Genomic DNA, 72,089 nt, shown 5'->3' with positions numbered 1-72,089 from the left:
ATATAAGTATAAACATATGTTCTTATGGTCATATTTTAAAATTCAAATTGGAAATATCGTTGACACATTACCAGTGTACTAAACTTTTTCGTCTTTTTTAGAAGTCCCAAAGTTGGAAGAGAAAAGGAAAAGGTTGAGACAAATTGGCTGTTTGGTTTCTATCTTTATATCACTATCATCATCGCTTTATATTTTGAAATATTCGAAAAGGACGAGATGAACAATAATGGAATTTGAATTTTATTTTTTTATCTCAAAGATTATATCAATAAATCAAGCCCAAAACGGGTACATTTTTTAAAACTTCATGACAGTTTAAAAATCATTTCTGATAACCTGACCTATAACAGGTAGATTGTATAAAAATATGTAATGCCTGGCTCGCAGATATCTTAATAAAAATAAAACGTAAATTATTGTACTCTTTTGCAAGCAACAAACAATCTTCTACCAGCTCACCCCGATTTGAATTTTTGAACTTCCTCACAGCTTCAGATTCAATATTAACATTCGAGTTGCCTTTAAGCCAATTCAAAACTTTCCAGATTGCCATGATTTTTGTGTTACGAGGAGAAATGCAACTCTGTAAATCGGTTGTTTTAGCACTAACTGACCCTTCTCGCCTCGCACAATACAGGCAACCCTTACACCATTTTCACTCAAATAAATTGCAGCATCCATATATATTAGCTTTCAACTATCCAGCTTTAGTAACCTTCCAATCAATCAGCCATCATCTTCTTCAACCTATAGATCCGAGAATCCAGCTCATTTCCATGAACTACTGTAATGTCCAACTGAATCAACTAACTTACGAACTGAGCTGCAACGATGATGTTAAATTACTGAATTCCTATTGTACCATAACTTCCAACAAATAACCGCAACCAAGATATAATCATCCATATTTAGCCTGGTTAACCAGTCACTACACCATCTTTGTACGCTTAAAAAGCCTACCAGACAACACGTCCAAACCTGCAACAGACCAACAACTTCTCGCAAATTCACAATACCTGAAAATATGAAGAGCATTCTCCTCCAAATTATTACACACTTGATAGGTATAGTAAATGAAAATATATTGCTTGCCAATGCATAAGCTGTTGAAACAAAACCAGAACAAGCTCTCCGCAAAAGATTCTTTAATTATAATGAGATAGCCAACTTTCAAATTTTATTCTAATTATAATTAGGCTACTAACTTACTTCCTCTGTCAATGCCCGATTACATTTTTCACCGAAAATTGACCCTTGCTATCTAACCTCAAAGTACAACCATCTTTCGTATTTCTAGTATTTAATGGGACTTTAAGAATACGACAATAATCTTTATTGTTGAACAAATCAGTAATAACACCTAAATTCCATACCGTTGGTTCAGAAAGAGCGCAATGTATGGAAGAATACACTCATGAGGTCTATAATGGAAATCACATGACCGTGGACCGGACTCCACATCGAACCCAAAATCTTAAAGTAATAGGGTAGGTAGTCCATTTCCACATTCTACTCATGTTTTTCCAATGTGAGATTTCGATCACATTTAATATTCAACAATCTCAACCTTAAGTGTGATATACTTCGTCGCTCAATTTTCCTCGGAACTCGACTCTAACTCGTGGGTATCCCGGAGTGGCTAGCAACACTCCCCGAACTTTATATCCGGAGTCACCTTGATCTACCTGTTGGTAAAAACCGCAAGCATACGGTATCGCATCAAGTAGTTACATGACTATAATTTTTGATTGTCGAATCCACGAAGACAATTAGACTTAATGAGACCGATTTTAATTCACGACTTTCATTCGTTTAGCGCAAGAGTTTGATAATGATTATCAACCAAATTAAACAACTAAAATGCAACTCACCTCTAATTAAAAGGCGATACTTTTTTTTTATAATGCTCTTTTTACTTTCTATTTTATTTTATTTTAAAAAATTTAATAATTATAGATTTTGATTATATTTTATATGAAAGACCTTTTTGCTAATTAAACTTGTACCTTATCTCAATTTAGGGCTGACTTTATTACTGTGAATTAATAAATATAATTTGTTTAATTTTCAATATATTTTAGTTTATATAGTTAATTAATTGTAATTATAATCGTATTAATAAAGTGGATCGATATAATTATATCAATAGAATAGGATACATAAAAACTGTAACTAGATTAAAAAAAATGTTGGAGCATAGGTCAATGTTCCATGTGAAGATGTACACGTGAGAAGAAGAATAAATTCCATATTTTAGTAATTTGTTGGAGAGATGATGAGTGCATTGTTTGATTAATTATTTTGCTCCATTTTGTTTTCTTTGTGATTGCATCACTAGATTTATGTGTATATAGATGTTGAGTCATGCACATTATTTTTGTAATCTCGACATGTATCATTATATTTACTATTTTTGAGAACATGTATCATTATTAATATCTACTGATTAATATTTGTCATAAATCAAAATCAGTCTAAATATGGTCACATTTAGTAGAATTATAGTGATTTTAATAACTTTTATATTAATAATCAAAATAACATGAACATCTTTGGTATTAAATAACATAAATAAAATTAAAAAAATTGAAAATAAGAGTATGTCTTCCATTCCGATTGAATAAATTTTATTTTTAAAAAATAAAATTAACTGAAATTATATGTAAAAAAACATAATGATTTTGCTCGGTTAGTTCCGATTGATTGTTTTTAATTTAATTTACGGTAGAATTATTATTTTTTTATCTAAATAAAAATAAAATAAAAAGTATAATGGTTTGGTTTTTATCCAATAATTCAAATTTAAACTGAATTTCTTTTATCAAATATTAGTTATATTGATAGAATTAACTCATTACACCCAAATGTTGAAATACATCGTAGATTAAAATTAAAAAAATTGAAACATATAATTGATTTACGACAAAGAACGAAACAATAATAGAAATATAAAGGTATAAATTTGGCAGGTGATCAAAAACTGAATGAATTCAAATGCTGAGAATTCTCTGACACCAATCGCATCCTCATAACTTCTGTTAACCGCTTGTTACGTTGCTAGTATATTTCGAATGCAGATATAGAACTTTGAATCTTCAAGAACGTGAAGTTGAAACTCGGACAAATGTTGAATAGTCTTTAACAACTAAAAGATTTATAAAAAAACAGAAATCGAACAATAACACCCGAAAAATACACAAATCTCTCTAGATGCAGAGAGAAATAGTGCCCTCAGTTCCAAACCGCAAATTCAAAAAGAATTAATACCTAATAATTTACTCGTACGTGCAGGTGAGGGATAAATATTCCAAATTCAAAAGAATTTGTTCCCAATAATTTTTAAAAGAAAAACAAAGAGAAAAAAACAAAACAAAACATTATCATAATCATAATACCATTTTTATTTACAATTATTTACGCTGACAAACATTGCACATCATATTATAAAATTACAAAAATCAGTAGTACCATACCATCTTTTCCCCACTGTGTCCAACATAGAAGATTAACTCATTAATAAAAAAAATTAACCTAACTCCTCATTCAAATTATTCAATTAATATAAAATTATTCAGTACAATTTTCAAAAATCTTCCACCAAAAAACAGTACTATACTGTATATATATTTTTGATGAATACTATATAATATAAACTACAGAATAATAAACAAACACAGCCACACATTCCCATCTCTGTGTCAATTTAAAGCTTCATCAGTCACAAACCCAACACTGAGCTTCATTTTCTCTTCGTCAATGGCAATATTTCTTCTCCTCTTCATTTCTTTACTCTCATTATCATCATCTTCCTCAACAAACGACACTCCAAGAACTTACATAATCAAAGTCCAGCACGACGCCAAACCCTCAATCTTCACTCTCCATAAGCACTGGTACAATTCCTTCCTCTCCTCACTCTCCGAGACCCCCACCGTCTCCGATTCCGCCTCATCCTCCCGCGTAATCCACACTTACCAAAATGTATTTCACGGCTTCTCGGCGAGGTTATCTCCGGTTGAAGCTCTCAAGATTCAGACACTTCCCCACGTCATTGCTGTCATACCTGAACGTGTCCGTTATAAGGACACCACTCGGTCACCTGAGTTTCTTGGCTTGAAAACAACTGATAATGCTGGGTTGCTTAAAGAATCGGATTTCGGGTCGGATCTTGTTATTGCTGTTGTGGATACCGGAATCTGGCCGGAACGCGAGAGCTTTAGTGATCGGAACTTGGGGCCGGTTCCGGCGAAATGGAAGGGAATGTGTGTTAGTGGTAAGGGTTTTAGCTTGTCGTCTTGTAATCGGAAGCTCATCGGGGCTCAGTATTTTTGTAGCGGGTATGAGGCGACCAATGGGCGGATGAATGAATCTATTGAGTTCAGATCACCGCGGGATTCTGACGGACATGGGACTCACACAGCCTCTATAGCGGCCGGACGGTATGTTTTCCCCGCTTCTACGCTTGGGTATGCGAAAGGTATCGCCGCCGGTATGGCGCCAAAAGCGAGAATTGCTGCCTATAAAGTTTGCTGGAACGGCGGCTGTTTTGATTCTGATATCCTCGCCGCTTTTGATACTGCCGTCGCCGATGGCGTTGATGTAATTTCACTCAGTGTCGGCGGTGTTGTTGTTCCTTATTACCTCGACGCAATCGCTATCGGGTCTTTCGGAGCGGTGGAGCACGGTGTTTTTGTCTCTGCTTCCGCCGGAAATGGCGGGCCCGGTGGATTAACTGTCACTAATATTGCCCCGTGGGTTACTACGGTGGGCGCCGGTACTCTTGATAGAGATTTTCCGGCTGATGTAACGCTCGGAAATGGGAAAGTTATTAGTGGTGTGAGTGTTTATAGTGGGCCGGGTTTATCTCCGGGTAAACTGTACCCGTTAATATATTCCGGCAGTGAAGGTACCGGAGATGGGTACTCTAGTTCTTTATGTTTAGACGGTTCATTAGATTCTAAACTCGTAAAGGGTAAAATTGTGTTATGTGATAGAGGAATTAATTCAAGAGCGGCTAAGGGTGAAGTTGTAAAAAAAGCCGGCGGTGTCGGAATGATTTTGGCTAACGGCGTTTTTGACGGCGAGGGTTTAGTCGCGGACTGTCATGTTTTGCCGGCAACTTCTGTTGGAGCTAACGGTGGTGATGAAATTAGAAGGTATATTTCTGTTGCTTCTAAGTCTAATAATTCACCACCTACTGCTACTATTAATTTTAAAGGTACTAGACTTGGAATTAGACCGGCCCCGGTTGTTGCTTCATTTTCAGCTCGAGGTCCTAATCCGGTATCCCCTGAAATTTTGAAACCTGATGTTATTGCTCCGGGTTTGAATATTCTCGCGGCTTGGCCCGATAAAGTCGGTCCGTCGAGTGTACCGACCGATACTCGGAGTACTGAGTTTAATATTCTTTCGGGTACTTCTATGGCGTGTCCTCATGTTTCCGGGTTAGCTGCTCTTTTAAAGGCGGCGCACTCGGATTGGAGTCCTGCGGCTATTCGATCAGCATTGATGACTACTGCGTATACAGTTGATAACCGCGGTGAGACAATGGTTGATGAATCCACTGGGAATACTTCAACCGTGTTGGATTTTGGTTCAGGTCATGTTCATCCGCAAAAGGCAATGGATCCCGGGTTGATTTACGATATAACGACGTTTGATTATGTTGATTTTCTATGCAATTCGAATTATTCAGGTAATAACATTCAAGTTGTGACTAGAAAGAATGCTGATTGTAGTGGAGCAAGAAGAGCTGGACATACTGGGAATTTGAATTACCCATCAATGACTGCTTTGTTTCAACAATATGGTAAAAACAAAATGTCTACACATTTTATTAGGACAGTGACGAATGTGGGTGATCCGAATTCGGTGTACAATGTTACGGTTAATCCGCCGAGTGGGACTGTAGTGACTGTGGAGCCGGAGAAGCTCGTGTTTAGAAGGTTAGGACAGAAACTGAGCTTTCTTGTTAGAGTGGAATCCGAGGCGGTGAAGCTCTCGCCCGGCAGCTCGAGCATGAATAGCGGTTCGATTGTATGGTCGGATGGGAAGCGTACGGTGACTAGTCCGATAGTAGTGACAATGCAGCAGCCTCTTTAGCTAATTTATATGATCATATATCTCTATGATGAATTAAAGGGAAATGAATTTCTTGGGTTTGTAATGCAGAACGTGCAATGTGCTAGCTAGCAAAACAGGTGAAGAACAAGAAGGTAAAATGTGTATGTTTGTTGTGAGAGTGAAGGATCAAGAAAGATCACTGTCGTGTAGAAAATGTTTTGTTGTTTGGACTAAGAAATTATAAAGAAAATGGTGAGGGAAAGATGTTCTCTTTTCTATTTTGGAAGCCTTGGGATACAATTTTGTATGGGTTATGAATAGTGTGAGTATCGGTCGGTTCTCAAACCGAACTGAACTAACCATAAGTAAATTTCTCTGAAAAATTTAACAAAACTGTAACTGTAATCGAATTTCGTCAGAATACTTACCCGAACAGTTACCAAAATAATAACTATATAAATTGAATTATAACTTAACCGGAATAATTGTTTGAACCGACCAGAATAGAAATTGATATCTCATTCCTATAAAAGATTACAAAAAGGCTTAAATCTCTAAGAAAATTATAAAGCATTTCTGTATTTTAATTTGGTCGGTTCGGTCGAACCGAATTAATTCAGTTATAAATGTTAATTGTTGTTTGTTTGCATGCAATTTGTTAGTGAAAAGGAATGAGAATGCAGAGGTAAAGGGGGTTGAGAATGAAGGAATGATAATAATGACAATGATTAGGACAAAAATCATGTGAAGGAGTATTAAATTAGTGCATAAAAGCTTGTTTTTCTGTTCTACTGCTTTTCATACCACACTCCATATCTCTCTGCTACACACAATGCTTTACAACTGAAACCTGAATATTGGGGAAACTTGAATGTGCAGCTGTTCATAAAATGGCATTCACTTTTGATAAGAGCCACTTCATTTAAGAATGTTGGTTACATATAATTGAGTTGAGTCCAGTTATAGTCAACTTCAATTCTAAAATTGAATTTCAAAACCTTACTTTAATCAAGAATGAGTTTTATTTTAGAAGTATAAGGTTGCGATAGATAGAAATAGAATAGTTGAGGTCGGAGAGTTCGACTCAACCCGACTTGGTTATCTATATTGATATTTAAAATCTAATACTAGATAAAAATATTATTATATAAAAAAAAATTAATAAAAAATTTGATTATATCCGTGAGCTTGACGAACCAAGTATCTTGGAGTTGATTTGAAAAATGAATATGGATACTTCAAGATAGACTCAATATTTTTTGTGTATAATATAGGCATAGACTATAATAGTATAAGGGGGTGTTTGGTTCAGCTTTTTGGTGGAGCTTTTGGCTTTTACTTTTTAAAAAGCTCCACCAAAGTGTTTGGTGAGAAATTTTTCAGAGCTTTTTGGAGCTTTTTGAACCTCCAACACCTGTTGTTTGAAAAGCTCCATTTTGGAGCTTTTTGCCAACAGCTGATAGCTGTTTCATTATTTAGACAAAATTACCCTTATTAGAATATATCCTTTTTTTATATATAAAATTATTTAAAATATTTTTAAATACTCTAATCATTTATAAAGTATATAAAATTATTTTATTTATATTAAAATAAATATAATTTAATAATTTTTTAAAAAATTTATTATAGATTTATAAAAAAAATATCTAAATAAGTTTAAACTAAATATTGCTTCTTATAAAAAAATAATTATTAATATTTTTATTAAATAATATATGATATAATATATTCATAATTTAATATATAAAAACAAAAATTATGCCCTTTACGGTCATTTTATATATAAACAGCTACAGCTAATTAAATCTCACCAAACACTAATGGTCTATCAGCTATCAGCTACCAGCCAACAGCTAACAGCTATCAGCAGCAGCTAACAGCCACCAGCTATAAGAAACAGCTGAACCAAACAGGCCCTTTATTTAGTTTCTTTCACTAGATTAAATTCTAGACATTTTAAAAATTATAAATACAGTCTTTCAATTTCAAGATCAAAACCCACCCACTGCTAATGTAATCAACTTAATAATGTAATAAAATGTTGATTATGAGAGCTAGATATAAGGAATTCTATTATGGTCAGAAACAAATTAAATTCAAACCCCAAAACGTAGATGAGTTGATAAGGCGTTCTTCTAATTTAAGTGAGGTCGTAGGTTCGAACCGTATTCATGTATGCAGCCGTTTAAAACTTGGGGTTAGAGCTTTACTTTCCACAAAAGACCTATCTGGCTCGAGTTGGAATTGGTCTAAACATGAAAGGTTTAAAAGTATCGTTTTATAGTTGGAACCCATTCATGACATCTCATGATGAGATAAAAAAACAAATTAAATTCATATATTTTTCTATTTTACATAGAAGTTAATTTTATTTAATTTGAACCCCAATTTGGCCTCCTCAGTTTGAGGCAAAGGAGACAGATAGATAAGATTAATAGGACCATAGTTTGTGAGGTGGTGGCCTTACGATTATTGTTGTTTTGTTGAATAAAAAGCCCAGCAGATGCTATGAACAGCTGATTTCAGTTCAGCCCTGAGCCCTTCATCGGTCAACATCTTACTCTCTCTATACCCACTTGCTTCTACATTTTGGTCCTTTTTCTTGAGAAAAAAAATTAAATGAAGCCTAATTTTAAATCTTACTCTCTCTATAGATGCTTTAAAAAAATGTAATTTTTTTTATATAAATTCCATAAATTAATAATTCTAATAATTAATAAATTTTTGATCCACCATGTGTATTAATTATCAGAGGGTCGACTGTATATGATAAAATTTTAAATAAAAAAGATAAAATATGGCGGCCACATGTCTTTTTATTTTAAAAATAAAATAAAATTTGATTATCAAATTGAAATAAATTAAAATTTGATCGCTAAAGTGCAAAAATTACAACAATTTATATTTTTTAGTATCAACTATACGGTCTGTTCAGGTTAATTTATAGTCTACTTTAATTCTTTTACATGACCTTCACCTCAACGAATTGCACCAATAGAGACGTGACATTTCAACACCGTGTATGAATTCAGAAAAAAGTGGTAGTTCATGCATGAAAATGACAAAATTTAAACTGCGTGATTAAAATAAAAATGTATATAAAGTTCGTGATTTTTTTTTGACAATATCCCTATCTTTTTAACAAACATATGCTTAGCAATGAACTTTGATCAAATGTGAGAAGAAAGGATTAAATTTTTGAAAAGTGGAGGAGAATTAGTATTTTCAATCTAATATGAGGGGGTTTACTGTAATTACCCATAGCCTATTTGGGTATATGGTGCTTTATTAAAAAAATAAAATCTTAACATTCTAAACAAGTTGCAGGTTGGCGGCTTGGTGTATCCTTCAATACTCCAATATCAATGAACATTATCATAATGATCATGAATCCTTAAAAAAAATAAGAATTTAAATTGAATCATTAAAGCTTCAAATGCATGTACTATAATTAAATATTACAGAGAACATTAAAACTTTATTCAATTAAAACTTGGTTCATTAAATTAATTTATAATTGGACTCCGTAATATCTAACTTGTAGGGAAAATAGTAATATATACCCCTAACATTGGGACTTAAATTCATCTATATTCTCATAATTTGAAAAGGTGTATATATGCCTCTAAAGTTTTCAAATAGGCTCATTTAGGCCACTAACGTTTTTCAAGAAAAGGTCATATATGTCCCTAACCATGTTAAGTGTGAGGGCCTAAATAAACCTATTTAAAAACGTTAGGATATATATGCATCTTTTCGAACCATAAGGACATAGATTAGTTTGAGTCCAAACATTAAGGGTATATACGACCCTTCTCCCTTGACTTGTATACTCCAAAATTATAAACATAATATAGCTAGGTTAGCCCCTAATTAGGATGTGATCGAGTTGAATATTTAAAATTGACTCGATATTAATCAAGTTAAAGTCGAGTTCGAACGACTCAAATTAATTATCAAATTTCAAAATCAAATATCAAGAATATTCGATTTAATAAACTCGCAATTTTTGAGTCTAGCTGATATTTAGTTGATTTACTTTTCATTTTTTACAATTATATATTCATAGCAATCTTCGTGCTTTCAAAATCGAGTTCTTTTAACATATTCTTACAAATTAATTGAGTCGAATCAAATCGAGCCGAATTCAAATTTTAATTATTCTGCTAAATTGGATATGACTTCTAAAATAAAATATAGTAGTTTGAGTCGAGTTACAAATTTTAAGAAAACAAATCAAAATCGAATTTTACATCTTTTTTTTGACTTGAGTCGATTACTCCTCTATGTTTAATATTAAGAATAGAAGGTCAATCGGGTTTTTAAATTTGTGTTTCGGGATCAAATAAGTTATTTTTAATTATTTTTATAGGTCTCCATTACTGTTTGTCGATGTCAAATAGATCATTTTAGTCAATTAATTTTTCAAATTTGTGTTTCAGGATCAAATAAGTCACTCGTTTGAGGTATAAATATTAGGCCTTTTTTATTCAAATTAAGAGTTTCAGATTTAATTGACTAAAATAATTAAAAATGACTAGTATAATCTTAAAACACAAGTTTAAATATTTAATTGACTAAAAAAAATTAAAATTGATTTATTTGATTTCAAAATACAAATTTAGAATTGATATTAAACAATTTACTTTTAATATTAATGGAGGGTAAATAAAATATTCCAACATATAGGATAAGATATAAGGAATCGATCTTTTTTTTTAATGGATCATAATTGTGATAGAGATATAGAGCAGAAATGCCCATAGTTTTCAAGCGGCAAACCTGCACCAACTTGCCATAAACAAACACCAAATGCTTGTCCTTTTTATTTAGTATAAGAAATAATAAAGCCTAATTTTCATCATTAATAATTTACAATTAACACGTCATTTTGTCATGGGTAAAATACCTAACTTTCGTTTTCAATTTATCTTTTACATTTTATCAATCAATTTAAAAAATAGATATTATATTAATCAGACTAATTTGCCCTTTGCCAATAAAAAAATTGGATTGGGACCCAATTGAAAGATGTCTTTTATGTTATTCTTTATTTACGGCAGATTCCAGTGCATGAACCTTAGTCTTTTAACCTTTGACTTTTAACTACTTACTTTTACCGTGACTTAGAAAAGAATAGAGGGCTAATTCGGTCTTTCAATTTGTAATTAAGGATTATATAATTCATTTTTAGATATTTTGATCAATCAAGGACAATATTTTAAAAATAAAATAGTACAATATGAATAAATTTAGGGATTAGAATAACTCAATTTTATTCTAAATTGGCTGTAAAATAAAAAATTATTCTTAATTAATCCAACAATTGATAGTATTGTCCTTAATTTATTAAATATGAGTTGATTGTGAATTATTTGATCATGAGTTATAAATTTAGGAAGTGAATTGACCTTTTACTCATAGAAAAAGGTTAATGAACTGGTTTACTGATTGAGAAATGTAATTAAGTTGAAAAGAAAATGGTAAATTCGAAAAGTTAGGTAATTCATATGTTCAGCCACCATGTTGTGCAGTCAAATTTGGTGAAACTAGACCCTCAAATAATTCAGAGTAAAACTTATAGGTAAGAAGAAAAAACAATGAAGTTGGAAACACCATTTTAGATTGCACCTGTAAGATGAAGACAATAGTCAGGTTAATTACATTTAATTTCTATATATTTACATCATATTTTAAAAGAGACAATTTTCTTCTTTTATATGTGACATTTCTATAAATAATTTATTTTATTTTGATAATATTTTGAGTTTTTCATTTGTTTACTATTTTAAATAAATTAGTATGATTTTAAAGGCAAGTTAAAAAAAATTAAAAATAGAAAAAAAAAAATCAGTTTCATAATTATTTATAGTTTATATGAATAACAGTGATACTTATAAAATATAACATGTGAAGTATTTTATTTTAAAATTTTAATGTTTCAAAAATTTAATTTTTTAATGGCCTGTTTTAACAAAAAATTACATTAATTAGACAATTTTTAATAAATAAAGTTTAATTTTAGCTAATCACTCTTTTTTATATTAAAAAGAAAAATATAATTTTTAAAATATTTTTGGTTTTAACTAAACCTAAAAAAGTTTTATTTAAAAAATAATTATAAAAACTAGGATATAAATAACAAAAATGTCATTGTCTAAATAAACCAAAAATGTAGGTAATTTAAACAAAATGAATTACTAGTTAAAATTAAAAATTTATTAAAATATGCCAAAGTTGATGTTTTTTTAAAAATTATGGTTAGAATTGAGTTTACCGAAAAATATTTAATATTTTCAAGACATTAAACCTTTAGAAAAATAAATGTTAACGGTCTTAAACAGAAGGCGTCGAAAGAGATTTACTGCCTTTTAAATAAAAAATTAAAGAATTTTTCATAATTAAAATTTAAGATTGTGACAAAAGACCTGAAAGCTAGTGGGAGCCGGTGATTTTGCCTAAATTGTGTCATCCTTTTCTAGAAGTAGCAAAAATTAAATATTAAATAAACACCGACAAAAAGTAAAGAATTATAACATTTACATCATTTATAATAAGATTAAATATTTTTTAACTTCACCCCGGTAAAAGGCGGCAGTAACTCTAACTGTCCTAAGGTAGCGAAATACAAGCACCTTTTTTTGCGCATCTTTCTTCTTTAATCTCTAATAAAGAAAATTCTCGAAGGAGGTGAAATTATTTTTCCTTTTCACAGGTTATGTTTTAATCACAATATAAATTTTCAATATTAACAATGTAAAACACGAGTTATCAATTTTTTTATAATTATAAATATTAAATTATATTTTAATAAAAAAGTGAAGCGAATGTCTAAATAATATATATTTTTCTATTCATATCAATATTGTTTTATAAGAAAATAGATATGTATCTTAAATTGTAAAAAATAAACACTTCATGTATGATATTTTTTATTATAAAAAAATGTATGATATTTTTTAAAAATAAATACTTCGTATCTGACATTTTATAATTTATAATTTATATTATAATTATAGAAACGCTAAAGTTTATGATTTTTTTAACTCTTTATAATATTAGTAAATATATTTTATATAATTTATGAAACATATGACCCGCCAACTATTGATGAAAATTTTGTTATTAGACGAAAAAGGAAAGTATCATAGTTTTACAGATATGCTATAAAATAAATCTGTATTTTGTGGAAATATGGCTTAATTTTGTTAAGCAATCTCAGGTTTTCATAAGTCTCTTTAAGACGAAATCTGATATTTGTTGTAAATGTTGATTTGTTGGGATTTTAACAATAATTATTTTCTCTAAAAAGTAAGATATCTTTACTTTAGCATAAAACTTACAGATCCTTGTATTTATTCATCACCTAGTGGTAGTATTTTTATAATGACATAATGTTAAAGTTGAATCAATTCCGACCTCTAAACTTTGTCATGTTCAATTTATAGACTTTTTAACTAAAGTTAGCTACATCTTTTTATTACAACAGAAGTAAAAAAATTCACTAAATCAAGTTTAACTTACCATCAAAAAAAAAAGTTTAACTTTATTTGTAATTTACCGATTATTTTTATTTATGTAAAGAATAAAATACAAAAATTATCCTAATACTTATCTAAAATTTCATTTGAATTTTTTATATTTTTCAAACTCAATTTAATTTTTCATGATTCATCTCTTACCAAAAAAAACACACACACGAATTAACAAAACATATCCATTTCCATAAAGCTGTTTGACGTGCCATTTTTTTTCCGCTGCAAAATTTTAATGTGACAATGTCTTTTAATAAAAAGGGGAATGACTTCTCTCAAGTCCAAAATTCCTCAACTTTCCTCAATTTTACTTAAATGAACGACACTTAAATAAATTTTTTATTTATATAATAGTTTTATATTATTTTATTTAAGTGTCATCATCTAAATAGATTTGAGGAAAATAGAAGAAATTTTCAATTTGAAGGAAATCACTTTCACAAATATTTACTTCGAGCCTCACTTAGCCGCATAATTCACCTTTATATTTTTAATTAAATGTTCTCTATAATAAATATGGCGTGACATCAATTTAATTATTTGTGGACATGTAGAATTTTGATTTAGTAATATAAAACAAACAATTAATATTAAAAAAATTAGATGACAATTTTTTTAGAGAAAATCACAAAAATATACTAAAAAGACCCCTAGATTTCACGCGCTAGTTTTTTATAGAGCAGAATTACATTTCCTACATATTCATGATGCAAGTTTACATCACCACGTGACCAACAGAAAATGGACACGCGTCTTGAGTAACAAACTCTGACAAGGAATCATATATCACGGGATCAGCGTTTTATTCCTAATAAAATTCACAATGAAAGCCAATTAAAATTCAACACCTGGCTATGTTTATTTCTTTAACAGAAAGAAGGATTCTTTCCTAACAGAAACACACATGGAATTTTCAAAGATCTAATATATCAAATTAATACACAAATAATACGAAATTTCCTTACAGTATCGTCTCTTTCCCAAAGATTAATCGCCATTGTTGAAGAACCACAAGGTCAGGTTACAAAAAAAATTCATATCACACTGTATCATATATGTATATATACATTCATCTTGTATTAGTTATTTATTAATTTGCCTATCTGTTCATAGCTAATTAGCAATGTATTAATCGTTCAATTTTGCTACCTACAATATCAGCTGTTTATAGAGTTTATGTTTTACAAATATAGCTAATTAATCAGATGTTTACACTGTATCATATATGTATATATACATTCATGTTGTATTAGTTAATTATTCTCTGCTTTTACTAATTAATCCAGTTTTACAATTTTATATATAGATGGAATCAGTACCTATAATGATACAACACAAAGGCAAATGGGTGGACACAAACAAATATGATGATTTTGAGGTTATTGGTGTTCTCATACCACAAGACTCATCATATTTGGATCTACTGCAAATAATAGCTCAAGAGCTACAAATTGATCAGGGAAAACATAAAATTGAGATAAAATATCAAGTGAAGATTCAGTATCCACCAATCAAAATCATAGACAATTCAAGCTTCAAATTTTATTTAGAGATCAAGAAGAAGGAATTGGATTTCACATTGTATCCTCTCTGCATATTAGTATGTGATGATACCATCCAGACACAGACACTTTCAGAATCTACAAGAAGTATTTCAACAGCTATATCAGCAGCTTTTTCAGCAGCTATTTCAGAATCAAACAATGAGTCAGATACAAGAGAGATACCTTCAAGATACATCTGTGATACATTTGGTGAAATAGGGCAGTATACGAAACTTCTTGCATTGGATACGATAGAATCAACCTATAACTCAAATTGGGAGCTGAAAGATCAAGAAATGGTATCAGAACCACAAAAAGATCAAGAACTGAAAGTTGGACAATATTTCAAAGACAAAGCAACTCTTCAAGCATGCTTACGGGTTCATGCAATCAATCATCACTACCAGTCAAAAATAGTGAAATCGTGTCCAAAGCAGATTTTAGTGAAATGTATCGACGATACGTGTCAATGGTATCTAAAAGCATCAAGTAATGGAGACACACAACAGTTCATCATTCACAAACAGAACATGGACCACACATGCCCAATAGAAACCAGATTCAACAATCAAAACCAAGCATCTGCATCACACATTGCTGAATCCATCAAGCTGAAGTATCTAAATGTCAAAACAAAATACACACCAATAGATATTAAGAATGATATGGAGACTATACATGGAGTCAAGATCAGCTACATGATGGCTTGGAGATCAAAAGAAAAGGCATTTGAGATGTTAAGAGGAAAGCCATGTGATTCTTACAAAGCGCTGCCCACTTTTTTATATATGCTTGCAGCTACAAATCCTGGATCAGTCATTGACATAGAATTGAGAGACGACGACTCATTTTTGTATGTATTCACAGCATTAAAGGCATCAATTGAAGGTTGGAAGCATTGCAAACCAATCATGGTTGCTGATGGAACATTCTTGAAGGCAACATTTGGTGGCATGCTTCTTGTTGCAACAGCTCAAGATGCATCTGGAAAGCTATTCCCTCTAGCATTTTCAGTTGTAGATTCAGAAAATGATGATTCGTGGGAGTATTTTTTCTATCAAATTAGGGAGGCATTTGGAACAAGAGAAGATATATGCATTGTATCAGACAGACATCTCAGCATAGAATCAGCTGTTAAGAAGGTATATCTTGAAGCTGCACATGGAATATGCATATTTCATCTACTTAATAACCTGAAGACACATTTCAAGAAAAATGCAAAGAATATTAAAGAACCTTTCTTTGGGGCAGCCAAAGCATACACTGAGAAGGAATTTAACTATCACATGAAAGTGTTGAATAGTTTAGATGATCGAATTATACCATTTCTTACTGATATTGGCTACGCTAGATGGTCGAGGGTACATTGTAAAAGCAAAAGGTACAAAACTATGACCTCTAACTTAGCCGAGTCATTAAATGCAGCAATTTTACATGCAAGAGAACTTCCAATCACATCATTACTTATGCACCTACATGACCTCCAACAAGAGTACTCATACAAAAACAGAAATATTGCTATGAATACAGTCACAACACTTACAACAAACCATGAAGATGCTCTTTTCCAAAATTACATTCATTCACTGAAACTACAGGTATGTAAATCTAATATTAAGCTTCTTTTATAAAGCATATCACTATTTGTAATGTATCATAATTATATAAATTATGTAACTGTTGCAGTGAGATAGTGTATCATATATGTATCTACTATGTATATAACATGTATCTGTACTAAAAAAAATACAGGTATACTTCACTGGTATAATTCAATGAAAACAAATAAAGTATGTAAAAGTCTAATATTGATCTGGTATTATTTTATACATCACTATTTTATTATCTGCCATATTAAATTATGTATCGTATATGTCCTCGTCGAATAGAAATTGTATCTTAAAAATTCCTTGGTTTTTACTCAGGTAAAACCGTCTACAAAAAATATCATATCAGTGATGGAGAATGGCAAAAAGTACACAGTCAACATGACAAAGAGGACGTGCACTTGCAAAAAGTTTGAAACCGATGAAATTCCTTGTAAGCATGATGTAGCGGTTCTAAACAAGGACAAGATTGAACCTTATGAATATTGTTCAAAATACTATACAAAAGCAGCTATGTTAGCAACATATAGTGAGACAGTATATCCATTAGAGAGGGAAGAATGGATTATACCAGAAGAAGTCAAGGACCAAGTTGTCTTACCACCACAACATAGAACAAGAACCGGAAGGCCAAAAAAGAGAAGATTCACATCACATGTGGAAAGAAAAGGCAAATGTGGAAAGTGCGGACATGCTGGGCACAATAAGAAGACCTGCCAAAACATGCCAAAACCTGCATAAAATTTTCATATTCATAGATACATGTTTGAACAGTAATGATACATGTGACTGTCACTTGTGTTAGATTCTATTTCTTTACTTTTCTGCTGAAAAAGATGGTTTTTAATTGATGCATTTTCTGATTTTATATACTTTATTGTTATCTTTATTCTTGACAATCTGTGTAAAGTTTTAAGATGCAAAGAACAGTTCTTGATTGAGTTATAAGTTTTGTTTTTTCTTCTTTCATGTTTTACTATATGTTGGATACATGTATGATTGATGGAAGATACATGTCTGATACATACAACTGTTCAGACATTATCATACATAATATTCAAGATTGGATACATGTCTGATACATGTGTGAGACATGTCTGATACATAAATGATATATGTCTGATACATACAAACTGAATTTCATAAAAAGTTTTGATACCTGTTTCAGACATTATCAGAACATAATTCTGAAGACAAAAAAAGGAACAATGGAATAAAATCATTGATTCATTAATACAAACAACAAAAAAACATTGTTCAAACAAACATTAAAACCAAAAAACCAAATAAAAAACCATTGTTTATCCAACATATGAAAATACTAAACAGCCATTGTCCCCTCAAACTTCTTTTTTCCAGCTTTTTGTTTGAATCTTTTTGGTTTGGCCTTCTGTTTATCCTGCTGATCTTCATATTTCTCTGACTCACTCTTCACATTGAAAGCAACCTTCCATCTCCCATACTTGTACAAACCAAAAGAAACACGCCTTCGATGGTTCTTCACATCAAAGTTTGTTGTCAGCTCGTCCTCTTTTCCATGCACAACATATTCAGCAAAACAGAATGCAAAAATTCCACAATCACTGCATGAAAAAAAAATACATCAGCTCATATAAAAATATAATGTTACAAAATAAAAAATAAAGTACAATACTTACTTAAATTGCTGATGTGGTAGATTGTCTTCAAAAATCAGCTCGATAGTTTCGTCAAGTCCTTGACTGTAGTAGAACGGTGAACGCAAATCACAAAAAGTGTTATCTTTGAAAACACCAAGTTTGGAAAGAAACAAAGGTAGATAAGACGCGTAATTCATAGCAATGTGTTTAGTCGCTGAAGCACTTAGTGATGTCCGCATAGAATTGTACACTGTAATCCTCCTAATCTTGAAATTCAGCAACGCAAGAGCCCAATGATTAATTTTCGGTACATGGAAAGGAATCAGCACACATTCACAATCCTTCCATTCAGTATTTGCACGCATACGCTTGCCAAACATGTACTGAGATATTGGATGTTCTGGATAAATGAGGTCCTGGTCTTGAGTATCAATGTAGAGCTTCACAAAAGCCTGAAAACATTGATCAAAATAACTGTCTGTTGTTGTGAATTTCATTGATACACTGCTATCATATTTTCCTTTCTTCCTCAGATAATAAAACAATATATCCATGTGCTACAACAACAAAAGAAGAAATACAGTTAATAAATAAAAAATGGCATCAAACAGGTATCATAACTGTATCATACATGTATCTTAGATAGCATTAAAAACATCACATACCCTTGTAGTCAAGGACTGTCCACCATACTCCAAGACAAAGAAGAAATCCTTTGTGTCAATAGTATCAACACCAAAATCAAAAGGAGGATTGATAGCATTAAATGATTCCTTAATAAATCTACCACTACAAAAATATTAAAAAATCAAAAACCAGTTAATATCAACACATATAAAAAACTAAAGAAAAGTAAAAAAAATAGAACTTACTCCTTTGCCTTAGGGAATCTCAAATGACCTGCAGCTATCCATTCATGATACTCCTCAAGCTCCGGACACATTAGAACGTGTTCAAAATTATTATCAAGTGGACAGAGTCTAGACACGACAAAAAAAGAATTCTCTATATGGAATTGATTAGTCCCAGAACTGAATTCAGCCAAAAAAGGAGATTTCAATAAACAACTTGGCTTGACGCTCCTTTTTTTTTCAACAATAGGAGTAATCATACTAGTTGCTTGCTTTTCAAAGACCTCCACTTTTGGAATCAAAACAGCATGTATTAATAAAACAAATCAGTAATATACATGTGATGCTTATGTGATACATATATGATACACATGTGATATATATATGATACATGAACACAAGAAAAACTGGTTACCTCAGTAGCACGGCTACTTGTCCCAGCTTCAGTAACTTGGCCAACGGGCGTATTTAAGCCACTTTGAGAAACTTCCTCAACATGAACCTAAAATATACAAAATAAGAACTAATTAGATAAAAATCATATAAAAAACTTAATAGTGAAAAAATTGTGAAATTATACCTCAATGGGAACTGAATTATGATTGTCGCCATCATCGTTACCATCATCTCCATCGTCCTTCTTTTTTGCAGTATTACAACCTCCGTCATTGTCTTCGTCATCATTATTATCGTTCTTAGCAGGACCTTCTTTATCGTCTTCGTTATTATCGAGCTCGTTTTCTTCTTCCTCACCATCGCCCTTCTCTTCCTCCAATGCACCAACACTGTCAACTTTCTCCTCCTTTTCAGCATCTTCTTCACCATCGTCCTTCTCTTCTTCCAATGCACCAACACTCTCAGCTTTCTCACCCATTTCAGCACCTTTCTCACCATCGTGCTTCTCTTCTTCAAATGCACCAACACCGGCAGCTGTGTCATATTGTTCAGCAGCTACTTCATCATATTCTTTATCATAGTGACCATCATTTACTTCTACAGTAACAACGTTTTCCTTTTTGCCGCCATCATCATTAGGCACATCCTTCTCATTAGCAAATTTCTTAAACTAAAAAAATAGATAAATTAAATCAACGAAAAACAGTCAAAAATATAAGATTTCAAAAAAGCAATAAAAAAAGTGATACGATACCTTAAACAAGTTCCCTATGTTAAAATGATCACCAAGGACCAACAAGCAATCAAAAATCATTCCCATTTCCTTTTTCAAGGAAGAAACTTCCGACTGTATCTTTGATTGACTTGACACGATTGTATCAAGTCGATCCTTCAGCTGATTGAAAGTCTTTCTTCGTTTGGACGATTCAACTTGTTTGCATTTCAAGTAATCGGCTAGAAGACCATCATCATCAGATGAATCATCCAAGTCTTCAACTATTTTCTTTTTTCCAGCTTGGAAAAATCCAGAAATATTAAGCAGCGTTCTTTCTTCAGCTGTTGGCACAATATTCTTTAACATCAACTGACAATACAAAAGAAAAAAGATACCAGTCAGATACATAAAATATACATGAATGATACATATTCTCAACTAACTGTAAAAAAGAAAAAACATATGATACCTCCTCACGCGTCTGATCATAAAATGTCTCATTCATATATTTAATACAGATAGGCACATTGGTGTTGTGCCATTTCAACATCCGAGGCATTGAAAATCTTCCGCCACTAGACAAACAGAGTTTCAAATTGGCAGCCGGGCAAACTTCATAGAACCACAATTGTAACGCCAACGGAAAACCATTGAGCCTATAAAACCGAAGTTGTCGCCTTGAATTAAACCTATTCTTCATATCAGCAATTGTAGATTTGAAAACCATAACTCCCCAAGGATAAGAATTATAGTCGCCACTGTCAACCATATCCAGAAAAAAACGACTAACACCTTGAAATTTACTTTCATTTGAGCACAAATAGAACTCAAAGAGGTAAATCACAACCAACTTCACCGCATCTTCATCCGTCTTATAAACCTTATTTAGGAAAATAACGCTCAATCCATCTCGAGTGACACTGCTGTTTGGAAAGTACGTATCAACCAGCCGATTGTGCATTGGAGCGTAAGACAGATGGTTGAAATCACCAACACAATTTAACTCCGTAATAACAGCGAACTCCTCAATACTGAACCGCAGTTTATATAAAGCTATTTTAAACCAAATCTCCCTATTATTTGGATGCTTCACTTCTCGCTGCAACAATGAGTGCAAAAGTTGAGGCTGAGTAGACATCGGCTTCAAGTCCAGAAAATGTCCAAGAAACGTCTTCTTAAATAGTTCTATTTGAGTATCAGAAAGCGTATTCTTGATATCCTCGATAAATTGAGACTTTAAAGGCACAGTCACTCTACAAGTGTAACGATCATCCGGTGATAACAAATAGTCCCAATTCTGCAAAAAGATACACAAATGAAAACAGTTACATTAACATTAAAATACATATAAAATACATATATGATACATGTAAAACCATATTTTTCATAAAATACTAAATACAAAACTTAAAAAAGTTCCGAATGTCAAAAATACATATAAAATACATATATGATACATGTAAAACCATATTTTTCATAAAATTCTAAATACAAAACTTAAAAACGTTCTGAATATCAAAAATACATATAAAATACATATATGATACATGTAAAACCATATTTTTCATAAAATACTAAATACAAAACTTAAAAACGTTCTGAATGTCAAAAATACATATAATATACATAATAAATACATATCTGAAATAGAAAATCAAAATTATAAATACACGTTGTAATAAACAAAGTGCAATAATATATAAATACATTTAAGATACACATATACACAGCAATCACAAACTGATTTTATAAAAATTAAAAACCCTAACATATAAAATTCATAGAAAAATAAATATAAAATTTAAAAATCTTTAAATACAGATAAAACAAACACAAACACAATCTAAAAAAATACCTTAATCACATGAATTGGTTCATCAATATGAAACGCTTTACGATCTTCCTTCCAATCAGCGACTGAATCGCTAATCACACGCCTTCTTTTCCCAATAGTTGCATCCACCATTTTTCCCTTCAGTTTTACATTTTGAGAAACAGCCACAGCAGCACTGCCTTCACCCTTATCACTCATTTTTTTTGCTAATTTTCGTCTCATCGTTGCATGTAATTCTTTTTTTTCCATGTTAACTACAATGACGCCGTTTTATACAGAGAAAAATCAGAAGCAATAAGTCGATAATGGCTAGAAATTAGGAGAAGAAAATAAACTGAAATAGAGTAGAGGAGATCATGTGAAAGAGAATAGAAAAACGGTAACAGACAGGCTGAATCAAGCGCGGTACATGTGTCAAACAGATATACACGTGTACGAATAAGAAAGAGTACGTGGTGATGAAAGAATTATAATCAAAACGGTAAAAAAGATATAAAAGAGCCACAATTGTAATTCATCTCATACAAAAACTAGCGCGCGAAATATGAGCCCAATTTCGGCCCTTTTTTGTAATTTTCTCATTTTTTTATACTACTAATTTTTAATAAATCATAATTTTATTTTGTGTACATAAATAAACAACTAAAAATCCACTCGACCAAATAGTCTTTTTATTTAAATATTATAACTTACTCGCTAAAATAAAAGAAATCAAAGTACGGTAATTAAAATAAATAATTTAAAATTAATAGTAATTTATGGACTTAAGGGCAGTGAAAAATTATAATTTAGTTAAAATCAATAATTAAATTTTTTAATTACTCTATTTTAATTAATTTTATTTTATAAAGTAAATAAATATTTTTCATTTCATAAAAAAAATTGTCCGGGGTAATTTTTAGGTATTTATTTGTGTACATAAAATAAAGCCAGACTTAGTAAATATCAATGGTATAAAAAAATTAATGTTTATAAATAAATCCTCTCTTTTCATTATATTTAAAAACCAGTTTCATTTTATTTTTCAGTTTACAAGTTCATTTCATAATTTTATTATTATTTTACATATATTTTTCTTTATGAGTAAATATATTATATAATGATTTATGTAATTTTATATTCGTTCATAAAAAATGACAAGTTGTTTGAACAAATACGGTAATTAAACAAATATAGTTAAATTGGCTAAAATCTATATTGATATTTTATCTTTTTATAATTTTTAAATGTATAAATAATATATAATAACTAGTTGTTTAATTGGTGTATGTCATAAAAAATCCTATTTACATTATATTGAAATATGAACAGACTAATTCACTTTTGAATAACTGTGCCATGTTTATTAAGGATATATAAAGTTTTTATCTTTAAAATTATCTATTTTAAAATAGAAAATAGTCTATAATTTAAAATACTAAAATTAATGAGGTGACCTATCAATTCGGGATAGAGGTAGTACAATATTTTTAAAATATGCATTAATAACGGGACTTTTCTAAAACTATATGGAAAAAACTCATTACAAAAATACTGACATGAAAGTCAATTTTACGATGTATTGAAAAAAAATATTTGCAAAAATATTTAATCAAAAAAATATCTAAAATAAATAAAAAATAAACCAAAATAAAGCAAGTTATATCGATATTATTGTGCCGAAAATAATTGAAAATAAAAAAAGACGCTTAAAATACACCTAATAGACACTTAAAATACACCTATATTTAACAGTCAATAAAATTAAATATACACAAAAAAAACACCAATAAATACAAAAAGAACACTTAAAAGTACAAATAAAAAACACTTGTAAACACCCGTACAAAAATTAAATTTAACAGTCCATTGGTCAATAACGAGCATATCACGTGTTAACCGCGTGTTGACCGATTGTTTTTTACCAAATTCCGATGACAAGTCGTTGAACTTCGATGACGTATTTTTGATATTTTATGGTGTTTTTTAAAATATGATGTCTTTATAAATTAAAATTAAAAAATATATTTAAATGGTTAATTGTAAAATATAAAATTTCAAAATTTACAATACATTTATAAACAAAATTTTAAAAATAGTGAATTGGGTTAATCTCACCAATTAGCACCACTTTTAGCGTGTTTTTTGATTTAAGCCCAACTTTTAAAACGTTTCCTCCATTAGCCCAGGTCGTACGGATGACCAAAACAATATCATTTTAGGCATTTATGCTAACTAGTTTCGCATTACGTGCTATGCACGTGGCTCGTAACGTAATTAACTTAATTTTATTAATAATATCTTTAAAAATAATAAGATAAAAATTTAAATAATAATATATTGACCAAATACAATATTTTAATTTTGTAGTTCAATCAAACTAAAAGATAGATATTTCTACTAATTTGGAGACAATTTAGTTATTTTTTACATTTTAAAAACTAAATTGGAGATAATTTAGTTATCTATTTTAATTAGGACTTTAATTACAATAGTGATTAATTAAATAACTAATTAGTTAATGACTATAAAATCTTTATTTAGTAGTAAACTGAAAAGGATTATTCAGTAAATTTGCCTGTCCCCCTCCATCCGTGCTTTTATATATAGTATAGATATATGACACATAATGAAAGATTATGCAATTAGTTTAGATATTTTAAAAGTTGAGTTTAAATCGAAAAAAACGCTAAAAATGGTGTTATTGGTGAGATTATCAGTATATTTTTTCTTAATAACATTAGAATAGTTTAATTGTTAAATGAATTAAATATTCTTAATGCAACAACTTCCAATAGTTTATTTATTGAAACGAGTGAAATAGCAACTTGCAAGAAAAAAACAAAAGAAGGAGAACGACATCAACAATATGTTTTCTTCTTAGTGGGTTCAATATTGATCTCATCATGTCCAAATATTAGTTGTTTTTCAGAAATTTTCATTTAACTTTTATACTTAATTTTTTTTTTTGATAATTGGAGAGGGGGAGCGTCTGTGGGAGGAATCGAACCCACAACCTAGCAGTTTGCTGCCAGCGCTTATACCATTTGAGCTATAGTAATTTAGTAAAGAGAACTTATCAATAATTTTTTATCAAAAAATTCTTTTGCAAGTCTTAGAATTTAAAATTTAATTGTTTATTATAATAAGTAAAAATAATGAATAAATACTCTATAGACTTACTTTTTTGTAAATAATAAAAATATTAGCATCCTCTAAAATTAATTAAAAAAAATAAAAAGATTTAGATTTTAAAAAAATAATTAAATACAGTCGACTCTCTAATAATTAATATGCATGGTAGATCAAAAATGTATTAGTTATTAGAATTATTAATTTATTAATTTATTAAATTTTTATAAAAAATATTATAAAAGTATATAAAATATATTTTAAAATATCCACATTCATAGACCTAATACTAATACTATATTATAAAAAAATCAACTAAAACATTTCACAGTCACTCAATTTAAAAGAAATAACTTTATATCCAGTTCAAAAAATATCAATTGAATATTAAATTAAAAAATAATTATTAAAAAACTGTATTCATGAAGTAAAATAATTTTAAATATCTTTTTATAATAGAAATGATTCACTTGCTTTTACTTACTTATCTTAAAACTTTCCTTAAAAAAAGTTCAAACGAACGAGAATACACAATTTTATTAATTATTAAATAATAAAATTATTAATTATCCGACGTGGAACGAAGTTGGTTCCATCAATTTTTTATTAATTATTAGAATTACTAATTTACTGAATATTAATTATTAGAGGGTCTACTATATTTCGAAATGTAATTTAATCCAACCCAGAAGGCTATTAAAGTAATCAAAATTTTCACCGACTGGCAACTCAGCTTTAAAGGATAAAAAGGTAAACTTACTTATCTCCTTTACTCTCAGATATATAAAAAGCTCTCATTTGCAACTCAATGCCTTCCTAAATCTTATTGAAAACCCCCCGACGTTTTTGTAATTCTAATTTCCACCCCAAAACTTACACAAACTCTTACATTTACATCCTTCTGAGAATTCCCAACATCAAAAACCACCATGTGTGGCGGTGCAATCATTTCCGACTTCATACCTCCGACCATTTCCGGTCGAGCTTCACTCCGCAAATTAACATCCGATTTCCTGTGGCCTGATCTAAAAAAACCGGTTGCTAAGCAGTGCTCAAAACCGGTTGTTGTTGATCTTGACGATGACTTCGAGGCTGATTTTCAAGAATTTAAAGACGAATCTGACGTCGATGATGAAGCTGATGATGTCTTGTTTGATGTCAAGCCTTTTGCTTTCTCCGCCGCGAAAGCTTCTCCTCCTCGGAATCGCGCTGCCTCCGCCGGTAATTTTTTATTAAATTTCTTGTACGATTTAGGGTAAAATTAGCTACTTATCAGGGTTTTGGATATGTATATTTCAGTTTAATTTTTTCTCTGTTTTTAAGTTTTTATTTGCTTTTAAAGATCTGTTTATTTGCTTGGACCGGTGAAAAAATTTAGAATAAAGTTCAATGCTTTTGGATGAAATTATAGTGTTTAAGCGAATTGGTATGATTCTGTATGTTTTCATTCTTTATTAACTTTAAAGATGTGATTTTAAACAGAAATAGTTTTAAATTTCTAATCTTTGCAAACGCTTCAGATCACCAGTAGTTAAACTTTATTTCTTAGCTGTGAATCTTGTTTTGCAGAACTTAAATCTTTTTTATGAATTACTTTTCTTGATTGTCTTGATAAATGAAAATAATTTGGATCAAATCTCCTAATATATGATAGTGGTATTTAATTTTATCAAGATGATTCACTATGCCTTTGAATTTCATTTTGGCTTTAGAACTTGACTTTTACAAAGGATTGGCATTCAACTGGTGTCCTTTTAAGCTTTCATCAATGAGTATGTGGATCATGTATGTTTGGTTTTATCTGTCTTCGCTGATTCCTGTATTGCCTTGATAAGTTTTTGCCTGATGATTTTTATAATACTCTTGAAAATACTGCAGAGCTGAAATTCAAATTGGGTGTTGATGTTGATCGGTCTAGGCCCACACTTCCATGATTCAATTTTGCCTAGTCTATAATATCGATTTTAAAAGTTAAAATAGAAATTTAAGGGCAGTGTTTGTATGTTTTATCTCGTTTAACTGTGATTTGTATGTAAAAAGTTCCATTGTCTTAATTTCTGAAGGCCCTACAGCTGTGAAATCTGTGGAATTTAGTGGCCAAGCTGAAAAATCTGCAAAGAGAAAGAGAAAGAATCAGTACAGAGGAATAAGGCAGCGCCCGTGGGGAAAATGGGCTGCTGAGATCCGTGATCCCAGAAAAGGGGTGCGTGTCTGGCTAGGAACATTCAATACTGCAGAAGAAGCTGCAAGAGCATACGATGCTGAGGCACGTAGAATTCGTGGCAAGAAAGCTAAAGTAAACTTTCCCGATGAAGGAGGCCCACGTTCTTCTCCAAAGCCTTCAGCGAAGGCAAATCTTCAAAAACCTCTTCCCAAGGTGAAGCCGACTGAGAGTTTCAGTTACTTGAACAACCTGGAAAATGACTGCTTCAATATGGACTTTGTTGACGAGAAGCCACCAGTGAGCCAGTTTGGTCTTATGAGCTCTTTTCCTACTGGAACGAAATCCAATGTCCCCATGTATTTCAATTCCGATCAAGGGAGCAACTCATTTGACTGTTCCGACTTTGGATGGGGAGAGCAGGCTTCGAAGACTCCGGAAATCTCATCTGTAGTTGCAGATACCCCAGAAGTCGATGAATCACTATTTATGGAGGATGCTAACCCGAAAAAGAAAATGAAGTATAATTCTGGGAGTCAGATGCCTGAACAACAAAACAACGGAAAATCTCTAACCGATGAGCTGTTGGCTTTTGACAATCAGATGAACTTCCAGATGCCATATCTTGAAGGAAATTGGGAGTCATCTCTCGATAGCCTTCTTAATGGAGATGCAACTCAGGACAGCGGAAACCCGATGGACCTATGGAGCTTCGACGACTTCCCTTCTCTAGTAGGAGGAGTGTACTGAGAAAACTCATAATCGCGGGTTAGCATTTGTAAATAAAGCTACATGTTAGTGAGTTTCAACAATTGCTCGATTGTATCATTTTTTAACAATAAAGTGCGACGATTTCTTGATCTATTATTACATTTCTAATATTTCATTTTCATTCGATATGTAGGGATCTGAAATGTAGTAGAAGCACATCTGAACATGGCTTAATCTGGTGTGGAGAAGTGTTGTTCTGGAAGAGCTTATGGTACAAGACTAGTATATAGGTATTTAGATTTCCTTCTAAATTTTCAGACATTGGACTGTAATTGAAATTGGTGTGTGATTGGTCTTGAAACCTGAAACCATATAAAAATATTAACCCTGCTGTTCTTCTTCACCATGGTCTTTGGTCTTGAAGCCATCATTTTTGAATCTATTTATTTATAATTCATGTTAATAATACCATTAATGATTTTATTTTAATGTGGCTACATTTGAAGTTCCCTCATAACATTGAACCAAGTCTTTTTTGATTAAAATTAGGTTAGTTGATTGTAGTCCAACTTGGAGTTTTTAGTGATTATGCGGGATTCTGGTGTATTCTTGAATCTTGATTATTGAAAGCAATTGTTTATGAAATTAGGCAACTTGTAGATGGAATTAGATGCACATGGATTAGTGCTAGCGTGAAAGCACACATGACCTGCCTGGTAGACACTTTTCTTGTGCAGCACGACTGGCGGGTATAGAGATTAATAGGATGTGCACGTTTGCTTTGATCATAGTGATTTTTTTTATAAAAAAAAGTTGAATATTTCTAATTGAACTGAATCAAACTAGTTGGTTTAGTTAATTTTTTTAAAGGATTCAAAATATTAGCAGAGTTTTTATTTCTTTCGAGAACCTTTTTTTTTGGTTCCATTTATACGGCAAGTTAACTATATAATATTTAAACAAATTGAATTAAGTTTTTTTTTTAATTTATGTTAAATTGAACTGAATTTAATTGATTCGATTTGATATTCAGTCTCGATCAGTTTTGTTTGTACTCCTAGCCACCATAAAAAAAACATGGAGGCACTAAAAGGAAGGGAGAATGTGTAGTGCAGGTGTAAATGAGCTCAAATTTTCATGGGATTAAATTTCTAAGTTCGAACTCGAGGCTCGAATGGGCTTAAATTGTCAAAGTAGAGTTTGAGCTTGAACGATATTTGAACTATTTGGGTTTGAAGTTGACTCAAGTTCAGTAGTACAAAAATAATTATTTAAAAATAATGTATTTGATGTATTTAAAAAATTTCTCTATAAAATATAAAATTTAACCAATTGGGATGACAAATACAAAAAGTTAGACAAATAAAATATCATTAAACTAAAAAGAGTTTCTATTTTACATATAAAATGTTGGATTAGGTTCGTGAGCTCACAAGTTATTATGTAGTGATACTAAAATTTGGTTTGATATCGATTTGAATAGTATGTGTTCGAACACGAATCGAATTTCTCAAATTGATCTCGAGTTTTCTCCCATTATTTAAAATAATTTGTGGTGGAGCCATTTTTTCATATGTTGGGATCACAAACCCTAGGAATGAGTGCAATGAAAATAATGCAGGTGTGAACCGATCATTAAGTGAGCCAATTTCCAATGTTGAACGACAAAAGAAACCGATCAAAAAGTAAAATTTGTAAAACTATAGTGTAACTGCAAAGGCTGTAAAAGCTGCACTAGCATAAACTACCAAAATGATTCACCCCATCAAGAGTTCAACTCGTGACTCGGATTGGATTGGATTGGATTTTCAAATCATAGCCTTCTAAAATTCATATGCTGATGTGGATTCTTCATGTTTCTGTCGTTTACATAACTCAACAAAGTAATGAATTTTGGCCTCTTTAGCAAATCTTATGGCTTTAGATGTCACGGATGGTTTTACTAGTTAGTGACACCAATTTTATACAGTTCTTCATTGTAAAGCACAAATTCAAGGGTCTGCATGATTTGCCTTTATATGCAAGTCAACGAATTTTTGTCCCTGTATTTTTCTCGGATCGTCCGATTTGATATCGAGTTTATCTATGATAATGCGTTGAGGAACGACAGTTGACGGGGTATTTTACAGGTAATGCATTGTTTTGGTGCAGGCTACGAAAGCGGTATCAGATCAAGGTTTGAAATTGGTGAATTTTATTAGAGATTACTTGAATGAGGAACATTAGAATACTATGATTGCGTTTCAAAATTTTATTAGTGCAGTTTAGAAATTAATTTTGGAGAATGTGTATATAATATATACATATTTTACAAATTTATTGGCAAAAATTCATCACAACTGGCAAAAAGTGACAACATGGAAGTTACAACAATAATTTCTCTCTATTGTATAAAATATAAATGTCCCTCAAATAATTGATGAAGCTTTTTCGGAAAAGGCAAGCAAAATGGTTGTTCAAATGAAAATTATACACATATTTGTTGAGAAATTCTTAAATAGATTGAGTTTACCACGTCTTAAACTAAGCTTCTCACATTATAACACCTCATTAAAATAATGATAATATTAGGTGATTAGAGTATGATTGCAATTAGTCCACCAAACCTTGCCATATTACGACCAGGGGTATGAAACTATGAATAATCGAACCGTGACGATAGATTCGGTTTTGATTGGTTTAAAATTACAAAAAGTTATGTCATTCGGTTCAGTTTTGTGGGTAAAAAACTCTCGATTCACTTTTGATGCAAAATGAACCAAACCAAAAAAATAAATGAAAATGACTGATTCAGTTGGTTTTAAAAATGTAAAATTCTTATAAAATCAGTCCGGTTTAATTGTTTTAGAAATTAGAATTTTAGAGTGATTGAAAACACTTATTGTGCTCTTTAGCATTTTGTAAACAAATTGGGCTATTTGTAAGTTATTCGAGATCGACATGAAAAAGTCTCAAGATCGGCCTAAAAAATTCGAGCCGAACTTGAGCTACTCGAGTTTTATCTCGAGCCGAACTCGAGTATCAATTACTAAGGCTCGCGAGCCTAAACAAGCATTTTATAAATAAAAAAAAAGATTTCTACTATTATTCTATTAAATTTTCATACCTCTAAATTTAAGTGTGTATCATATAAAAGTGATTAAATTGCATATTATATAGTGGAAAAAAATATTAAAATTCATCAAATATGATTATTTTTTAATTATTATTTTTATTTTTATTAAATTCAAGTCGAGCTCAACCTCAAGGTGCTCGAACATTATTCGAGTTTGAGCCTGCAAAACACACTAGAGTTCGAATTTAAATTTGGGTTTTTTTACATAAATCCCTCAAAAGTGCTATAGTGTTCTATTTTTCTCTCAACATTTTGATTTTAGCAAAAATCACTCAAAAAAAAGAAAAGTTTTCAAAAATCTTCCATAACCCAAAATAAAAGAAAATGAGACAATATTGTCCTTACTATTTGTCAATATCTTATTGGTCTATATTTGAGTCAATAAAATGTTGACATGCGGCAAATATGTGTTTGGTTAGACTAACCAACCGACCGCAACCGACCACCGGCCGATTCCGGTCCAACCACACAGTCAACGACGGAGGTCAACGCCGGTCAACGGAGGTCAACACCGGTCAACGGCGGTGGTCAATGACGGTCAGCGGAGGTCAACGGCGGCGGTCAACAGAGGTCGACGGTCAGCGGTGGTCAACACCCGGTCAGCGGCGGTCAACTATAGTGGTGAGATTTTAAAAGAATTAATAAAACACAAATTTGCTCTTGGTAGGGTTTGAACCCATGACCTCTCACTCTTTGTCTAAGTGCCTAACCACCAAGGCAAGACATGCTTGTTGTCTTTATTTACTCTTTAATATATATACATGTTCTCTTTAATAATATATAAAAAAGCATATAAACTAAATATCAACCTATTAAAATGGTTGATTATAAATAATATATTATTATAAAACACTAATAAGATATTACGCTTGTCAAAATTTAAAAAATTTATTCTAATTAAATATTAACTTAAAGTAAACTAAGTTAAAATAGATTTTATAAATTAATGTATTAAAAACACAATCAACTTAATATCAACTCGACATAAACTCAAAACAGATTATATATGTTAATTGAGTTGATATTAAGTTAATTTTTAAAATTATAATAATTTACTAAAAAATTTACTTTAAATTGACATGTAATTTACATTGAGTTGACATTGAGTCGATATTAGATTTACATTGAGTTGACATTGAGTTGACATTAGTTTGACATTGAGTCGACGTTCAGTTATTAAGTTTGCATTGAGTTGATATTAATTTACATTTCAAAATTAAAATAATTTACTAAAAAATTACTTTGGATTGACATTAGGTTTACATTGAGTCGGCATTAGGTTTACATTGAGTTGACATAGAGTCGCCATTAGGTTTACATTGAGTTGACGTTGAGTTATTAAGTTTACATTAAGTTGATATCAATTTACATTTGAAAATTAAAATAATTTACTAAAACATTACTTCGGATTGACATTAGGTTTACATTGAGTTGATATTGAGTTGACATTGAGTCGATATTAGGTTTACATTGAGTTGACATTGAGTCGACGTTGACTTATTAAGTTTACATTGAGTTGATATTAATTTACATTTTAAAATTAATATAATTTACTAAAAAAGTACTTCGGATTTACATTAAGTTTACATTGAGTTGATATTAGGATTACATTGAGTTGACATTGAATTGACGTTGAGTTGATATTAAATTGACATTGAGATGATATTAAATTAATTTTTAAAACTATACTTACTAAAATACATTATTGAGTTGACATTAGGTTTACATTGAGTTGATATTGGGTCGTCATTGAGTTGATATTGAGTCGATATTGAGTTGACATTAAATTTACACAAATTACTGTAATAATAACTTAAATAATTTACTTTCAATCTACTATAGTTTATTTTTGAAAGTATAAATTATAGAAAAAAAAATTATATAATAATAAAAAAAATTCATTTTAAAATTATAATTATTTATCAAAACATTTACTTTAAGTTAACATTCAGTGAACATTAAATTGATATTGAATTTATATTGAGTTCACATTAAGTTTACTTTGAGTTTATATTGAGTTGACATTGAGTTAATATTAAGTTTATATTCAGTTCACTTATATTAAAATTACTTTCGGTTTATTTTATTTTAATAAAAGCTTAAATAATTTACTTTCAAATTACTATTACTTTATTTGTAATATTATAAATTACTTTTAATAATATACATAATGAAGTTGACATTAAGTTATCATTGATTTGACATTAAGTCATCATTGAGTTTATATTGAGTTTTTATTGAGTTTTCGGACACTACGGGGTCCCACCACCACATATTCGACCACGACCACTAAACCATTATATTTTTTAATTTTAAAAAGTGAAATATTTTTATTAGTTTTACTTATGTATTAATAAATTGTATAAAATATAAATATATGTATATTTTATTTTTTTATTGTATAAATATTTAAAAAATAAATAAATTTAATTAGACTAATTTAATATTAAATTTATAATAAATTTAATTTAAGTTGATATTTAGTTGATATTTAATTTGCATTATAAATTAATTTCATTCTAATAAGTTAATCTAAATTTATAATCAGTTATATATATATATTATAGAGTAAAGGTTGACAACAATCAGCCTTTGCCTCAATGGCAAAGCACAAACTCTCCCTTATAAGAGGTCAAGGGTTCAAATCCCCTCACCCACAAAAAAGTGTTTTATTTAATTTTTAATTATTTAACTAAAATTGGCCCAACCATTAAAAATGGTTAGACCACAAACCAGTAATGGTCTGGCCGTTGACCGCGGTGGTCCGGCCGTTGACCGGCCAATAATAGTCCGACCGGTGGTGGTTCGGTTAGAAATGGCCCGGTTTATGTAAAATGAGGAGAAATTATTAGGTGTAATGGAAACACAATTGGTAAAATACACCATAAGGATAAAATAGCAATCACAACTATTAAAAGGTAGAGATGAAAAGAATCTTTTAAAATTGAGGGATTTTTGCAAAAAAAAAAAAGTTGGGTGATTTATACAAACTTTTGAATTTTTGGGTGATTTGGCGTAATTTTTTCTTTAAATTTGGCCTAACTCGGGCTCTGCTCGGCCCGTTTATACCCAAAATGTGACATAAACACCGCTAATTTTAGTACTCTTATCAGGGTTCGAACTCAACTATTCAAATGGTTATATGAATTTTTCCATATAAGTTTACGCCTAGAATTTTCACTTTCAAACAAATTTGTCTAGATGACCAATTCAATTTCCAAGTCATCACAATTTCACTTCAAATAATTAAGTCTACTGATCTACATGTTGAATAATAATAAAAAAACACCAATTTAAGATTATTTAATTTATTTTCCGAAACACATTCGTTCAAACTCTCAATAAAAAGAAATACCAACAAAGATTCGACTAAAAGATAGTCACGACTGTTGATTTTTGGCCACATTGTTGTACCTGCTTATGCCGAACTTTCATATAAAATATGGTCAAAAAATCAGCAAAATAATATTGATAGTAACAGACTTTTATTCTTCATATACACCTTGCATTCACACAATTAAATTTGTAAGTTGAAACATAAAATGAAAAAAATTCCATTGACTAATTATATTATAATTATTTTATGTGATAAAACATTTTGGATTATAAAACATTGTATTATCAGGGTAGTAGCATTTTTTTTTTGTAAGAGTTTTAGTCGTAATTAATTTTTGCCACTTGATTTTGAGGTTACAGATGGAGGCGGAGGGAATTGGAGCAGGTTGAACGGCTCCTCTTCCCCCATCACTACTAGAAAACAGTAATTTAATTATGAAATTTAACGACGGAATCAATTATTAAATTTAGCGATGGATTTAGCGACATATACGTCCGTCATTAAATCACACAGGAATTAGCGATAACCTCTGCCGCCAAAACCGGCGGGAATTTGGAGCCAAAATTTAGCGACGAAATCCGTCGCTAAATCTTGGCTCCAAAAGAGCAGCCTAAATTTTAAAACAATTTAGCCACTAAAGTTTGTGTTCGTAGCAATTTTAGCGGCAAATATCCTGATCCATTGCTAAATTTAGCGGTAGATTAGGATTTCCGTAGCTAAATTAGCGGCGCAAACAATATCCGTAGCTAAATTATTGTTCCGTCGCTAATTTAGCTATGGAATTTTGTTTCCGTAGCTTAATTAGTGACGGAAGTCCTGATTCGTCGCTAAATTTAGCCACGGATCAAGATATTCGTCGCTAGACGGCCGTAATAAAATGGCCCGATTTACTTAACATTTAGCGACGGATTTGCCAATCCGTCTCTAAATATTAAACCAAATTTTCCTTTCTTTCGTTCGAACATTCTCCTCTCTTATTTTTTCTTCTTCTTCTTTCTTTCCAACAAAGAAAAGCCTTCTGTTGTCCTCTTTCTCCGCCTGGCCTTTCCCTTCCGGCATGCCTCCATTTCTTCTGGTCTCCATCTCCGTCTGCTTCCTCTCTTCCGACGTGCCTATATATCTTCCGATCTCCATCTCTGTCTTTTTCCTCTCTTCGGGCGTGCCTCCATTTCTAGAGATAATAGCGATTTTGCGAACTAAATATCTTGTTTGCGAAACTTCACTACATTGACCAATATACTTAGGGCCGAGAAAAAACCAAATTAAATTATTAATTCGATCAAAATCAAGTTAAAATTTATTTTAATTTGATTAAAAATTGACTAGTTTGGATGTAAATAATTAAAAAGTGTGATCTTTTATTTTGATGTGATTTTTTTTACCATTGGTCGACTAAACTAATCGAAAAAAATAAACTTTAAAATATTGTCATTTTTATATAATTTCATATTAATACAAATTAATTTAACTATTATGTATAATTTTATGTAAATCTATTTTACCAAACTAAACCGAAATCGGTAGTAAATTTTACTTAATCAGAGAAGAATTTATTTAAATATCTAGCGTGGTCATATTTTATTCTATTCTTCAAAATATAATTTAATATTATATTTTATTAAATCAGACCGAACCGAACATAACCATATAATAACACTCAAAAATCATAAATAATTGAAAGATTTATGATTTCGCAAAGAAAATAATTAATGTCAAATTTACTTTTATATTCATATCGTCTATCGTTAAGGGTAATTAGTTCTCATTGTACTAAAACTATCGCCTTGTTTCACTTTGATTATCAAATTTTGTTTCATTTCAGTTTAGTTATTACATTTTTAGTTTCATTTTAATATGAGATTTTTCGGTCAAAAATACATACGTGACATCCAAATTTTTTTATTTGGCCACGTGCCAACCGATTTTTGCTTATTTTTAACTAATTAATCTTTGTCACGTGTGGAAAGTTTTTATGCATATGCGGCAACTTTTATGGTAAAAATAAGCAAAAATCGACTGCCTCATGCATTTTTGGCCGAAAAACTTCCCATTAAAATGAAATCAAAGTTTAAGGATTAAAATGAAATATAACAATAGTTTAGGTACCTTGAAAATCAATTACCCTATCTATAGTCATGGATTAGAAAGATTTCTGTAATCAATAATACAAACAAAGTCAGCAATGGCAAGAAGGCTAATAATAAGCTCTCTCTTCTTTTCATTCTTTCATTTTCTTGTTTTTCAACTTATCTTCCTTTCGGCAAAATCAAAATCTGTGTTGCATTCAACAAAACATGTCCCCTTGTTCATCTTTGGTGACTCATTTTTAGATGCTGGAAACAACAATTACATCAATACAACAACTCTTGACCAAGCCAATTTCTGGCCTTATGGCCACACTTTCTTCAATTTCCCCACCGGACGTTTCTCCGATGGCCGTATAATATCCGATTTTATTGGTAAGATATGCAAATCTTTATCAAATATGTATTATTACTTTTTTGGTACATTCATACTTCTATTATATTATTGTGTAACTTATATTGGACCCATTTTAATTCATTTTGGTAGCTGAGTATGCAAATCTTCCATTGATCGCACCATTCCTACAACCTGGCAATGTTCAATACTTGTACGGAGTGAATTTTGCATCAGCTGGAGCAGGGGTTTTGGCTGAAACTTTTAAAGGAGATGTAAGTATTTATAATTAGCACTCCATAAAGTTTAACATAAACTACGATCTTCATCCGTAAAAGGGACTAATGAAGTTTTATATAATGCATCATCAAATAACATTAGTATGCAACAAAAGTTTATTTTGTCCCCTAAATTTGTCATAAAAAAATCAAAGATTGTCTCGTTTTACCCATTCAGCTTTAAATTGACCAATGACTTACCACCGAAGGAGTAAAACGAGTTAAAATGCCAAATTTAAGGTGGTTTTTTAAAATAATAAATTTGGTGTTAATTTAATTTTTTGTGCTAAGTTCAGTGGCAAAATGCCGTTATTATAATAATACGTGGTGTAAGTATAAAAATTTAATCATTCATAGTGTGTGAATATGTAACGATGAAATATGAGATATTTTTTTTGGTATATTTACTATTCTCCACGTTTGTTATTTTGGGACACATTTCCACACATATAATAAGACTGAAATGTTACTTTTTGTGCATCTTTTTTAAGTTTCTTCGTGTTCTCTTCTTCCTTTGATTACAATTTTAAAAAATAAAAAGTAAAATTCATGCATCCCACGTGTCTTGCTTGTGAAAATTCAAATTTTTTTAAAGATCAATCGAAATATTCATTGATCAATGCTTTAATGGCGCATGCATATTATGTTCAAAAATTGTGGTACTGATCCAATTGTTGTGGGCGATGTAACCTTTAGGTTGAGACAGTTTTTGGGTCCACTTTCTTCTTTCAAGTAGCATGCTTGATTGGGAGTGGCGGTATTAATGAAGGCTAAATTGACGGGATAAACTAAACCAAATAAATTATAGTTCACGAGAAGTTTGATTTAACCGAACCGACTGAAATGCATGATATGTAAAAGTAATAAACTAAGTAGAAAAACGATCAAATTCTTTTTTTTTCTTGGCATATATTGTGATATAATTTGTATTGTTGTTTTGTTTTGTTATAGGTGATTGACCTTAAAACGCAATTGAAGTTCTATAAGGAGGTGGACAATAGCTTGAGAAATAAGTTAGGGCAAAATAAGGCAAAGATGATAATATCAAAAGCAGTTTACATGTTTAGTATTGGAAGCAATGATTATATGAGTCCTATCTTGACCAATTCCACCATTCCACTCTCCAACTCCAAATATGTAGGGATCATCATTGCCAACTTGACTATAGTCATTCAAGTAAGTAAAACTCATAAAAATTTATTATATAATTTTGTCAATGTTTGTATGACATTATTAAAATATTTTTACTATTATAAAAAAGTGTAATATTTTTTCGAAAATATACACTAATTTATCATAACATAAGTTATTACATCAAATTATTTCTTGTTTTTATTAATTAATTTTTTGTATAATTGAGTCAAATAAATTAAATTATTGGATCTAATTGTCAAATTACCTATTCAGATTATTTTTAATAATTTTATAATATCTATGTATATATTAAATATTTTTGCCTATTTTTTTTTAATTATTTAAAAGTATATTATAATTATATAAATCTGTTTATATTGATGACTTAGAGAAATTCTTAGGTAGACTCAGTCCACCACGCCATACATATACTAAATCTATTACATTATGACGCGTCATTAAAATAATGCCGCTATCGTAATATTACTATTTAAAAATGTAAAAAAGTAATAAACAAAATTACGGTAGTGCCACTATTTCAATAACATGTCATAATATAATAGGCTAGTCCACAGATGACGTGGTAAACCGAGTCTGTCTAAAAATCTGACCTAGTAGTATTTTTCTGCGATGACCACATGATGGCATGAAATTCGGTATGTTACTATATAAAATGTTACCATATTCGGTATATTTACATGCTTTGGTTACCTTTTCAATTTGGCAGGAAATTTATAAGTTAGGAGGTCGAAAATTTGCCTTCATTAATTTACCAGAATTAGGGTGTATTCCTGCAATAAGAATAATTAAACCAGAAAACAATGGTAGATGCTTGGAACAAACTTCATTGCTTGCAACTTTGCACAACAAAGCATTGTCTAAGCTTCTTGTCCAAATGGAGAAGAGCCTCAAGGGTTTTAGATATTCACTGTTTGACTTCAAAAGCAGTCTCCACCAAAGAATGAACCACCCTTCTAAATTTGGTACGTACAAATTCTATGTTGCATGAATTTTTAAAGATTTTATATATAGATTTTTGCATTTTTTCCCGTTTAAAAATATATCTTTTTGGTTTTAGTATTTTCGGTTGCATCATTTCCATACTATATAACACTCTCTTTGTTCCAAATTATTTTTTTTATTTTTTTATTTTTAATTATAGACAGTCATTTCATACTTTAATGCATCATTGTCATATTTTTTCTTATTGAGTACAACATAATCTGTTAATACGAAAATAAAATATATCAAAAGATAGGAAATTACATTTATATTTAATAAGAGTAAATGAAATAGTTTTTAATAAATTAACTCATTTTATTAGATAAACTAAATTTTTCAATATTAATATTTATAGTGAAATGTCTATCAATTTGTGACGAGATAAAAATATATATTTTACAATGCGTAATGTGATAATTAATTATTATGATACCATAATATATTAGTAGTTAATTTTTTTTTATTTTGGGGAATCTAATTGGGTGAATTGGAAGGTTTCGAGGAAGGGACGAGGGCATGCTGTGGAGGAGGAAGATATGGAGGAGTTTATAGCTGTGGAGGAAGGAGAATTGTGAAGGAATTTAATTTATGTAAAAATCCAAATAATTATGTGTTTTGGGATTCTTTTCATCTCACAGAAAAGGCTTACATGCAATTGGCCATTGAAATGTGGAATGGGCTTAATACCTCTCACATTATTGGGCCTTCCAATATGAAGCAACTTTTCCAAAATTGAACCACCTTAGGCAATCACCAAAACTCAATTTATCTTAAAAGGCATTCATGCATTTCTCAATTATTTTGATCTATATCATTCATATAATTCTATTCCATTTTATTTGTCATTTTTTATAATAAAGAAAAAAAAAGTCTCATTTGTATTACTAATATATATCTTTTTTGATCTTAACATTGATGAGTTTATTAAAATAAAAAATTAATTATATTAAAAGGTAAAATAAAGAGCATAAAAATTATCTGTCATATTTAATGTGTTTTTAATATGTATAAAGATAAAAAAATGAAAAATAAAATATAACAAGAGAGAGTACTATAATACTTCTGTGTTAATGTTGTTTAATTATATTCATTTTCAAAACAAGACATACGAGCCATAACGAAAAATACCCGTTATATCAATTATAATTCATTTTAATTTTTTAATTATAATTAAATTAAAAGAATTTTATTTTAGTTTTAATTAAGTCTGCTGGATTAAATTAATTAGTTTGAATTTTACTCACGTGACATCCATTAAGTTATTATAATTTCTTGTGTTAGGTGAATTTGCTTTCAATAGACCTTATTCAATAACTAAAATATAAGAAAATTCATGTTTAATTTATTCAATTAGGCGGTTACAATTGATTTGATTAAAATTGATGACAATGGCAAACATTTGGATTTTTTGGGTGATAAACTATTTCAGTATTAGAATAATATTTTAATCTCATTGATTTTTTTAATTAATAGTTAGTAATAAAAATTATGATTCTAATCCAATTGATCAATAGTAAAAAATAAGTTACTATAATAATATTTATAAGTAATATTTAATACTAATAGTAATTATATTTTACTTGGTCGTCATCACTTCACACTTTTATATATACTAGTCTCGCTTTACGTGCTATGCACGTGGCTCGTAATATGACTCGTCAATATAACGTAAACAATTATCCATTTTCTATTATCAAGAAATTATGTTTTAATTAATAAATATACTCTAAGAATAAATAATATGAATGTGTTGTTATTTAAATATATTTATAATATAAGTATTTTATGGCTTTTATGATCTTTGGGTCTAATTATTTCATTATGTGAGTTTATATTTTAGAGCTAATATGCCAATAGAATAATTATAAATTATATATATATAAAGACATCACATTATAAATATAATTTTAATAAATATTATACATTTCTATAATGAACTCTGGATTCTTACTAATACTAATAATAAATAATATGAATGGCTTCACTCTTGATTCATCCCTCTGAGAGTTCATTGTTACCTTGATATTAAAGTAAACATCCTTCCTCTTTTGTTTTGAGGTAATTTTTTCTAAATAAAACGATTTTTTGATTTCATTAATTTTATGTGTTTTGATGTTGTTATTTTATACATTGAATTTCTAAATTAACATGACATATTTTCATTCTCATACTTGGCCGAATCACTTGTAAACATAAAAGTTCATTTTGCCCCCCTCAACTTGACATGTCAATATTACATGTTAATATTTATAGGAAAAATTATTACACGCAACCGTTGCGCCATGTCATTCGTGCAACAAGCCAATGATGCGTTAGCTATGTGCAAAAAGTGATAATAAAAAAATTAAATGATAATTAAAAGATTCCCTATCGCAAATACTCATTGGCTTGTTGTAAATATGACATGGCACAACCAATGCATGGGATAAACACTATTTATAGACATGTTAATATTTATTATGATGTTTTTATAATGAGTTACTACATACAGCTTACAACATCACAAGATAAACAACTCATTAACAAAATATGAACAACAATATATGAGCCACTGGTTTAATGTTCAATATGATTAACCTTTTATTAATTAGAATCATCAAGTTGATTTGTTTCTATTGAAAAACTGAGTGAGATGCCACTGAAGCATGAGAAAGTCTAAAATTCTGAAGCTTCTCAATTACAACAGGTTAAGAAAAGCTAAAACGACAGCAGGTTAGCAGTATTTAAATTAAAAAAAATCATAAATTTATTACCTTAGTATAATATTGACAAAATAAAGTATTTTAATTTTATAGTTCAATCAAACTAAAAGATAGATATTCCTACTAATTTGGAGACAATTTAGTTATTTTTTACCTATTAAAAACTAAATTGGAGATAATTTAGCTACCTATTCTAATTAGAACTTTAATTATAACAATGATTAATTAAATAACTGATTAGTTAATGACTATAAAACCTCTATTTAATAATAAACTGAAAAGGATTATTCAGTAAATTTGCATGTCCCCCATCCGTGCTTTTATATATATATATATATAGTATAGATTATACATATAGTTATATTGGTGTCCATGTGCATGGCTAGAACTACAATATAAAGAAATTGTTGAAGAGAATCAAATTATTATCATTTCCTATTTTTTATTGTGAGATTGAGAGTTGGATTTAACTTTTCAATTAAGCAATTGGTGTTTGTTTGTTATTTTTCCTCCAATAAAATCCAATCATCTCCTTGAGAGGGTAAGGAAGTTTAGATACATCTATAAATTACATTTTGGTCTTACTATCTCTCTTTCTTTCATTATTCAATCTTTGGACATTTTAAAATTATCTAGATATGGGTTTTTATTTGTTTGTTTGTTCCTTTTTGATAATATTATTTTATTAAAATATAGTTTATGTTAATACATTCAATCATGGTGTGCTGCAAAGCCCAAAAGTAAGAATTATGATTATTAAATCTCAAATTAAAAATATTTGTTAAACACATCTCTGCCTCCATAAGTCCAGAAACTTATATAAATAAATAAAACAAATAATGAGATAATACAAAGTGAGCTAAAAGGCAATGGCAAGTTCAAGATTTCACATTTATTTTTTAGTTTTATTTGCAACTGCAATTATTTTAATCCCAAGAATCACCATAGCTAATCTTCATCATCAAGATCATTCTCCAAAAAATCATATTCCCTTATTTGTGTTTGGAGATTCACTATTTGATGTTGGCAACAATAATTATCTCAAAAACCCAATTGGTTTAGCCAATTTTTGGCCTTATGGTCAAACATTTTTTCACCATGCAACTGGCAGGTTTTGTGATGGCAGATTAATTTCAGATTTTATTGGTAATAATTATTTATTTATTCAATTTTTGTTCCATCATATTCTCTTTTAATTGCCTTCTTTGTTGTTTTTATTGCTAACTAAAAGTCAATTAATTGATTGAGTTTTTGTTTTATTTAGCTGAGTATTTGAAGTTGCCATTGATACTGCCATATCTTCAGCCTGGTAATCATCAATATACAGATGGAGTGAACTTTGCTTCAGGGGGAGCTGGTGCTTTAGTTGAAACTCATCAAGGAAATGAAGGAAGGGTACGTGGTTTTTCTCGAGTCTTAAGTTTTGGTGTTTCGTTTATATTTTTCGGGAATATTTTTAAAATTCTATATTTATATGGATTAATTTAAAATAAAATCACAAATATTAACGTATTTTGTTACAACACTAACTTCTAAATTTTATAATTTCATATATCATTGTTTTATTTTCGACAATTAGAAATAGAAATTATATTTTTGATATACTTTTACTGGATGACGGAATTTAGGATATTTTCAAAATAATTTCAACGACCACATCAACAATAAAATATTTGAAATTCGTTATGTATTTTGAATTGCTAAAAGTTGAGATTTTTTTTGATGAAAAGTTGGGATGATATTTGAAATTGCTAAAATATAAAGTTGGTATTCTAATTGCAAAATATATCAAAATTCATAATTTTATTTGTAACTAATACTATTTAAAGTTAATTCCCTTTTTTTTGCCAAAAGTTAATTCCCTTAGAATATCATATTCGTCGTTTTTTAGTTCCGTTATTTCTCGTTTCGGCTTATTTATTGCTTAATCAACAATACTTGAATTTTATTCTATTTTTTTTGGGATATTAATAAATATTACTCATTTTTCTCTATTATAGGTAATAGACCTAAAAACTCAAGTTATTTACCTGAAGAATGTGAAGAAACATATAAGCAAGCAAATAGGCGATGAAGAAACTAAGGAATTGTTTTCCAAAGCAATTTACTTAATAAGCATTGGAGGAAATGACTATATGGCCCCTTCTGATGTGTTCAAGTCTTTCTCCCAAGAAGATTACGTGGGCATGGTCTTAGGCAACCTCACTTCTGTTATCAAAGTAAAGTCTAATTATTGAGCTTAGGGGTAATTGAGTTAATCGATTTAATCTGGTTAATTCAATTAACGGTTTTGATTAATTTGGTAATTTGGTCGATTTTATTCTTTTAAAAAAATAAGTTGGTTTATACTTCACACACAGTTTTAACAATTTTGGTTAACTAAATTAACCAAAATTTTTATTTACTTTTTATAATTACTCGTAATATTGATTCGTCAGTTTGGTTTTGCATTTTTCAAGATTTTGGTAATTCGGTTAATTTAGTTAATTCGGTCGGTTAAGTTAGAGAGCTAAACAATTCACTTAATATGGCTTATTCAGTTATAAATGCTCACGCTTAAAAAATGCAAAACCAGACTATGTAAATATTAATTTTTTTGGCCTTTCATATGCTATTTTATAAAGCTAATGGTTATTATTTGGTAGTAATTTCAGGATATTTATAAAATTGGTGGAAGAAACTTTGGATTTGTAGGAATGGGGGCTTTTGATTGTGCACCAAATATAAAATTACTAAATAAGGAAAAAGGCAGCTGCAACAAAGAAATTTCATCTCTAATAGAACTACACAACACCAAACTTCCTAATACCCTCAAAGAGATAAAAGGGCAGCTTCAGGAGTTTCAATATGTGTTTTTTGATTTCTACACTACATTACTTGAAAGAATTAATAACCCTTCATATTTTGGTATGTACTTCTCTCCTTGTTACAAAATTTTCCATTTTTAAATTAGATTTTTTTTGGTTTGCGTATGAAAATTGGAAAATTACTTACAAAGGCTCTGTTTGGTGCCACTTTCCCACCAATAGTTTGACGGATTTTTGTGATGGCTTTCTTTTCCATTGGAAGTTCGTGGTTAAATTCGTCGATAAAATAGATCAATTTTTTCGACTGATTTTGTCATTAAATTTGGTATAATTATCTTATGCAATAGATGTGTCACGTCATATTATGATAAATTTTAAATTCTTTAAACAATCAACACGTGTTTAAATAGATCTCACACATTTATAAATGTGCAGGGAAAACATACTCTAAAATAACATGTCACATCAATTGCATTGAACTATTTCTTCTAAATCTGTCGCCATTTATCTAAATTAGCGACCAATGATAGTTTGTCAATCGAATCGCCCGACAAAAAAGATTGATTTTTTTTATTTATGTTACTTAATTCTTTTCCATTTGTCTCAATTGCTGATGGTGATTGTGTGCTGGTAAAACCCGTCGATAAAATGTTGTTTTTGTGATGATCTATTATAATTTTATCGACGAATTCCGTAAACGATTTCATCTATTGGTTCTCATGATCTAATTTCACTTGTGAAGGTTTCAAAGAGGCAAATGTAGCATGTTGTGGAGCTGGATTGTACAGAGGAATTCTGTCAAGCTGTGGATTGGTAAAAGGGTATGAAGTATGTGATAATGCAAGTGAATATGTATTCTTTGATTCTGTTCATCCTACTGAGAAGACATATAAGCAGCTTGCTAAGCTAATTTGGAGTGGAGATCATAAAGTCACTATGCCATACAACCTTAATACTATGGTTGAGGCATAGCATAGTTGAAACCAGCTTTTGTAATCAATGGAAAACTTTTCAATTTTGTTTTCGATTGATAAAATATAGTTTTATCGGTTTAACATGTTCAAATTTTGATCAGAACGACCGAAATTAATATGACTGAAATTTTTAGTTCTTTTCTCTTGCGGATTGAACCAATCACTGATTTTGGTCAAACTGATTATGTAGATCAAACTTTAAAATGCTAAGTAATGAATTACAGTTTGAAATAACCAAATGATAAATTTGGTTCAGATTCAGATTCAAGTCAAAATGTACATGTATCCAATTATAGCATTAGATAATTTAAAAATCCTAAGGTGGTAAAACATAATTTTATTAGCATAAATGGAGTAACTTTGAATAAAGGTCAATTACATATAAAATCATGACCTTGACAACAATTTTTAAAATAACATGACCTCTAAAACGTGTCACTTACAGACACCGCCTTTCATTTCTTTTCAATTACATCATCGACACATTTTTCAGTGAAATTTTGCTGACTTAGACACCTAAGAGGTCTGCTAAGTGTCATGCCACGCCAAAAAAAATGCCACTAAAAATTGTCGATGTTATTTTTGAAAATAAGTGAAAAGTGGTGTTTATGATTGACACGTTTTAAATGTCATGTTATTTCTGAAACTTTGTGCAAATGTCATGATAATTTATATAATTAACACTTTAAATAGCAGCCCTTTACTTTTTTTTAACCAAATTTTTTTGAATCTTAATCGATTCTCAAGTGATAGCTTAGGACTAAATGCACCAAAAATCAACAACTTCCGCGTGTTTTGTATATTTAACATAAGTTTTTAATTTTGGCAAAAAAGTGCACGAACTTTTTAATTTTTGCAATTAAGACACCGGTACCGTTTTGGATGTAAATGTAAGTTAATTTACATGAACCCTAAAATCTTTGAACAACATGATAATCACAAATAGACAATATAAAGAGGGATAAAGAAATACCTCCTTCCATGGCGATTGCGAGTGTAAAATTGTAGAACAATTACTATAATGAAGAGTTTCGGTTTCTCTCCTCTTGCCTATATATCTTTTAGTTATATGTTTGTTGTGTGCTTTTGTGATGGTCCAAAGGCACTATATATAGGAAAAGAGAGGACCAAATTTCCATTAGGATTTTCCCTAAAACTTAATCTCAACCGTCCCTCAAGGTATAGTCATAATTGGAAAGGATCTCCTTCTTAATAAGCAAATCAATTAGGTATATCATATTTTCTATAGAAAATAAAATTCCTAATTACACCACAATACGGAAAAGGAAATAGGCTTGCAGGTCAAGTAAGGATCCTTAAGTCATTTTTTTAAAGTAAAATGGCACCATTTTTGGATGTGAAATGACACAATTTTTCAAAAAAAAATGCAAACGTGGTCTTAATGTAAAAATTAAAAATTTTATGTACTTTTTTGTCAAAATTAAAAATTTATGTTAAATATGACAAACACGCGAAAGTTGGTGATTTTTGATGTATTTAAATTTTAAATAAATTAAAATTTATAGTTTTTTTCTATTATTGCCGGACACTGTCTAGATCGGTGGATTTTATACTAATAAAATTCATAAATTTTTATTAAGTCCATAAATTTTAATGATATTCTCTATAATTATTAATTTGAAATCTAACATTTCAGCTGGAAAAATTTAAATCAGTCATTTTTTTTAAAATTATGGATTATTTAAAATCGATTTTTTTTTATAAATTAATGCATTTTATGTTAAAACCAACTATAAATTTATAAAAATTTATACTATATAATCCTCCTTTTAAGATTTAAGTGGTGATTTGCCTCCTCAACTTGTAAGCAATGGACAATTAACACATAAATTAACTTTGTGGCCAAATTAGTACACGAACTTGGTGATTATGTTAACTTACAAATTAAGGGGGTAAATTGCCAATTTAGGGAACAATTAACTTACAAATTAAGGAGGAAAATTGCCAAAATGGGGCTAATTGCCTAGAGTTGGCCGCAATTCATAACCCGGTGGTTCCGGTTCAAAACCGTCGGATCACGGTTTAGAAAAAATATAACCGGCTCGGAACCATCCAAGTGGCGGTTCCATGCCGGTTCAAAACCGGATGGTTCCGGTTCCAGATTCTAGGCGGTTAAAAAAAATTAAAAAAAAAATTAAAAAATATAATTAAAAAATAAAATAACACGTGAAGATAATATTGTAAGAAAGTAATGAAATAAAACAAATCATAAATGTTATGCTAACCAAAAAAATTAATTAAAACAGATATAATATAATATATATATATATATATATATATATATATATATATATATATATATTAACTTTTATCGACGGGTTCGACCTTTAAACTGTCGGTTCCGACCCGGAAGTGTCGGTTCACGGTTCAAAAAATTTGGAACCGGTCCGAAACCGGTCTTTTCACGGTTCCGGGCCAGTTTTGACCTGATTCCAGGTTTGACCGGTTCCAAACTGGAGTTGATCAGGCCGATTTCAGACCGGTTCACGGGCTGACCGGGCCCATGGCCATCTCTAAATTGCTCATAAATTTATAAGAAGTATGCTATATAACACTCATTTTAATCCACTATTTAACACTCTGACGTGGCGATAAAAGAGTGGATAAATTAAAATTTGATTTTTGAAATATACAGTTTTTGAGGAAAATTGGATTTATTGTCAATATTGAAGATAATACAAAATGATGGGCTAAATAGCATTTTTCATTTATAAATCTATAAATTTTACATTTCATAAATTTAAAATTTATAAATTTTGTAAAGTGTATAAAATTCTACAAAAAATTCAATCCAAACGTTTACTTAGTATTTTAATTGGACGGCAGTAATTTTTAATAATTAATACGGACAAAATATTAAAGATTAAATATTTTTTTTGTAGTTCTCACTCGTATAATTAATACTTTTGATTTGGTTTAATGCGAGAAATATAATTGTCTTTTTAAAATTTATAGAAAAATTAGTAATTAGGGTAAATGTCACAGAGAAATAGAAATTATCCTTTACTTATTTTATTATTGTTTCATGTAAAGACCTAAAATTGCTCGAGTCCTTTTGTTACCTTCAAAAATTTAAACTAAAATAATTTGAAGATCAAACTTGTTAGATAGGAAATGCAATTACATCAATCAAAATGTCATTCTCACCGTTTACTTTTCTTCTTCAAGATTATATGCCTTGTTCGAACAAATTTGAACCATGTAGCCCAATCAACTAAAACATCAAAAAATTAAATTTTCAATTCAAAGCTCGCAAAATTTGAAAAAGTCTATTGATCTTCCACTATAAGTACAGACACCGAATATAATTGCATGAGTCAAATTAATTAAGGTGATGATATGGCAAACGTAATGTCTGAATTTCTTTTCTTAATTTTATTTTCAAGTCTTGTAATCCAAGGTACTAGGTCTCAAAAGAATGATGCAGCCTTGTTCATATTTGGAGATTCACTACTTGATGCTGGTAATAATAATTACATTAAAAATCCTATTGGCAGAGTAAATTTCTGGCCGTATGGAAAAACTTTCTTTAACTATCCTACGGGAAGGTTCTCCGATGGCAGAATAATTCCTGATTTTATCGGTAAGAAATTTAATATATCGTTATTTTTTCACCATGTTAGTAATTACTACTAAATTATTATATCTCAAAGTTTATTAATTTTTCTTGCAGCTGAGTACTTGAAATTACCATTTATTTCACCATATCTCGAACCTGGTAATGATCATTACACAAATGGAGTGAATTTTGCTTCAGGAGGAGCAGGTGCTCTTGTTGGAACCTATCCAGGAAGGGTATGTACATCTATACATTTATCTCAAACTTATTATCTGTTTAATAGTCTCAATAGGTTATAAATGTTGTTCTAAAATTTTCGAAAATAGAAACGAAATACACACGTTGAACACGAGAAATTTCCGTAAAACATAGTTAAAGTAATGAATTTCTTTTACAATATGTTCTGTAGGTCATAAACCTTGAAACTCAAGTGGTTAATTTCAAGAAAGTGAAGAAGCAACTAAGACAGGAACTAGGTGATGAAGAGACCAAAGCATTATTGTCCAGAGCCATTTTCTTAATCAGCATTGGAAGCAATGATTATGTATCGCCTTTCTCGACAAATTCTACCGTGCTTCACCAATATACCAGACAAGACTACGTCGGCATGGTCATCGGCAACCTTACCGTCGTGCTAAAAGTAATCACTAGATAAAACTAGACTCATTTATAATTATCAAAAAAATATATGACTCGTTTATTGATTATGCTATTATTTTAAAATTTTCCCGGTTTGATCTATTTATTTTTTCGATTATTGACAAATTATTTACTCACAACTTGTTTAAATATGACATGCATAATACTGTACATACATATGTATAAAATTTATTCTATTTGACGTATACAATATCGTGACATGTCAGCTGTAAACCAAATATAGATATATTTGGCAACACTTGAAAAAGATGATGGACAGACCAAATAGAATTTTAAAATTATGGTAATATTTGGTAAACGAGTTATAATTGCGGATAGTCATAGATAAGAGCCTCGACACTGCATTAATTTTTGTATCATTAAATATCATCTAACCATTTTTGAATTTGATTTCAGGAAATGTACAAGCATGGAGGAAGAAAATTTGCAATTATAGGCTTGACTGAGTTGGGCCGCGTACCGTTAATGAAAGCACTTAGTGAGCGGATCAACGACTCCGGTGGAAGTTTGAAAGAAGTTACAGCTCTAGCAAAATTACACAACAGAGAACTCGCTAAAGCGCTTGAAGAGTTAGAGACAGAGCAAGAAGGATTTAAATATTCAAATTTTGATATATATACTTCAGCAAATGATCGAATTGACAACCCTTCAAAATTTGGTAATTAATTTAGATAATCCACTGTTTTAAAGCAATAATAATCTCTAGTTTTTATATTCATCAATGACCTACCGTGTGAACAAGGGAAATTTGATTAGACCGAAGTAACCGATGTTTTCGGTTAATTTGGCTAAACATTTTGGTTAATTTAATTAGTTAGTTCGGTCAATTCAGTTTTGATTAATAAAAATATTTAATTCGACCACGGTTAAAAGTTTTAAAATTTTGATTAACCGAATTAACTAAATATTATTTTTTTTATAATTTTTATCGATTTAATTGAATAATTAGGTCAATTTTTTATTTTTAAGATTGCGGTTTCGATTAATTTAATTATTTCAATTAATTTGATTAACAATATAAAATAATTTAATCAATTAGATTTTGACCGTGGTAGTCCATTTTTACGTTCACCATAAAAAATAGTACTACCTCCGTTATTTTTTAGTTGTCCATTTAGCCAATATTGCACATACCAAGATAGTGCTTCTTTTGTCTTAATTTATAAAGAAAAATACTAATATAGCCCTATTAGTTAATAAATGCCTTTTAAATTAAAACATAGGGTCATTTATTAGGGATGGGTAAACTTGGAAGATAAGTAGCTAATATCACATGGAATTACTAAATGGACAACTATTTGTATACAAATAAAATTGGCTAAATGGACAACTAAAAAAGAACGGGGAAAGTAATAAATTTTCATTTATAAACTTCCTCGCCTCTTATAAAATAAAAATATCAATCAGACCACTCCCTTAGTGATAATGTTCATCTTTAAATTAACATGGGTGTTTTTGATAAAAGGGTTCAAGGAAGGGAAAGAAGCATGCTGTGGCAGCGGTCCATTCAGAGGATTTACAAGCTGTGGAGGAAAAGGAGCAATTAAAGAGTATGAATTATGTGAAAATCCAAGTGATTACTTGTTTTTTGATGGAGTTCATCCTACTGAAAAATTCAATAATCAACTTGCAAATTTGATGTGCACCGGAAATCATAAGGTCACAAACCCTTACAATCTTCAACGGCTGGTTGCTGCATAAAGTACTGATGCAATTTTGTTAGATAAATAAATAAATTTTATATAATTTCTTTTTGAATTAAATTGCCCGATTGATTAAATTATTCCATGATGTTTACTGTTTGTTAGGTAAATGAAAAACTATATGGTTTATTCTGATTGTCTCATATTATAATAGCAAAATAAATTAAGACAACTTTCTGGTGCTGTGTTTTCTGATTTTGCTGCTGCTGTTGTTGCATTTTTCTACTTCTGCTATTGTTGCTGATATTGCTGCATTTTCTATTTCTGTTGTTGCCGCATTTTCTATTTCTACTATTGCTATTGTTGTTGCTCCGTTTTTTTGTTCGATGATTACTTATTGCTGCATTTTTAGGTTTCTGTTGCCAAGTATTTGTCGACGTTGCTGCATATTCTATTCGAGTGTTTATCGCATGTATTGATTATGTCATGTTATATTTACAACAAACCAATAAGCATTTGCGATAAGGAATCATTTTATGAATAAATATGTATATTAAGCCATAAGAAATGGCAAAAAAACCGACACTCATAGCTTTCGCACAAGAAGTAGCACACACAAGGTGGCATACTAAAGGCTTATACAAAATACAATAAGAATTTCTGTATAAATTCAACCCCGAGTAGCAAAAGCTCTTATTACAGCATTTAAAAAAATGTCGCTTTAGTAAAGCAGTTAAAAATCATCTTCTCTGTAATTGATGCTTCATTCTGAAAGACTCTGCTATTTCGACTTTTTCAAATTTCCCACACCATTAAATACCATAAAATCTCCCAAAGTTTCTAATAAGGTCCCCTCAGAACTACACTAAGCTATTGTAACATGAAATCTTCAAAACCATCAGAAAAAACCCAAGCTATCTCCAATCTCTTAATCACATCATTCCATATATTCCTAGCAAAAACACAATGAATGAACAAATGTTCCTGCGATTCCACCACATTGTAAAGGGAGCACATCGAATTATCAAAAGGAACTATTAATTTTGTTAGACAGACATTGAATTATTATTAAATTTTCCACATGCTTAACGTACCATTGGTTTGTTGCACGAACGACATGGCGCAACGGTTGCGTGTGCCACGGCCCGATTTTCGGCATCGAGACCGGCGCTAGGGAATGGGAGTATTTGTTTCCAAACCCGTAGCGAGCTTTAAAAACACTTTAAAATTACTTTAAATTTTTCTTTCGAACATTTTGAAAACTCCGTTTAAAACGCTCCGATTAAAATCATAATGAAACTTTGCAAATAGTTTTCTCTTTAATTATTACATCCTAGTTTCATAACCATCTCATTATGGTTTAAACTGCATCTCATTATGCAAACACATTCGTTAGATCAAAATCGTTTCTTTCCTATCTCTGGTTATCGTTTTAACGCGTATTTCTCGAATACCGTCTTTTACAAAACCGATAACATGCATTCATGCGTGTAGCCACCCTGGGGCCCACATTATACATATAACATAGTTGCATACAGTTTCCTTTACACTGTATCTCAAAACTCCAGGTACTACTACGTACCCGAGTTGCAACTATTTTCCAACACTTTTAAGCACGCAGTCAAAATATAACATAAGCGTGCGATGAAAATAAAACAGAGTTGTAGCGTGGCATCATTGCTATACTGACATGCTAAGGCATTTGTCTATCTAATCTATCTACTACAGCGCTATTGAACAAAATAGATAAAATACCATAATTCAAATGAGGAAACTTCGAGAAGCAAATAAAGTGAAGTCTCGTCCAAAAAGACAGCTAACGATCCTGAAAAATAATCTCACTATCTGGGTCAGATAAATCTGGTGAATGTGTACAAAATATATTAATAAAAATTAATATGAAAGTAATGTATCAAGATTACCGATTCATATGAAACCCTAAACCATGATTTATGTTTCTATATACTTTCAAAAATAAGAACATAAACAATTCCACTTTATCCACTTTATTCGGGTTAACCTTTTATTTTTGGCCGTATTTTTTTCTTTCTTTTTTTGTACTTTTGCCTGGCAAATCCGATTTTTGTGTATATGAAAGTCCCAAACTCTTCTTACTATACAACAGATTTCGGCTGTACATAAATACTGTCGCCAATTTTTTTTTAAAGGTTTAACCTCTCAGATCTCGGCAGTGTCTCTTTAATATTCCGTTGCCTCTGAGCCTCCACATATGTCTAAGCCGTCGCCTCAGAATTTCAGACCGTCGTCCGGATTCACACAGCATATGCAACAATTTCTAAATACAATACCGGTGATCACACAGCACTATTGCCCCCCAATAATAAGCATGTTTCAATGAATATAAATCGGTTTTAAAACTATGTATAACAAAATAAAATAAAGCATTTACAAATCATGTAAAGTAGTTCATAAACATTTTTAATACTAATATTCAGTAATATAAATTGTAAACACACTCACAAACTGTAGTCCACTTATTTATTTCACGTTATTTCTTTCGTTAGCTCTCCAGTCTATTTCACCAGGTGCCCCTTCGATACGTTCCACCAATAGCTGAATTTCCGTCACATATATATTTAGGAATCGTGTTATATCGATTTCAAAGGATAGAATCCTAATTTAGAATTGAGCTATAGACACACACACATAAATACGATTTCATATCGTATACAAACAAATACCACATTAAAGAATTTTCACAAAACACTTTCTTTATTTGGTCATTTTCTCAACTTAACCGATTCATAATTCTTTCTCATTCTCGACTCTTCGAGAATTACATACCTACTCTCTTTCGGGTCCGATTCAGAAAAAACACTTGAAATAAATTCAAGAATTGATCCATATTTATATTCTTTCATAATTATTCACAAATAATTATTTACCTTTTATCTCTCTTTAATTAGTTTTACTTAAACAAATTAAATTATCATATAGTCCTTTTTATCACTTTAGCATTATTACATTAACTACCAAATTAATTAAAATTCAAATTATATTTTAACTCCCAATTTTAACCTTTCCGTTCTACAATTATCTTGATTTAATTAAATAATTAAATCTCTTACTTTGAATCTTAGTCCTTAAACCCATATATTTTAGTCTTATTAAAGTCTAAATCATTTCCTTTTTATTTTAATTAGTTATTCTTAATTAATTCCATTAGCTAATTAGTCTTAAGTTAAATTAATTAACTTAATATTTTACTAATATTAATCACGACATTAATCATCTTTACCAATTAAATATTTATTCTTTTTAGGCTTTTGGGTTCATTTCTCAACAAGCCCATTATATAAAAACTCTTATCACATTAGTCCATAATTTTAAAACTCTATTTTTATATATTTTAAAATAAAACCATATAAATATACTCACTTTTATTATTTATTTAAATTCTTTATTCTTTTTTTTCTTTCAATTTTAAATCATCTAACAAATTTTATCTTTTAAAATTAAAGTCCAAAATCAACATCCGTTCAATATCCATATCGGGAATTATCCTTCCGATTTTTTTGGTTAAGGCCCCTTTCCGGCCCCGGTCAAGCCTCACTTTCTACCACCCATTTTTATTTAAAATCCAATCGAATATTAATTTCTAATGACTAAAATCAAAAGAAACCATTATAACACATGATCAACAATTATTTAACCAAATAGTCATATAATACAAATAATTTAATTAAAATTAAGAATTTAATAAATTATAAAAATAAATAATATTTAATTAAAACTAATTAACTGTGTTTAAACGTGTTTAAACGGGCTAGGCGTGTATAATTCATTTACACACAAAATTAATCGTGTCATAAACGGGTTGACCTGTTTATGACCCAAACCCATTTACATCAAACCCAAACCCGTTTAACTTCGAGTCGTGTCGTATCATTTAATCGTGTCGTGTCTAAAATTGCCAGGTCTAAACAACAATACTAACATGTGATTTTTAACTCTAAAACATCAAAACTCATATCTAAATTATTCATATAATTTTTGGATTTACTTAAATTATGAAAATCTAAAGGATTTTTCTCAAACTTCAAAGCATAGACCTTTGAAAAATTCATGTTGGTAAAAATACGCAAGCGTACGTATGCCAACTTGTAATACAGACTGCGAAGTCCGGATATCGTACCCACAGAGAAAGCTCTAAAGACAACCAGTTAAGAAACTCGATTTGAATAGCCGAAAAGATAGTTTTTGTTTGTTTTGTAATTAAAAGACAGAAATTAACAATTGTAATTTAAAGTAACTAAAGCTGTAATTCAAACGGTGTTTTAACAATAATGGGAAAGGCAGCGATTATTAATCTTCGTTATGCTGTTTACTTGATTTGGGTTATGGATTGTATTGTTCTGATGAGGTTCGAACTAATCTAGAGCACCTAAAATTCTCTCTCGAGCAATTACAGGCAAAAGCATTAAACTCACTAATACTAGATTAATTATTCACTTTCGCACAATGATTAACCTATGTATAAATCAATTTAATGGTTGCTAAGCAAATTCAAGGAACCCGCACTCGTTAATTCACTCTCGCACAATTAACTCCTGCGTTCTTAATTATATTGTTCTATTCCAATTTTACTCTCTCGAGCTAAAACTAAAACAAAAGGCATAGACTAAGTGATCAGTTTAGGCTAAGCGTTAAGCACAATAATTAAAACCCATCAAGAACAAAAACCCATAAATTCAATTCAATTAGACAGGTATAATTACGATTAATAATCCCCAACGAAGGGTTTAGCTAGACATAATAATGAAAAGACTTAAAGAAATAATGAAAGAAGTCATTCTGTGATTAAAATCAATACTGGAAATAGAATTAAGATCAATCGTACCTTGTTCGAATGAAAACTAATAATAATCGGAGAAACAATAATGAAATTAATCCAAGAATAAAGCGATGAAAACTATAATCTATGAAACTAGGGGTTATGTCTAGAAAACGGTAAATTCGTCGAACCCTCTACAAGATGTCATTGTTAACTATTTATACCCATGTGTAATTAGGGTTAAATTCTCATTTGTAGCTCTCTCAAATGTCAAATATGCCCCTCAGACTTCAGCAGTGCATCAATTCCTCGCAGTGGCAAACTTGTAAAAATTCCACTTTTCTGGCTGAATTCGGGAGTCTCGCGACGTGAGACCTATCCTTCGCATCGTGAGACTCTGATCAATGGTGTAGCGACGTGATGCTTGGCGTGAGCACATCGTGGGAATCCTTCGTCAAAATATTTCCATAAGTCTCACGTCGTGAGACATAGGTCTCGCGTCGTGAGACCAAAAATACCAAGGCTCACGTCGTGAGCTTCATCGTGACAAGATCGTGAGGAACTTCGGCGAGTTTGAAGACATCTCCCCCACATGTCTCACGTCGTGAGACATAGGTCTCACGTCGTGAGGGCCAAGTTTCCAAGGTTCGCGTCGCGAGCTTCGTCGTGACCACATCGTGAGCTTCTTCGGCGAAGATTGCCAATTTCCAACATTTCTCTCACGTCGTGAGACATAATCCTCACGTCGTGAGACTCAGCTTTAGCCTCCATACTTCAATTAATTCGCCTCAAATATACTCGGTTTGTCCCCCTTTGCATAGTGTTGCTCAAATTTGCCCGAGAAACATCCCATTTCTCCAAAGTACCTACAACACTTGGACAACACAAATAAACACCAAAACGAGATCAAATGTGACATAAAAAACATGCAAATCAATACTAAAAACCCTCGGAAATAGAAGTAATTCTACTCCTATCAATTCACCATAATTTAAAAATAAATTAAACCCATGTCTTTGATCATTCTTAAAATCCTATATTTGAGATAAAAATCAAACCTTTTAAACTTGGAAAAATCACCCACACTAAACCATAAACACTTCAAACAACAAAATTTCATATAATAACACACCCATAATTTTCGGATTTAATTTATTTTTTATAAAAATATATTTTCTTTTAGCTTAAAACCAACAATCCATGCAAACCCAACACATAGTTTTATCCCTGTAATTTTTGGATTTAAAAAGGATTCAAAAATATCAAAGATTTTCTGAAGAACATACAAAGATTAACACTTTGATTTTAAGTGTTCAAACTCAAAATTAACAAACACCCATAAGTTTGATTATCCTTTAAAGCCACAATTTAGAGGAAAGTTTGAGTTTTTTAAACTTTTAAATCATCGCCCATACAAAAACATAGTCTAGCTCAAAAATAGATCATCTTTTTAAACTATAATCTAGAGAATATTTTGAAGCTTCAAACTTTAAACTAGGCTTAATGGCATAAAAATATCATATAATTTAGCGTGTTTTGTAAGTTTAACATAAACTTTTAATTTTGACAAATACACAAACTTTTGATTTTTTGAAATTTTAGCACTGATCAGTTTTTCGTGAAAAAAATGTTGATGTGGGCGCCGAAACAGTGGTTATTCCAGTGGACACATTAGTATTTTTCTCTATTTTTTTTAAAAAAAATTGATGGATGCTAAAATTATAAAAAATCAAAAAAGGTTTGTATTTTTGTGGGGGTGGGTACGGTTTTGGAAAGAAGATGGAGAGAAAAGAAAGTTTTTAATTTGCTTTAAAAAATGTTAAAGAATTTTCTATTTTTATTAATAAAAACAAAATGCAATTTTGGCTTGCTAGTGAAAATTGGCTAGCAAGTTCTTTTATTTTTATGACACATGTATTTACATGTGTCATAACTCTTATTTTTGCTCGTCTCTACACTAATTTATAGAGATAAAATTATATCTATAAATTTTATAAATATTATTTTCACAGTTTTTGAAATAAATAGAATATCTTCTCTTTCCGATGCATTCTTAAATATTTATTTACTTTTAAAAGTTTAATTTCAATTTTAAATATTTTAAAAATCCGTTTTAAAATATTTTACATTTATTTACGAAAATGCCACTGCACATAACAAATCAACTTTCAAACAGCATGCAATCACATAATTCGCTCAATGAAACTCAATTATGACCTTAAATCGTCAAATTGAATTTTCTATTCCCAGCTCATAAGTCAACGAGACTAACTTTCACCGTCTGATCTTTAAAGTCTACACATGTAAATTTTGGGGTATTACAACGTGCAATAATTTTTCTATGTGAATGGCTTTCTCGTTTCGCTTCAACCGCTGCTTTTTATTCGGATTCTTCTCTCCAAGATGCCGATGTTGCTGCATCTTATGGCAGCTGTTTCTGTTCGCTTCAGCTGCTGCTTATTGTTCGTATTTAATCGTTAACTTGTTGATGTTCAGCGATGCTTCAGAGCTAGTAATCTTCTCATCATCGATTATTTGATCACTTCGGTTAGTCCCCTATAGTAAATTAGTGCATGTTCTGTTTTGCCAAGAACTTGTATAATTTTAATTTTTCATTTTTATTAGTTTTTTTTGGAACTTGTATTCAATTTTATTTTATTTTATTACTGATAGCGGGAAAGATGATGTATCCGTTAAGAGAATAAAAATTTAATTAAAATGTTCGGATGCGGTTTCCAATTTCTCGACTCCAATTTTTATATAAATCTTTCTATGAATATACTTAATGCTTAAGCATTGGGAATTTAAAAGTCTTTTTTATTGACTATCTTTAATTATTTGCACACACGGTCAACCTAACTTGGAAGTTTCCACTGTATGACTATCTTAATTATTTATGTTATTAAAATCTTTTAGAATAAAAAAATATAAAATTAAAAGATATGGTTTTAAAAAGTCCAACTAACTCACATATGAACTTCAATGGAAGCTCACAAATAATTATTTTAACCAGAGAATATGTTGAGGAACGCTATAAAAGAGTAGCCATAGCATAATTTATTTACACAAATCATGTCTCGTTTATTTTCATATCTTTTGGTTTTCTATTCGTATTTTCTTGTTAGTAATTCGAGCAATATAAAAGAAAATTATGTCGCCCCTTTATTCATTTTCGGGGATTCGCTTTACGATGCCGGAAACAATAATTATTTGAAAAGTGCCAACAACAAGGCCAATTTTCCTCCCTATGGAGAAACGTTCTTTAAATATCCTACCGGAAGGTTTTCCGATGGTCGAATTATTCCTGATTTTATTGGTAAGAGTGAATTTTTTTTATTGTTAATAATTTCACGTTTTTGATTTATTAAGGACGAAAGAATATTCTCAAATGAAATTTTTATTTTCCTATTTCTGTAGCAAATTGAAATTTATTTTTTTTGCAAAATTGACACCTACAGCTGGATACTTAAATCTACCATTGATTCTTCCTTATCTTCAGCCTGGACATCAAGAACATAAATACGGGGTGAATTTTGCATCAGGTGGAGCCGGTGCTCTTGTTCAAACTTTTCAAGGATCTGTATGTGATCTTTAAGTCTCTTTTTTTTTCAAAAGAATTCTTTAAAAAATTTAAACTGCATAAGATAAATATAGAAAAACTATATATGATAATATTGATTGAACTTTAATTTTCTTTAAACTAATGTTTTGATTCTCTAAAAATATATCAGTTAAGTGTTTTAGCCGTTGTTCAGTCATCCTAAGCTAAAATGAGTAAAATCGATTTTATATTTTATTGTCATGTTAGAAAAAAATAGTTTATGCAAATGATACACTTTTAAATATCAAAATAAAAATGTAATGAAATGAAAATTTTAATACTAAAATAGTAGATTCTTGTTAATATGGAGTCAAGTTGAGTAATCCAATAAGAAATAAAATTTAAAAGTAATTAGTATCACCATCTAAAACTAGGTTAAATTTCATTTTTTTTAATTCAAAAAATTATTAAAATTGTCTATTCTTTTTATTGAAACACAATCTAATTACGTTAGCAATTAGTGGTTATTAGTTATATTTTCATATTATTTAGATTGGTCTTAAACAATTGATTCTACTGAGACTCGAAACCGAGACTCAGAAATACACTAGAGATCTTCGGCCATTTGAATTAGGCTTCACTGCTATTTCTTTCAGTTACCCAATACCTAAACAAAATTAAAATTTAATTATCTTTTATAATATAAGGGGAAAAACAGTAGTCTAATTGATATTAAGCTAGAATTTAACCGTGGACTTTGCTTCTACAGGCAATAGATCTAAATACTCAGCTTAATAATTTCAAGAATGTAAAGAAGCATCTAAGCAAGAAAATAGGTGATACAAAAACAAAGGCTTTATTATCAAAGGCCATTTACTTGTTCAGCATTGGCACCAATGACTATGCATCGCCTTTCCTTTCAAATTCTACTATACTTCACCATTACACCAATCAACAGTATGTCGGGATTGTCATCGGCAACCTCACCAATGTCGTCAAAGTAAGTTATTACGGTACTAATTGATGGATCCGGTACGAGATATTTTTGAGTTACGGTAAATCTTGAAAAAATATTTTTCAAAACTTACCATACCATAACTCAAAGGACATAATACTCGGTTTTTGATCCGTTATTAATTTATATAGGGTTGGATATAAACAAAATTGACCGATTAAAACTAAAATTAAAATTTTAATTTAGTCTGGTTTTTGATAATTCAGTTCAGCTTTGGTTTGCAATTTTAATTAATATGGTTCGGCATAAATTTTTTATATTAATTAAAACCGACTGAATTAATCGAATTATATATATACATAGAGTTCTTTATGTAAAGTATTAAAAGGTTTAGGCTTTCTTGCAACTTTTTTTATTAAATTTTAATATCAATTTACTTTTTTAAATTTTACTATATAATTGAATTAGAACACCAATTTTTATATAATTAATATTAATAAAATTGGAAAGATACCGTTAACCAAAATAATCGACCTAGCTAAATAATTATTTCAGTTTGGGTAGTTTATATTTCGATTACGATCATAAAAAATTTAAAAATGGAATGCGATTAAATTGGTTCGGTGTAATTTGGCCATGGAACCACCGGATGAACACCCCAAATTATGTATTACATATGCTTGATTTTATAGCTTATGGTTACAATTTGATGTGTTAGGAAATTTATAAGAATGGAGGAAGAAAATTTGGATTTATGAAATTGCTGGACTTGAGCTTTGTACCTTCATCCAGAGCACTTGAGCAAACTAATAGAAGTCCAATGGGCTTTAAGGAGCAAGCTACAATTCTAGTACAACTGCACAATAAGGCACTTCCTAAGGTGTTTAAGGGTCTAAAGAAAGAGCTCAGAGGATTCAAATATTCTATTTTTGATTTATATACTTCAGCAAGTGAAAGGATTAACAATCCTTCCAAATATGGTAAGTGAAGCTATAATTTAATAATTAGAAAAAAATTGTTATTTCTTCATTATTACGGTAAAAATGAAAGATTGAAATTTTAAATTTGAATAATATATCTTTATTACTAAATTATATCTAAAGGGATATAAAAAGACCCTTATTTTATAAACTATAACTACCATTTGGATAATTTTTACCCACAGTTTCTGAGCTTTCGTCTTTCTTTTGTATTCAAACTCTTTTATTTAAATCTATAATTGTAAAATCTCTGACATTTTTAAAATGGTACAACAAAATATTCTTACTGCCTATCTTGTACTTTTAATGCTGAAAAATGACGAATCTGATGTCTACAATACATTTAATTTGGTAAATGAAAATCATGAATACACAAAAGTATACATATAGACATATCAGCAATATCTAATAAAAAAATATGTTTTTAAATATAATTGGTGTGACTCTAACATGTCGTTCATGTGTACTTTGTTTTATATTCATGGCTTTTATTTTTTATATTAACTGCATTGTAAGCGTATATGTCAATAGTTTTCCACGAAAAACTTGCGAAATGCAGTATTTTCTTTTTGTTATACCGTGTCAAAGTCATTTATTTTATAGCTATAAATTAAAACAAAAAACCTTCAGCTAAAAGGTTACAGAAGTTCATAAACGGAAGTTCATTACTATACTGATTTACATATTAATTACTTATTGTTTTTTCTTCATTATGAAGGTTTTAAGGAGACAAAAACGGCATGTTGTGGGAGTGGACCATTTAGAGGAATCGGACAATGTGGTATAACTAAAGACTATGAATTATGTGATAATCCGAGTGAATATTTGTTCTTTGATGGTAGTCATCCAACAGAGAAGTCCAATAAGCAAATTGCGAAGCTCATGTGGAGTGGAAATCCTAAAGTCATAAGCCCTTATAATCTCAAAACATTACTTGAAGCGTAGTTATTATTATATGTGTTTCCATTTTAATTCGAAGGCCAAAGTTTTAAAATTTAATCATTTAAAAATATCTATTTTTTTTAGATTTTTTTATGATCTCATCTTTCAAAATCCTTAATTTTAGCTCTTTTTTCAATTTTTAATTTCAAATATAACTATTATTCCAATTGGATTCATGTTTGAATTCTTTTTATGATTGATACTGTTCAAACTTCCAAACTCGCCTAATCAGTATTTCCTGCACAAGTAACAATGTAAGCTCAAAAAATCTCAGACTGGTGTTGTCTGAAATCCACTCCGATACTTAAGTCAGAAGGGTTCTTTAGTAAGTAATTGAGTGAATAAGTATTTGAGTCTAGTGTGTGAATTACCTTCTCAAGCATTAGGGGGCCTCTATTTATAGAGAATTCGTAATCGGTTACTTACTAGGAAATCGTAGGTATGAGCCACGATTTCTGGTAGCTCTAACCACGTTCACCGATTATCCCGGGTAGTGGGATAGTGGAAGTGGCCTAGGCGATGTGTCTTAAGGGCGAAGTATCTTCTCAAACTCACAGGCGAACTCTTATTAGGGCGCTCTCAAGATATCCATGAGCGATCCTGAGTGCTTATGCTGTGGGCGAGTCTAGTTTATTTGAGCGATGCATGGAGTTCGATCATTTCTAAATCGGTATCAATGATAAAAATACAAATTAAAATAATATAAGACAGTATAACCAACATATTTGAACTCTCTCCATTTCTATTTGGACAAATTACTACAGTTGAAACTGAAAATTAAAAATTGGATCAAATTAAAGATTTTAAATGATGAAATTATAATGTTACAGTAAGAATAGTTATTTCCAGTAATTTGATGCTCTATGTTAATTAATCTTCCTAAATAATACTCCCTCCGTCCCACTTTAGAAGTTTCATTTGAGTTTACACACAGATTAAGAAAACATTAATTATTTTTGTCTTTTCATGTTTTTTCATGTTTTGCCACTATTAATGATAGTGGAATTTTCAATAGAACTCTTTTAAGATAACTAAAATAAGGATGAAATGGTGTATTCAATGGAAAAGTATTTTAAAAATAGTAATGAGACTTTTTAAATGGGACATCTCAAAATAGAATATGGGACTTCTTAAACGGGACGGAGGGAGTAAAAGGAATCCAACTTGATGTGTATAGCGGGTTTTTCCACTATTGTCTTTCCGGGTTATTTAAAAGAGAAGAGAGAAAGGTATGATTATCTAGGCTTAATGTCCCCAAAAATCTCGAAACACTCTTGTGAACAAAAGGGAGAAGAAATTGAAAATTTATTAAAGGAAATTTTGAGGAAGGCTAGAAGCGTCAGAAGGCAGCTGTGGCATCATTCCGTCATGGTAGCAAGCTCATAAAGGCGATGCATTTAACGTAAACGGCGTGGATAGCGTGAATGACGTACAAATTTACACATATTTGTAAATAATAGTATATATATATATATATATATATATATATATATAGCTTATGTTGTAATATTGTAGCATTTATTTTTATATATCTATCTCTGTTAAAAATAAAAATTCACCCCCACGTTTTAAAATCGCCAATTGTATCAAAATCCACATCTTCATATTTCAATTGTACGTTATAAATTGGATTTTTTCCATTCGAAAAAAAATCAAAAAAACCCTTATAAACGAATTATTTAAACTTTTTTCATTTAAAAAATTCAAAATAAATGACTTATGCAAACTTTTTTCAACTGAAAAAGATCAATTTAATATTTGGAGGTATAATTGAAAGTGAAAAATATGGATTTGAATAAAATTGGCAATTGTACAACGTCGGGATAAAATTAAAAAAAGACTAGAAGATCGATTTTTTTGAAACATTAGGCTATTAATGTACTACTCCTTTTTTTGTCTTACATCATAAAGAGACTAATATAACCTATTAATTCAATCATTAGTTGATAAATGCTTGGCCTAATCACTCAAAACTCCCTCATTTTTAACCCTTTTTGCAATTATATATTGACGTAGAAATTTCTCCAATTCTATCCTAATTTGCCCTTTTGTGTTTAAATTGTACCCCAATATATTAAATTGACTCCTTTTTACTTAGATAAAAGTCTAAAATAAATATTTATTTTAAATCTATTTTCTAATTAGGCCCTAGAGTTATTAATAATACCAAAAAACCTTCTTCTTCACTAAAATCAATAAATGATAATAATTTTTTATTCAAAATATATTGATTATTAACTTTTTAAAATCAAAAACCGTAAAACACATATTCTTTACACAAAACAAAATCAATTTTAAAAATAATAATAAATATTTAATTAAACACAAATTAATATTATTATTTCATAAAATCCACCACTACTTTTTAAACACATTTCCAAAATTAATTAAATGAAAATTTAATAAAACACACCTCCGCTATTTTGGAAAAACGATCTGGGTTCGTCTCGAAAAAGACGAACCCTGATCTGTTTGTCTTCTCCATTGGAGAAGACTTGGAGAAGACGAACACTGGTTCGTCTTCTCCATCTGACGAATGCGGGTGGTTTTCGGCGGAGTGGGAGCCGAATTAACGGTTGGAGTACGTAAAAGCGGCGTTTTGAAAAAAAATAGATCGGAAAAAAATTCAGAGTAGTATGGTGGATGGTTCGGAAGTGGTTTTTATTTAATTAAATTTTTAACAAAACTTAAAATTTTATTAATTATTTATTTAAGATTTATTTGAATGTTTTTAAAGATTAAGGACTTTTTTGTACTTGTTTAAATAAAAAAGAATATAATATTATTCTTTTATTTAGTTGTTTGAACTTTTTCATCCTTAAAGTAAGTAAACTGTCAAAAAAAATCAATTTGAGGTACAATTGAGACACAAAAAGGCAAATTAGGGTAAAATTGAAAAAATCCCTACGTCAGAATATAATTGCTAAAGGGGTTAAAGGTGGGGTTTTTTTTGAGTGATTAAGCCTAAATGCTTTGACACCCCACTATTATAGACTCAGTTGGAAGGAAGCCTAAAGATTACTTTACCCCCTTAATTCGGCATTAAAAAAAACACATTCCCGAGCAAATTGGATCAAATTACAACCCTAGAAGTTGATATTTTCGTATCAATTTCATTTCTCTCATCAAAAAAAGAGAACGTCGTTCAATTATTTTTAATTAACCTTAATAAATCTTAATTAATTCTAATTAAATTTCTAATTAGTCCTAATAATTAGAACCTTGAATATATCCTAATTAACCTTGATTATCCCTAATTAATCTAAATTAATCTTAAAATTAAAATCGACCCGGCCCCAGCCGGTGCCCACCCATTCAACATGACCCTGCCGTTGTTACAAATTACCACACAGTCCTAGCCGTCGTTCGTAGTGCAACTGTACTCAAATCTAAGGAGATTTTTTTGTAAAGAAACTTTAAAATTAGGGTACATAGGTAATTATTAGCCGATCAATGTAGCTTTGCCAATGATGTCAATGCCTATTAGCGTAACAGGAAGGGACGATAAGCTCATTTGGCATCATACCTCTTCAGGGCAATTCTCAGTGAAATCAGCTTACCATTTAGCCATAGGATCAAGCTCCACCTCATAGGATAAAGCTCAAATCAAATAATTGGAAAGGTGTTTGGAAGCTTACACTACCTCTTGTTGAGAAAAAACCCAACTCGTAGTAAATCCGGAAGTCGGATGTCGATCCCACGAGGACTAAAGGTTTAAAGTGAGTGAAATCGCTTATGAAATTCAATTCGGAAAGCACAAATAAAGATTGGTTTTAGGTAACAATTCTAACAACTAAGAATCAACTAAACGCTAAAATGCAATAACTCAAAAAGCACTAATTATCAACGATTTAGAATCAATAAAGGGAAACGTCAAGGGATTGGCAATCACACCTAGGTCATGCATTCATGGTTGGTCAAATCGGAAGTATTTCAAGGGCCGAGTGAAGTCTAAAGCGTTATTCCCGCTCTCTCGAGTCTCAAGGAACAACAAAACCGCTACTTAATCACCTAATCAATACCAAGCTCACTCTCGTGTTACAAGGCATAACCAAACAATTAACTAGCGATTAATCAATCAATTCTAGGGCCACCTAAGTTCAAACCCACTCTCGTGGCGCTCTAAAACCTAGGTTTTCAAACCTATTAGTCAATCTAATCAACCACCTCTCGGTGCATCAATCAAACTCTAAACATGCTTAGGGTAGCTAATCCTAAACAAGCAATAAGCAATAGGAGTAAAACATGAGTAAACAACATTAAGAACCAACCAATCATACAACCCTAGGCTATCATACCCACTCATGGCTAAGTTCTCAATACAAGCACTAATCAAACAACTAAACATTAAGAAGTAGAGAAAGATTACCTTAAGTAAAATGGAAGAACAATAACTCATAAAAGATAATGAAGATTCAACAATAAATAAGCTTGCATTAATTAATAAAAGACCTTGTTCAATCAAAACATTAAAAGCTTCACTTCACCAACAATGGTGGAAAAGATGAAGCACACAACTCTAAAGAGATTCTAAGCTATTTTTAGGAGGCAACACAAAAGGAATAAAAGTAATGAATGTTGCATAACCTAATTTGAATCATAAAGTAGTACTTATAGTAGTCTCAAAAAGGAAATAAAAAAACATCCTACAAATGAGTGTTGGGCCAAAAGAGGAAATGTGCAAAAGCCTTAGTCCTTTTCTTCAAATTTCCGAATTCCTCGAATAAGTCATTGCACGATCCGTGCAACTCAACTTATCCAAGCTTGCACGAATCGTGCAAGAGTCTTCAAAAGCTTCTGCCCACAAATCTGGAGGTTGCACGATCCGTGCAAGGTGATGCACGATCCGTGCAATGCTCTGGATTCTAGGAATTCTTCGATTCTTTCGCTTCCGGCTTTGCTCTTCGCTTCCTTTCTTTGAATCTCCCTCTTTTTACGCCAAAGATGCATCCTAACGCTCCATAATCCTGAAACGCTTAAGCACACAAATAAGATATAAAAATACCTCAAAGTGCATAGCAAGAGACACTAAAATGCATCAAAAACACTCTATATTATAGGAGTAATTTACTCCTATCACTCCTCGTATACAGGTTCATTCTAGTCTCCGCCCTAAATGTGCAAGCCCAGAATCTCTAGATCACCTTATGCTGCATTCAGCGGCGGAACGACGGGAGGGTCAGGAGGGTCGGCCGACCCTCCTCGCCGCCGGAATACCGAGGGACCGGTGCTATTCTCCACCGGTCACCTTCCTTCTGGCGACCCTCCCCTGGCCTGGTGACAGCAGATGAAGATCTGCTGTAGAGGCGGATGGGATGACGAGTTGCAGCGCCGCTGCAACTCATTTTTTTTAATTGTTATAAAGGGCCGAACGACATGTCGTTCGGCCCTTTTTTATTTCAAATTTTTTTTAACCAAACGACAAGTCGTTTGGCTTAGAACCAAACGACTTGTCGTTTGGTTGCAACAAGTGAAACAGAAGGCTGAGCCTTCTGTTCAAACACCAGCAGCCTATCTTTTTGTCTTTTACGTTTTTGTTTGTTTCTTACTTTTCCTTTTATTTTCCAAACCCTAACCCTAAAATTGAACCTCAATCATTCAATTAATCACTTTATTTACCACTTAATTTTTAAACCCATTATTATTTCTTCTCAATTATGAAAGGTATTGTGATTTTTTCAATTTTAACTCATCTTTTTTAATTTTTATAATAATTAATTTATGCTAGAGATTATCTAACAATAATCATAAATTATATTTTCCTAGGTCATATATATTGAATTAGCAATGTCAAGAAGTGGTGAATTAGACAAAGCTTCAACAAGTAAGTAATTTTAAATTTTTGTTAATTTTTAATATAATTATTTAATTTACTTTAGTGTGTTATATAAGTGAATTGATTTTGGTTGCCATTTTTTTAAATTGATAATTGTTTTGCCATAAGTTGATGAATGATAACATCCTAAATAAATTAAATTGATGATTTTTTTGCATAATTTGATGAATTGATTTGATTGTCAATAATTGAATTGATGATTTTTGTGTCTAAATTGATGACTTAGTTTGGTGGATTAAATTGTTTTTTTTTAATTTTGTAAGGTAAATCAAGAAAAACAAATATATTGAATTTTTTCAAACATGCGCCTAGAAATCTTGATTCGAGTATTCCTTCATCTTCCGAGGCAACTAATATTACACAAAAGAGAAGTCGTATAGAGTTTAATCCCAATGAACTTGTTGTTGATCCTGGACTTCGAATGTGTATTGATGATTATGATGTGGGAATTAGAGACCAAGTTCGAAGGGAATACTTGTTAAGGGGTCCGTGTCAACCATATGGTCATAGTTTTCCCAAAAAAAAGCAAGCAACGGATATGAGAAGTTTCAAAGAGGCGTGGTTCAAAAAATTTGCTTGGTTAGAATATAGTGTAGAGAAAGATGCAGCATTTTGTTTGTATTGCTACCTATTTGCAAATTCAGGTACAAGGAGTGAAAGTTTTACAAGGAAAGGATTTAGCAACTGGAAAAAAGCATCGGAAAATTTTAATGACCATGTTGGTGGAGTAGACAGTGTTCATAATGATGCAAGACGTAATTGTGAGGATTTTCAGAATCAACGTCAAAGCATTTCGCATGTTTTGACTTCTCAAAGTCGTGAAATGGAAATTGCCTACCGAACTCGTTTGACAGCAATGTTAGAAGTTGTTCGTCTTCTTCTTTGGCAAGGTTTAGCATTTCGTGGTCATGATGAGACTCGTGATTCTTTACAAAGGGGGAATTTTATTGAGATAGTGAATTGGTATGCTAGGAAGGATGAAAAGGTGAGAAATGTCATTGGTGATAATGCTCCTGGAAATAACCAAATGACATCTCCTAAAATTCAAAAAGAATTGGTTAGTTCTTGTGCCTCACAAGTAACATTAGCTATGCTCACCGAACTTGGAGATAGGAAATTCTCCGTACTAGTGGACGAGGCTCGTGATTGTTCGGTAAAGGAACAAATGGCAGTGATGTTAAGGTTTGTGAATAAGAAGGGTGAGATAATCGAAAGATTTCTTGCAATTGAGCATGTTAGTGACACTTCTTCAAGATCTTTAAAAGCAGTTTTGGACATGTTATTTGCTCGCCATAATTTATCTCTTTCTAGATTGCGAGGACAAGCATATGATGGAGCATCCAACATGAAGGGAGAGTTTAATGGGTTGAAAGCACTTATTCAACGGGAAAATCCTTTTGCTTTCTATGTCCATTGTTTTGCTCATCAACTGCAATTGGTGGTCGTTGCTATTGCAAAACATATTCCAGTTGTTGCTGAATTTTTTACTAACATCAGTATGATTGTTAATATTGCTGGTGCTTCTTGCAAAAGAAGAGATGAATTAAACAAACATAGGGATGCTCACATTTTGGAGCAATTGGAGACTGGTGAGCTTTCTACAGGAAAAGGGCTTAATCAACCGACTAATCTTGCAAGACCGGGTGATACTCGTTGGGGTTCACATCATGTCACTTTAGTCCGTTTGTTGTCTATGTGGGGTTCAGCCTTATATATGCTTGAAAGAGTTTATGAAGATGCAATTGAAAGAGAGCCGAGGGGGAAAGCAAGTGCCTTGATTAAAATTATGGAGGATTTTCACTTTGTATTTATTCTGCATCTGATGCTTAAGTTATTTGGTATAACAAATATATTGTCGCATGCCTTGCAACAGAAAGATCAGAATATTGTGAATGCAATGAATTTGATTGAAGTTTTAAAAATAAAGCTACAAGACTTGAGAGACAATGGATGGGATGCTTTACTACATGAAGTCAGCATGTTTTGTAACAAGCATAGCATTGTGGTGCCTGATATGGAAGATCAATTTCTAATTCCAGGACGGTCTGCCCGTGCGAGGCACTTGGTAACTTGTTATCATCATCATCATAATGAGGTTTTTCTTCCTGTGATTGATTTGCTTACTGTTGAGATGAATAATAGATTTTCCGAGTCTAGCACTGAATTATTAAGGTACATCTCTTGTCTTGATCCGAGAGACTCTTTTTCTAGATTTGATCAACACAGTTTGATTTGCCTTGCTGAACTCTATTCTGATGATTTCTCTGCTACTGACTTGTACTTCTTGAGGGAGGAGCTAAAGACATACATTTGTGAAGTAAGAAATAGTTCTGATTTTACTAGTTGTGAAGATCTTGCTATCCTTGCAATTAAGATGGTTCAAACTGGTAGACATTCTACGTTTCCATTGGTTTATCGTTTGATTGAGTTGGCTTTAATTTTACCAGTGGCTACAGCATCTGTTGAGAGAGCTTTTTCTGCAATGAAGCACGTCAAGTCAGATGTAAGGAATAGCATGGCAGATGAGTGGTTGAATGATTTGATGATATGCTTCGTTGAGAGAGATATATTTGATTCCATCGACAATGAAGACATTTTACAACATTTTCAAAACAAAGCAAACCGGCGAATTCAACTTCCACCTCTTGCTCTTTCCAATTCTTAGTGTTTTATTAGTTTGTTTGTGTGTTATTTATTATTATCAACTCAATATTTAACACTTTAATTTAATCAAATTTTTATTTGACGTACTTTTAAATTTTTATGTGAAATCTCGACCCCCCTACAAAGAATTTCTGGTTCCGCCACTGGCTGCATTGCCCTTTCTCGGAAGCAGTGTGGTTAGGGGCTAAAGAAGAGCTTCGGGTTGCTGCAGGTGCAATAGATCTCACTCCATGATTTTTGGTGCGCTCTCACTGGTTAAGAGGAGATCCTGGATTAGCTTTACAAGGAGCTAAATTACTTCAGGAGGAGTACACTAAAGCTAATCAGCCCCATCCTCGTGCATGTGTGTCTCTTTTATTGAATGAGACGGTCAGTGTAAGCAATAGATGGTCTCCTCCTCCGAGGGGCACTTACAAGATTAACTTTGACGGAGCTCTGGATGCAGCAATAAGTAAAGGAACAGGCGCTTGTGTGGTTAGAAACTATTTGGGCAAAATTTGTGAACTCCATTGCCTGCAACTTTTACGGTATTACTTGTCCTGCTCTTGTTGAAGTTATGGCATTGAGCCATTGAGG

The 72,089-nt window shown here is 30.7% G+C and overlaps 8 protein-coding genes across 12 annotated transcripts; all 8 read left to right on the top strand.

The window, feature by feature from the left end:
• The first annotated feature begins 3,651 nt into the window (after positions 1-3,651).
• On the top strand, positions 3,652-6,349 carry LOC126681242 (subtilisin-like protease SBT1.5). Its single transcript, XM_050376733.1, has one exon. The coding sequence runs from the start codon at positions 3,757-3,759 to the stop codon at positions 6,100-6,102; it is 2,346 nt and encodes a 781-aa protein (XP_050232690.1). The 5' UTR covers positions 3,652-3,756; the 3' UTR covers positions 6,103-6,349.
• Positions 6,350-14,925: 8,576 nt separating this feature from the next.
• LOC126681345 (uncharacterized) lies at positions 14,926-17,493 on the top strand. The gene is made up of 2 exons (XM_050376890.1): positions 14,926-16,743; positions 17,071-17,493. The coding sequence occupies exons 1-2, from the start codon at positions 14,926-14,928 to the stop codon at positions 17,491-17,493; spliced, it is 2,241 nt and encodes a 746-aa protein (XP_050232847.1).
• An 8,588-nt stretch (positions 17,494-26,081) lies between these two features.
• On the top strand, positions 26,082-28,553 carry LOC126681208 (ethylene-responsive transcription factor RAP2-12). 4 transcript variants are annotated; one of them, XM_050376683.2, is made up of 3 exons: positions 26,082-26,499; positions 27,351-28,233; positions 28,344-28,553. In XM_050376683.2, the coding sequence occupies exons 1-2, from the start codon at positions 26,208-26,210 to the stop codon at positions 28,187-28,189; spliced, it is 1,131 nt and encodes a 376-aa protein (XP_050232640.1). In that variant the 5' UTR covers positions 26,082-26,207; the 3' UTR covers positions 28,190-28,233; positions 28,344-28,553. The 4 variants fall into 4 exon arrangements, with proteins under 4 accessions (XP_050232640.1, XP_050232638.1, XP_050232637.1 ...); XM_050376681.2 differs by having other exon boundaries at positions 26,083-26,499; positions 27,342-28,207; XM_050376680.2 differs by having other exon boundaries at positions 26,083-26,499; positions 27,342-28,233.
• An 8,195-nt stretch (positions 28,554-36,748) lies between these two features.
• LOC126682316 (GDSL esterase/lipase 5) lies at positions 36,749-40,230 on the top strand. Its single transcript, XM_050377956.2, has 5 exons — positions 36,749-37,061; positions 37,174-37,295; positions 38,250-38,474; positions 39,160-39,415; positions 39,929-40,230. The coding sequence occupies exons 1-5, from the start codon at positions 36,785-36,787 to the stop codon at positions 40,168-40,170; spliced, it is 1,122 nt and encodes a 373-aa protein (XP_050233913.1). The 5' UTR covers positions 36,749-36,784; the 3' UTR covers positions 40,171-40,230.
• Positions 40,231-42,943: 2,713 nt separating this feature from the next.
• Positions 42,944-46,054, top strand: LOC126680302 (GDSL esterase/lipase 2-like). Its single transcript, XM_050375402.2, has 5 exons — positions 42,944-43,282; positions 43,401-43,531; positions 44,137-44,355; positions 44,791-45,043; positions 45,686-46,054. Exons 1-5 carry the CDS (start codon positions 43,006-43,008, stop codon positions 45,913-45,915), a joined length of 1,110 nt encoding a protein of 369 aa, XP_050231359.1. The 5' UTR covers positions 42,944-43,005; the 3' UTR covers positions 45,916-46,054.
• Positions 46,055-49,249: 3,195 nt separating this feature from the next.
• LOC126680403 (GDSL esterase/lipase 2-like) lies at positions 49,250-52,032 on the top strand. The gene is made up of 5 exons (XM_050375535.2): positions 49,250-49,521; positions 49,612-49,733; positions 49,907-50,137; positions 50,554-50,815; positions 51,623-52,032. Exons 1-5 carry the CDS (start codon positions 49,278-49,280, stop codon positions 51,856-51,858), a joined length of 1,095 nt encoding a protein of 364 aa, XP_050231492.1. The 5' UTR covers positions 49,250-49,277; the 3' UTR covers positions 51,859-52,032.
• A 7,619-nt stretch (positions 52,033-59,651) lies between these two features.
• LOC126680963 (GDSL esterase/lipase 1-like) lies at positions 59,652-63,124 on the top strand. 2 transcript variants are annotated; one of them, XM_050376284.2, is made up of 5 exons: positions 59,652-59,911; positions 60,054-60,175; positions 60,906-61,136; positions 61,810-62,071; positions 62,790-63,124. In XM_050376284.2, exons 1-5 carry the CDS (start codon positions 59,668-59,670, stop codon positions 63,014-63,016), a joined length of 1,086 nt encoding a protein of 361 aa, XP_050232241.1. In that variant the 5' UTR covers positions 59,652-59,667; the 3' UTR covers positions 63,017-63,124. The 2 variants fall into 2 exon arrangements, with proteins under 2 accessions (XP_050232241.1, XP_055961665.1); XM_056105690.1 differs by having other exon boundaries at positions 59,746-59,911; positions 60,095-60,175.
• A 6,146-nt stretch (positions 63,125-69,270) lies between these two features.
• Positions 69,271-71,514, top strand: LOC126681344 (uncharacterized). Its single transcript, XM_050376889.2, has one exon. The coding sequence runs from the start codon at positions 69,271-69,273 to the stop codon at positions 71,512-71,514; it is 2,244 nt and encodes a 747-aa protein (XP_050232846.2).
• The last annotated feature ends 575 nt before the right edge of the window (positions 71,515-72,089 follow it).

The sequence above is a fragment of the Mercurialis annua genome, linkage group LG5, assembly GCF_937616625.2.
Source record: "Mercurialis annua linkage group LG5, ddMerAnnu1.2, whole genome shotgun sequence".
Classification (NCBI taxonomy): domain Eukaryota; kingdom Viridiplantae; phylum Streptophyta; class Magnoliopsida; order Malpighiales; family Euphorbiaceae; genus Mercurialis; species Mercurialis annua.
The sequence above is the reverse complement of the archived record's forward strand: the minus strand, read 5'-3'. Positions and strand labels throughout refer to the sequence as shown.

Bases quoted from the DNA above. Each gene is read 5' to 3' on its own strand.
- LOC126680963 (XM_050376284.2), top strand. From the start codon at position 59,668: ATGTCTCGTTTATTTTCATATCTTTTGGTTTTCTATTCGTATTTTCTT. The intron at 59,912-60,053 runs GTAAGAGTGAAT...TGACACCTACAG, and splicing joins AATTATTCCTGATTTTATTG to CTGGATACTTAAATCTACCA. The intron at 62,072-62,789 runs GTAAGTGAAGCT...TTCATTATGAAG, and splicing joins TAACAATCCTTCCAAATATG to GTTTTAAGGAGACAAAAACG.
- LOC126681242 (XM_050376733.1), top strand. From the start codon at position 3,757: ATGGCAATATTTCTTCTCCTCTTCATTTCTTTACTCTCATTATCATCA.
- LOC126680302 (XM_050375402.2), top strand. From the start codon at position 43,006: ATGGCAAGTTCAAGATTTCACATTTATTTTTTAGTTTTATTTGCAACT. The intron at 43,532-44,136 runs GTACGTGGTTTT...TCTCTATTATAG, and splicing joins ATCAAGGAAATGAAGGAAGG to GTAATAGACCTAAAAACTCA. The intron at 45,044-45,685 runs GTATGTACTTCT...TCACTTGTGAAG, and splicing joins TAATAACCCTTCATATTTTG to GTTTCAAAGAGGCAAATGTA.
- LOC126681345 (XM_050376890.1), top strand. From the start codon at position 14,926: ATGATACAACACAAAGGCAAATGGGTGGACACAAACAAATATGATGAT. The intron at 16,744-17,070 runs GTATGTAAATCT...GTTTTTACTCAG, and splicing joins TTCATTCACTGAAACTACAG to GTAAAACCGTCTACAAAAAA.
- LOC126681344 (XM_050376889.2), top strand. From the start codon at position 69,271: ATGTGTATTGATGATTATGATGTGGGAATTAGAGACCAAGTTCGAAGG.
- LOC126682316 (XM_050377956.2), top strand. From the start codon at position 36,785: ATGGCAAGAAGGCTAATAATAAGCTCTCTCTTCTTTTCATTCTTTCAT. The intron at 37,062-37,173 runs GTAAGATATGCA...TCATTTTGGTAG, and splicing joins TATAATATCCGATTTTATTG to CTGAGTATGCAAATCTTCCA. The intron at 39,416-39,928 runs GTACGTACAAAT...GTGAATTGGAAG, and splicing joins GAACCACCCTTCTAAATTTG to GTTTCGAGGAAGGGACGAGG.
- LOC126681208 (XM_050376681.2), top strand. From the start codon at position 26,208: ATGTGTGGCGGTGCAATCATTTCCGACTTCATACCTCCGACCATTTCC. The intron at 26,500-27,341 runs GTAATTTTTTAT...TAATTTCTGAAG, and splicing joins GAATCGCGCTGCCTCCGCCG to GCCCTACAGCTGTGAAATCT.
- LOC126680403 (XM_050375535.2), top strand. From the start codon at position 49,278: ATGGCAAACGTAATGTCTGAATTTCTTTTCTTAATTTTATTTTCAAGT. The intron at 49,522-49,611 runs GTAAGAAATTTA...TTTTTCTTGCAG, and splicing joins AATAATTCCTGATTTTATCG to CTGAGTACTTGAAATTACCA. The intron at 50,138-50,553 runs GTAATCACTAGA...ATTTGATTTCAG, and splicing joins ACCTTACCGTCGTGCTAAAA to GAAATGTACAAGCATGGAGG.